The sequence below is a fragment of the Onychostoma macrolepis genome, chromosome 03 (assembly GCF_012432095.1).
Source record: "Onychostoma macrolepis isolate SWU-2019 chromosome 03, ASM1243209v1, whole genome shotgun sequence".
NCBI classification, from domain to species: domain Eukaryota; kingdom Metazoa; phylum Chordata; class Actinopteri; order Cypriniformes; family Cyprinidae; genus Onychostoma; species Onychostoma macrolepis.
The window spans coordinates 46,435,229-46,507,317 of NC_081157.1; the positions used below are offsets into that span (position 1 = coordinate 46,435,229).

A 72,089-nucleotide genomic window follows, 5' to 3' on the forward strand; every position below is an offset into this window, starting at 1 on the left:
TTCCACTCCGCACTGGAATCTCAGATATAAAACATTAGCTTTAGACTGAACTCATGAACAATATCTTACTAATATTACTAATGACGCTTTTCCACTGCATCGTATGGCACAGTACGGTTCGTTTAACTTTTGGGGGGTTTTCCACTGGGTACAGTACCTGGTACCTGGTACTTTTTTAGTACCACCTCGGCCGAGGTTCCAAGCGAACCGTACCGTTACCAAAACGTGACGTGTAAACTCTGCTGATCACTGATTGGCCAGAGAAAATAGTCACTGCCTGCATCACTGAACTTCCAATACGAGACACAACAGACCCGCTAGCTTTAAATCAGCACAGCCAGCAAAGGATCGAACACAACTCTTTTGAACGAGCGCACCTTTTTTAACAACCAAAAAATGGCTGTTTCGTTGTCTGTTGAGGAAGTACAGAAGTTCCTCTCGTTGATAGCCGAGGAGCGGATCCAGCGAGAGCGTGATGGAGCGACGCGGAATGAAAACGTTTTTCAGGAGTCATGGCAGTAGAGGCGGCGCAACTATAATGACATGTGAATAATCCCGCCCACTCTAAAGTGGTACTAAACTGCAGTGGAAACGCAAACTGAGCCGAGCCATGCCGAGCCGAGTCGTACCACACAGTGGAAAAGTGCCATAAAATGAGTCTGGAAAAGCCAGTATTTTGCCAAGAAGACTTTAAATGTGACTCATAAGGATACACTGATATGACGACTGAAAAAATTTTGAAACATGTTTATATGCTTAACCGGGTAACTGTCTCTAGCCCAATTAACCCATTGTAAACCTTTCTAATCATCATTTTGAAAAGCAGGACTCTAACTTTCATATTTGGTGACTGATTTTTTCCATTGAAACCTTGGCTACTTTTTATGCCTAAAGTTCAAAAACATAACATCCATTATAATTTTGTTTCTAAAAATGTGTAAATTCTCTCTCTCTCTATAATACTGTCAGAATCTCCATTCATGACGGAATGCAAACTATGCATGTATGGTTGCTTTCTACATGTCCTTTACAGTCCTAATATGGATCACCATATTTTGTTTTGTAGCATGTTTTGTAAAATATATTTTATTAAAAAAAAAGTTAAATGTATTGCAATGCATTATTTTACATTTCCATTAACTTATATATCTTTATCTATTTCATTTCAATATTTTATTTTCCACTTTCACAATAACGTGCCAAAATTAAGTCTGTGCTCCAAAACATTCAATATTTACAATTAAGTTGGAAATATCAATATTAGGTCTTTGCTTAAAAAGTGGGACTGACAGTTAACGGTTTAACCATAAATTTGAAAAGAGGGTTAGTTTCCTACACTCATTGTGTAAGAAACTTTAGGTGTATCCTTACACTATCATATAAGCAAATAGTTTAAATTATTTGCATATGCATGAATTTCTTAAGAAAATATCAAACTTTATTTATTCTGTTGATGTTTTATTTATTTATTTATTTACTTATTTAACCAGGAAGGTCCCAGAGATACAATATTTCTTCTGCCAAGCAGTCCTGGTGAAGATAGGCAGCAAAGGACAGAGAAAGAAATACATATCAGCACACAATGAACAAACACAAAATGCAATTTTCTAAAAACAAATTCTAGTCATTAAAACATGTACACTGTTCCATATAAAAAGACTTTAAACTATTTTTAAACATAGCGAGAGATGGTAAAGATTCCATAAAGTATCTTAAAGCTCGTTAAATACATATGGAGCATAATTAGAAAAAGCAGATTGACCTATGAAAAATCGGCATCTTAAGTAAGAGTTTATCTGTTGATCTGGTATTATAAATATTTGTGCAATATGTCAACAAACTAGATATATACTGTGGTAATTTACCCACTAAAGCTTTTAACCCCTTAACTGTCACTCACGGTTTTGAACACAGACATGATAGTGCACTATCCAAACTTATTTTTTTATAATTCATGAATGAAAACATTTTCCAACGTGATGTTGATGTACCATTTCCATGGTAATGCAATGTCTGATTTTAAAATGGGTTTCAAAGGATGAATTTTGAGATTTTAAGTTTTCAACTGATACATAATTTCTTATGATTTCTAAAGCGTGATAGAGAAAAAGGCAACTAAGAAGACTTTCTGTGACAAAGGTCAGAACTCCTGTTATGATGTAGATTTTTCAGGTGCACTCTTGTCATAAATTAATCTATTACTTTTCCTACATAATTTTTTTTACAAAAAAAGTGGTAAAATACCTATTTAGGAGTCTTAGACCTTTCCAACGATATATAGTTTGTCATGATTAGATTAGGATTTAATTGTAAAATAGTGAAGTAAACGTAGGCGTCCCACAGGGTGGACGGTGACAGTTAAGAGGTTAAAATAAAAAAATAACATGTTTTTTTTTTCTCTCTCCTTAAGCACAATGAAGTCCATTTTGTCATTTCGTATAAATTAGTGTTTACTTAATCACACTCAGTACTTTTTCTTAATGTAATAACTAAGCAGAAAGTGGAAATAAAACTTTACAATGTTTGTTTAACAGAACAATAATATCGGGAAGCATGAATATACACTAATCAGATACCAATAACATATACTCTAATTCTATGCGGACATTAAACATCTCTCCAGTCACATACAGGATTATTTTGTTCGCATACTAAAATAGCCTACTTAAACACATTAGAAAACTGATAAAGGTAGTCACCATCAAAAAGAGTTCGGTGTAAATATGTTTTGAATCAAAACATATTTACACAGAACTCTTTTAAGTATGTAATTACAATGGTAGATCTATTATGGCACTACTGAAGTCATTGTGTTTTATTTATGATATTTTACCGCCATAGTATTTGATTTGAATAGGTTCCTTAATATGAAGCAACATATCAATCATAATATTACACTGTGTTAAATGTTTTAAATCAGTTATATTCGATCCTAAATTATAATAAAATATAATTAAACGTTTCTGTCAGTATCACTTACAAAAGTCCCGCCAAGCTCAATTGCGCCCAACGCGAGCGCGACTTCAACGCCCCCAAGTGCCAGTAACAACATCCAATCACGATACGGCTACATTTAAATTGACACGTTCGCAAGCCAATAGGAGCGTGCGTTAAGCCAACGACCGCGTACGTTCTGCCAATGAGAGCGCGCGTTATTCAGTAGGCTGGATTTCCGGGCGGTAGTATAAACTGCGGCCCAGTCACTATTGGGCGCGTGCGATTTGAGTCAACAGCTGCGTTCGTGTGTTCATTTTCCTTACGCACCGTCACCTAAAGGTAACTAAAATTTAGTTATCGTTTACAAATGGATATATTTCTTCGTAACGTATTTTTTTTTAAATGTATATAACGTTGTGGGTTTATTCAACAGGGAGGTTTCATGTGTGATCGAAGCGTTGTGTCATTGAGCGCGTTAGCGGTGCGTGCTAACTGAAGCGCGTGTGAGCGCGTTTATTTTCTGAAGTTATATGTATATTTTTAAAACGATATCTCGTTGTCGGGGGCGGTAAACCGCGTGAAACATAAGCCCGCGTGGGGTTTTAGTTAAAAAAATGTTTTGGCTTTTTTCCGTCATGTGTAGCAGTCGCTAAACGCCGGCCCATTGTCCGCTACGCATTTGTTACATGGCTTCTACAATTAAACCAATTTCTGTGTTGCTGATCGACACAGTGTCGTGTGTCGTGATCCCGTTTCTCTGCAGCATAGAAATTCGCTTGATTGCTTAGGAAAAATTATTAGATGTTGATTTGAGAGCCTCTTTTGGATGTTGGTGGTTGAGGCCCATAGAAACCTGTTTCACTGAACGCGCTGCCTAGTAACAAAAGGTACCGTGGTATTACCATGTTTCTTTTGGACTGCTTTGGCTTTTTGCATTTTTACTTGGGTCAAAGAAACTTTTTAAATGTCTACATCAAAATACATTTTACGAAAGTGGTTTTATATGTATAGAAATCATATTAAATTAGGGCTGGGCGATATGGCCCAAAAAATGATCACGATGATTTTTTCCATATCAGTCGATATCGAAAATTATCACGATGCGTGTCAAATCTTTATTTCTTTCAAGTTTAAAGCCAGATTTTTGCTCAATAGTGAAAGTTGTAGAAACCAGACCTTTAATTTCTTAATATCTAAATAAAATTTTTTATTTCTTAATAGTTTCTGCATGTTCTGATGAGTGATAGTTTCAAATCAAGAAACCGGGTTGGGTTGCCTGTTTTTTGGTTTTTATTTTTATCTTAGAAATGCACATTTTATAGTAGATTGAGTTAGGATGCAGAGGTAAATCTGTAAAAATTGTAGCAATCAGTGTCTTTTTTTTTTTTAATATATGCTTGTGTATATATTTAAGACTTTGAGAACTACTTAATTATCAATTTGCATGTATGTTCATTCAGTATAAAGTATGATAGCATTGTTCATTGGTAGCACCAAAGTACTTCTCGTAAAATGGCAGATTATTGTACATTTGTGACTTTCAAAAGTGTGTCTGTGCGCAGACTGGTTTCTGGGTTTGTTTACATGGTTTCACTCTTGTATATTTAATTTCATGCCGTAGATGTAGACTTAAACTAACCTTCTCCAGGCTTGGTCCACTTTCTTAATGGTGGTCCTGCCATTGAGCCATGTATGTGCGAGTCGTCTGAAGGTGTGATTTTTATTTATTTTTTTTAATTGCTCACTCCTTTTCTCTCCAGAATGGCTGAGAATGATGTTGACAACGAGCTGCTGGATTATGAAGAGGACGATGAGCCTCAAGGAGCCCCGGAGAGTGCTGTTCCAGTGGGCAAGAAGGAGGTGAAGGGCTCGTACGTGTCCATCCACAGCTCTGGCTTCAGAGACTTTCTGCTCAAGCCGGAGCTGCTGAGGGCCATCGTGGACTGTGGTTTTGAGCATCCGTCTGAAGGTAAGAGACTCTGAGAGGCTGGTTCTCCTAATGTGTATGTATGTGTGACCCTGGACCAGTCTTAAGTTGCTAGGGTATATTTTTAGCAAAAGCCAAAAATACATTGTATGGGTCAAAATTATGCATTTTTCTTTTATGCCAAAAATATTAGGATATTAAGTTAAGATCATGTTCCATGAATGTATTTAGTGAATTTCGTACCGTAAATATCAAGACTTAATTTGATCAGTAATATACATGGCTAAGAACATTTAGACAACTTTAAAGGTGATTTTTCTCAGTGTTTAGAATCTTTTTTTTTTTTTTTTTTTTTTTGCACCCTCAGATTCCAGATTGTTGCATCTCGGCCAAATATTATCCTAACAAACCATACATCAATGGAAAGCTCATTTATTCAGCTTTTTCTTCAGATGTAGAAATCACGAAATTTGAAAAATTGACACTTATGACTGGTTTTGTGGTCCAGGGTCACGTGTATTTATGTTCATTAGCATCTTAAGTAAACTTCCTGTGTGTTTTATAGTGCAGCACGAGTGCATCCCGCAGGCTATTCTTGGCATGGATATCCTGTGTCAGGCCAAGTCTGGTATGGGAAAGACAGCCGTGTTTGTGCTCGCTACCCTACAGCAGATCGAGCCGGTGGACGGACAGGTTAGTGTATCCGTTTTGGTTTGTGATGAAACCATTAGAACTGTTGTGTGGTATTAGTTTGGAATTACTAAACTCAGTTTCCCAAACTGGAGTTTGTGGGGTGATGAGAGAAGCTAGTAATTCATTCACTTAATTTATGTGTATATGTTTGTTTATATGTTCTACTGAACTTGTGACCATTAATTGCTGTCAGATAGCTGTGAACCGGTGACTATTTCATTGTAGAAATGTTAAATTAAAATGAATTATTTTAAAATGTTCGCCATGAAAATAGCCTTGATGCTGGCATGGCGTTTAAAAAGTGAATGAATGGTGTTAAATTACTCTAATATTAAAACTTTTATTTTTTAACCAGGATCAAAAAACTTCTTGAAGATTAAGTTTTATTTGTGCATGTTTTGTTGTTGTATAGCCTAAATGAACCAACTTAACAATTTAGTGATTTTAAATGTAGCATTATGGTATTTCAAATTAACAACACAATCAGTAAAACCAACATTAAGTTTTATTTATCTGCATGTTGTGACCTGAAACAGAACCATCAATGTGGGTTTAATGTTATTGACAGTCATAACACAATTAAAAATTAATAAATTGGTTTAGAAGTCTTTTAAAATAAAACTTGCAGAAGATCATTTTATTACACCTACTAAAACTTAATTTTTTTTCTTCATGGTTCTCTGTTGGTTAATGTCAGGTTACATGAAAATTATTCAAATATTAACCTTAAATCTTAGGAGGAAGAAGATATTTTAACACAAAGGATGTGAAATCTGGTAACTCTAGCATAATTTAGGTACTTGTGGTTTAACGATCTGTGGCCCTAATAACCGTTTTATCTGTAACATGAGAACCTTAAGCTTGTAGAAGATGAAGTTGCCTGTGTTTTCCTGTGATTCAGGTGTCTGTGCTGGTCATGTGTCACACGCGTGAGCTGGCCTTTCAGATCAGTAAGGAGTACGAGCGTTTCTCCAAGTACATGCCCACCGTGAAGGTGGCAGTGTTCTTCGGCGGCATGTCCATCAAGAAGGACGAGGATGTCCTGAAGAAGAGCTGCCCTCACATCGTGGTCGGCACGCCGGGACGAATCCTCGCTCTGGTCCGAAACAAAACCCTGAACCTGAAGAACGTCAAGCACTTTGTTCTGGACGAGTGTGACAAGATGCTGGAGCAGCTGGGTGAGTGTTTGACAAAAGTCTGCTCAGAGCTGTGGTGAGCTGGGTCTATGATTAAAATGATGTTTTGCTGTTAGATATGAGACGTGACGTTCAGGACATCTTCAGACTGACCCCTCATGAGAAGCAGTGCATGATGTTCAGCGCCACCCTCAGCAAAGAGATTCGGCCCGTCTGCCGCAAGTTCATGCAGGATGTGAGTAACGCTTGTTTCTTTAAATCAGGTCTCAAACTCCGTTCCTGGAGGGCTCCACCCAGCTCCAAATCACACCTGCTTGGAAGTTTCTAGTGATCCTGCAGAGCTTGATTAGCTGGATCAGGTGTGTTTGATTAGGGAACCTAGGGAAGCTAGATGAATTTTATGAAGTAAGTTATTTAATATAAAAAATATTATGATTTAAAGTTTAAAATTCAAATGCATTATTTCTCATCTTCATTGACTTGGTCAGTATAAAAAAGCCCTGTTAGTTGTTAATGCATAACCTATTAATGAGCAGCACATTTGTTCAATGTTAAAGTAAGCAAAACACTTTTCTTCTTGGTTTAAGTAATTAACTAAAACTGAATAACAAACATGCAACAATTCCACTAAAGTGAAAAGCAAATATAACTGAAAACCATTCCAAATATTAGCAAATTAATAGTATATCAGTTATATTATTAATTTCCTATTTCTTATTGTTAGATTTTAGCAGAAACACTCTGTGCCCTTTTGCCCAGAAGATGCGCTGATGTGTGCTGAGCTTGCATTTGTCCTAAACTTTGTCCTGATTGCTAAACGGACACAGTTCCATATTTAGATGATTTAGATGTCTGTGTCTGATATGATCTTGTGATCATCCAATGGTGTAACTTCTCGTTTCGTATATATACTCCCTGATGGCTTAATAAATGCGGAGCTTTGGATAAATGGGACACTTGAGTCTTGTCTTTAATCACTGCCTCCCGGGTACCCGAAAGGTTTCTCCTCTTTGTGCATCCGAACAAACCTGACTGCCGATCTTGGTATTTGTTAAGAGTTAGATTCTAACACTTATTTTAGTATGCTCAAAACAGTGTGGTGAAAACATGGCAGTTTAAAAAAATAATTATATGTTTTATTTAAAGTCTTTGGGTACAGTGTGTTTTATGGAAGTTATCAGACCCGTATTAAGCCAATTGGGCCTTTAGAAGTAAAATTGTCAGGCTGAAATTGTAACTTTATTACCCAACTATATTAGTACTGATGATTTCTTGAGACTTAAGGTCCTTGCACACGGAGTCCCAGACTTTCTTATGCATCTTCATATTTGTCATTTCTAAAACTTCATCACGCACTGAAACCTTGCACAGTGAGTCTGAGTATTAATCCACTGAGGAAAATTCTTCAAGCAATGAGGATGATTGTTTTCCTCGCTGCTTAAAAAGATAAGAGGAAATATTGGGTCCATCCAATCCTGAGATGGAGAGGAAAGAGTTCCCCCTCCTTATTAAGGAGCAGCGGGATTATCACGAGCGATTCAAAGTTTACTTCAGGATGTCAGTGGCTTAGTTTCATGCTTTGCTAGTGAAACTGTAGCCACCTATTAAAGACCACCAATTTCTGTGAACTCTGTGTGCAAGGATCTTTACAGTGCTTTGTGCTGCGAGACGAAGTGGATCAACTTGTCAAACGGCATTCTGGATTTAGGCGTTCGCTTGTACAGTGGCTCTCAATTGTTGAAACGCCTCTCAAAATGCTTGCTACAGATGTGAAAAATGCAGAAAATGGAACGTGATCTGAATTTTTATGACGGACAAAAGTTTTGGAGGCGGTGTGTAAACGCGATTGACACAACGTGAAGTCGTAGTTTTATTTTTTTGTTTTAGACTGAAGTGTGCAATGACCTTTGCTTTAATGCATATAGAGCATCCTGTCTGATGTTTGCTGTCTGTCTTCAGCCGATGGAGGTGTTTGTGGACGATGAGACGAAGCTGACTCTTCACGGTCTGCAGCAGTACTACTGCAAACTGAAGGACAGCGAGAAGAACCGCAAGCTCTTTGACCTGCTCGACGTGCTGGAGTTCAACCAGGTGAGTTTAGCACTTAACGCTCATTTGAGTTTCCAAAGCCACTTGCAAATGAGGAACATAAGCAAATATTTTGTAGATCAAACCTGACCCTGTTGACTCCAATTTCATTGTGGTTTGTCAGTGCATGATTTTCCAAATCTGTGCTTTTTTTTTTTTTTTCTTTCTCTACACTTATGTTCCCTGTAGAATATAGTTGGTCAGAAATACTTAAGCTCAAATGCATGATTCATGTTCCTGTGGGTAATTCTGCTGTTGTCCTGCAGGTGGTGATATTTGTGAAGTCTGTTCAGCGTTGTGTGGCGCTTTCACAGTTACTGGTGGAGCAGAACTTCCCCGCCATCGCCATCCACAGAGGAATGGCACAGGAAGAGAGGTGTGTGTACTTGTTTAGGCTGAATGTCCTGTTATGTAATGAAATATCATCACTGTTGACTGAGGACATTGCTTGTTAAAGAAATAAATCCCAAAAAATACAAATCATAAATGTAGAAGTCTAGTGTTTTGCACAGGTTTATTTAGGGGTAGGAGAATATAATTAGCCTGATTTAAAAACAATGGAAGTCTACAAAACTAACTAATAGTCAAACGACATTAGCACTAGTCTTAGCATATGCCCTTGATTCCCTGGTGTTATTAAAAGAAAGCAAGGATTGCCAAGTGTTTATTTTTGTTAGATGACCCCCTTTGAGCTTTTTTTTTTTAAATACTATTTTGGTTACGTTAATGGGCTCATGACATGCAAGTGCACTCTTTTGAAAAATTATTTTAAAACCTCTGACATTGACAAGTTACATCAACATGGTGTATATTGAAGTCTTAGATTTCACATTTAAACATGATTTTAAAAAATACTGTACATGTTAAGTAACATCTATAAAACATTACTGTAGTAAATACCTGTTCGCTTATATAAATGTTTTAACCCCAGATGATCACGTGTCCATGGCTGGAGTTCAAATTTAGAGTTTCAGCCAACAAATAAATACAGCCTCTTTATAGCTCAATGGACTTTTTTTTTTTTTTTCCTCTTTCTTAGTCAGTTCAGGGAAACCCAGATTTAAAGTTACAATCCTTAAAGGCACAAAATGCATTAAATTGGATGCCCGTTTAATTCTTTTTGACTGTAGTTATTGCTAACTCGTTAAGAATATAGAATTGTTTTCCCATGAGTCTCTTTCCTTTCCAGCAACAATTTCTGTACTTCCTCATGCATTTGTGATTAGCTCTTCACTGTAGTTAACAACTTGTTGCGATGTTCATCTCCTTAATCTCACTTTGGAGCTCTTGAATGTTGTTCTTAAGATGCGCCATTTAGTCATTGGATATTTAATGCACATAACTGAGTCTCATCTCTGCTCGCAGGTTGTCTCGGTATCAGCAGTTTAAAGACTTTCAGAGGAGGATCCTAGTGGCCACAAACCTTTTTGGGCGAGGAATGGATATTGAGAGGGTCAACATCGTCTTCAACTACGACATGCCAGAGGACTCTGACACGTATCTCCACAGGGTACGTATCCATGTAGTTGCCACAAGAGTTTCATATCTCTGAAGTGGCACGTCTCACGGTCTCGTCCCCGTTCTCAGGTGGCTCGTGCGGGTCGCTTCGGCACCAAGGGTTTGGCTGTCACATTTGTGTCAGATGAGACCGACGCAAAGATCCTGAACGATGTGCAGGACCGATTCGAGGTCAACGTGGCTGAGTTACCGGAGGAGATTGACATTTCCACTTACAGTGAGTCTTGGGTCTCGTCTTATTATACCCGTTAAGGGTTTTGAGCATGAAGAAATAAACTCTGATAATCTGCTTCCAAATTTAATGTAACCTGATGAGTGTGGTGAATTAATAACAGTAATGGTGGTGGATGCTGATGTGGTTGTTGAAGTGAGGCTAGATATTTTGAGGTTATTAGCGTTTGCTCTCTCAGTGGGTTGGACGTATAAGTTGCAAAGTTAAACTAGACCCCCAAACTTAACTACTATCCCCAATAGCTATATTCACTGTGCTGGTGTATCGTCCTTCCCAGTTTAAAAAGTTTGGTTTGTTTTCCATTGGCTTCTTGCCAAATGTTTTAAACCCTCAGTGACTGGGTGAAAGAATAGCGTTTGTGGTGTTTGGAATGACGTTTGTCTCTTTCTCTGTGCAGTTGAACAGTCCAGATGAAGGTCTTGGTGTTTCCAGAATCGCAGCTGTTGGATCACGGCAGGGCACAGAACCTCCGTTTTTAAAGCCTCCTTTTTACCTCAAACCCACAATTGTTTTTACTGCTTCTCTCGGAGGACCGGGCGAGTTGTCTGTTTTACGATTTTGTCCTAAAATCATGTTGTGTTTTGGGTTTTAATGAAATTAAAACTTTTTATATACTACACCTTGACTGGCTGTGTTTGTCCTCTGAGAATTGTCACTGTATGAAAGTGGTTTGTAGTTTCCAAATGCTTTTAATGTAATGGTTTACTCTGAAATCTTTCCAGATATAGTTCTGTTAAACTTGCAGGCCAGTGTCGTAACCTCCATTGTTTGAGGTTGAGACTTGTGTGGTTGCAAATTACTGAAATGTCAACTCAAAATAAAAACCAGCCTTTTTATGAAAAGAAAAAAAGAAATGGGCTTTTCTTATTTCCAAACAAAGTCCTCTTTGTAGTTCATCAAATGAATGTCCAGCCGGTAACTGACGGGACCATTCCAGAATTCATCTGTGAATGTAGTTTTCCATTAATTACATGTGTGTGTGTGTGCTATATTATGGTGACCAATTTTTTTTAGAAACTAATTTTCACATGAAATGGTAGCTTTGTAATTGTGCAAAAGTTCTGTTCAAAATGTTACTTGGTTGATAATATCTAAGCATTAGGTTTTATTGCACTCAAACACCGAGTTTGACTAAGCTGTTAAAATGGTTACAGCTGTAAACCACTACACCTTAGTATAATATATTTAAAAAATAAAAATCACACACCTGCAGTGAGTCATTTTTACAAGCCAGTTTATTTGATGAATGGTGAGTGGTTGTCCTCTGTGCTAAGATTTAAAACAAATGAGGAACTTATAATACAATACCATTTCAGACCAGAATCCAAGTAAATATTTTCAATGGTGTATTTATGAAGCATTTAACCATGTTGGCTGCTCAATGTAACTTCCTGATATATTCCACTCGAGACTTTGTTTACAAGGCTGTACAAATTTTAATAAAAAGCATACAAACCTCAGCTATGATTAAAACAGACTGATTGCAATAATTCTTGATTGGTAATCCGAGAAACAGGTGAAAATCCCACAGACGCACATTAAGGACCAGAAGATCGCCGCTCTTTTCGCGCCAGACGGGAAGAAAACCCCTCGGGGGTACGCAATTTCCTGTGCTTAATTACCAAGGTACCATGCATAACGAAATTAAATTTAAAATTTAAAACTAACTAGGTATTTGCGACAGTTTCCCGAACCGTAAATTCGCGCCTCCGTCGTTTGAATCGCGTTGGTTCAACCGTCACGCGCAGACAGAGGTAACTTCTAATAACAAATGATTTTGATTAGTGTCAGATTATGATAGTTAATTAGCACGAAACAACAGAAAGCTGTTGATTTTCCATCAAGTTTGCATGCAGCATGTAATTGGCAGTTTATTCAGTCAACACCTTTCCAGAATGTACAAAAAAAAAAAAAAGCTTTTATAAAGAACATGTATCTAAAATGTAGAAATGCCATTTTACTCATTTGAGATTGGGAATTCAAACGAAATGCAACTAAAAATAACAATTACAGTGACAACATGGTTTCTCCCTTTCAAAATTGTATTTATTTTTTTTGTCTCAAAGCCTGTTCAAGCTCATTCTTCGGGGCAGATGGTGCGACATCACCTCCGTCAGTTCATGCACCGATGCCAGGCAGAAATAGAGACTGCTGCATTATAAAACACATAGACACCAGTGCCGTTTGCACGAGGCTCTGCCATCACATGGTAGATTACAGACCAGCATTTGAAGGAACAGTCCCACCCATTACTTTCAAATTACATGTTTACATCAGATGCTGGTGTTTTAAACATATTTTTATTGCAAACCAAAGGGTTACTGGGTTTCTTTCTGCCCCCAAAGAAGAGGATTGTAATTAGCCGGGAGCAGAGGAGCCGACATTTTGACGCCAGGGAGCTGCGGCACTTGGCAAATATCCCTCGGTGAGTTGACGGAGTCATGGGCTCACAAAACCATCAATCTCAGCGTCGAGTCCACAAGCAGCTGAGTCAAACCTTGGGTAGCTTAAACCGGCTTCCTGATGAGTTTCCCTCATATTTGCCAGCTGTTCTTTGAACGTCAAGGCAAAGCAATCACTACAGAAGAAGTAAAGACCAGCCCTTGTGAAGCTGAGAGTCGGTCCCACCACATTTAAGCATCTAATCAGCATCCCGCTGAGGCAATTTTTTCCTTTAAACCTGTTTAAAGTCTTATTTAGATTGTGCAGGTGCCTCAGAATGCATCACTGTTCGTGGTAAGGACCAGTCAATCAGAAAATCCATGGTATATATTCACAACTGGGATTCATCCCATCCTGGATCCTCGCGGTAAGCACATCTACTCTAAGGCTCTCGGCACAAGGGATTGGAAACCCAAAATTGCCTTTTTCCACATGGATTTGCATTATAATAAGGTCTCGGCCTAGCGTCTACTCAGAGTTACACTTTGAAACGCTACTCTATTGGATGGGGAAAGACACGGGGGCGGGTCTTTGGACAAACAAGATGTTAATCAACAAACTTGTGCATGTCGCCATACAGCCAACGTTGGGGCGGGAGCGCCGCATCGTTCAGGTGGCCACATTCGTCGTTGCATTTACAGGACTGCACAAACATGACGGCCCTCTCGAAGTGCTCTCCGTCAGGGCAGGCGAACAGCACGGGGGCCGTCCGTGTGCGGCGGGGCGAGCAGCATCGCCCATCCAGACATGTCCCGCAGTAGTTGGGCCGATATAGGCGTGTGCTGCGGCAGCCAGCGTAGCGCAGACGCAGAGGCTCTGGAGACTTCTGGGTACGAGAGCACTTCCTCCCCTTCTGTTAAACAAAAACAAAAGGCAGGTTACGTTCTGCAACAGAAAACAAGTGTGCTGTGATAACTTAAGTGGGCTGAGGGGCCGTTTATTCGACACCGTTTTCAACTAAGAATGGGAAACTTTTTGCCATTCATTTTAATGACAGCAGTGTTTTGGTGGCCAGAGAATGCGAAATTTTGAAAACGGGTTTCAAAGTGCAAGTATTTGAAAATGATATCCTTATCGTAAACATCAAAACCACAAATTTGCGAAATTTGTCATACACATTATGTGTTCCATCAGTCGTGTTTCTTTACAAAGTCGTATCGCCAACTACTGGCCTGGCATGCATAATACAGCGTTTTTAGTCGTTTTCAGAAACACATAAATGGGGATCATTTTGATAACATTGTCTTCTGTTTTTAGTACATTGTTGTCGTGTAAACCGACCCTAAGACAATGCAGAGTCACAATGAAACATCACTTGAAGCACCACAGAAATTGATGTCTTGATTTTCCTTTTTCTTTTTTTTTTAGATAAATAAAACAAATGTAAAATTTCTAAAAATCAAAAACAGGATAAATTAACTAGAGATGCAACACTGCATTTGTTTCTTTAATATGAATGTATTTAGTCTTACTGCATTGACAGATATTTCATGCTGGCAATTATGTGTTCTTGTTTTAATCATAAACTCACTTAATTTTGATAATTTTCTGAGACAACAAAAATTCTTACATCATTTTGCACTTCCAGTAAACATATGTTTAATTAAGAATGTTAGACATTTGTACTAGGAGTACAAGATAAGAATACTGAGGACGAACAGCACTATCTGCAGTGAAAATGTCACAATTTAAATACAATTTTACGTTACATCATGCATGTTAACATGTTTACCGCTAAAGTATACTGCTGCTGCTGTTCAAGCTACTTCCACATTCAGAAACATACCTGATACCTAATAATATTCAAAAATAAGCAATGCTTTAAATAATGTCAAAAATCGACATGTTGCTTGCACATTGGAAAACACTGCAAGATCAACATTTCCATAGTGAAACGTGACTAAAAGAGCCAAAGGCCAAAATGATGATTGTATGGTTTAGATTTCTGGATTTAATTTAATGAATGTTTTCGTATTGGTTAGTACCAGTTTGGTGCTGGTGCACCAACATAAACATGTAGTTTAGAAGCTGGTCTTTTTGGTGAAGCAAGGAAGATTTCTCAAGGTATTTAAGCAAACATAAACCGGTCTTTTCAGCAGACCTTGTGGTAATTCTGCAGATAATCTCTGGTATGATTACCTTTATTGGCACAGCCACAGAACTACAGGGACGAATGTTGCAGAGTCTGGTTTCCTTCAGCAGCTTGCACTGCGCGTTCTCATTGGTGACCCGAGATGAAACACCCATCCCGCAGCTGCGTGAACAAGGCGTCCAGCTTGTCGTCTGCACAACACATTGCCGTCCGGCTTGCTTCCATGCTAGGAAGAGTGAGAGAGATGGGGTAAGTTAGTACACAGGCACCATTCAGCCAACAGGGAACACTGACGCACAGAGAAAGTGATTACGGCGTGCAGGGAAACAGCTGCCTGACAGAGGCACCGTGTGTGGGGCTGGTTCACAAGGATCTCGTGGAAAAGAAGCAGCGGGCACCTAAACACAGGCACCCACACAGAAGCGCATGCAGGAGGAACTGCCACAGCTCACATTGGGACTGATTGTTAATTGAACCGAAACCCAAAAGCAGCCAAAGGGGGCGTTCACACAGGACACATTCTTGCACTCTGCTGCACTATTTTTAATTGTTGATTTATGTAAACATGCTAAACAGACGTCATTGATGGTAGCGATCACAGCCTGAGCCAAGGTTATTATACTTAACTTAAACTAAAACTATGAAAAACACACTTTTTTTCTTTTACTTGAAATAAAATCTAAAGCATATTAAGCCTATTTAATGTTTAGGCTTCTTAAATCTCATTTTCATTTAGTTTAACTTGAAGTATTGCAATGAACTCCACGTTTGACGCCATGTCAAGTTCTAAGAAGTTAAGGCAAGACTCCACAGGTAAATATGGGAAAGATGTCACTAATAGATATAATCACACTTCCCTAGTTGATTAATGACAGTTCTTTAAAACAATTTGAATGTTTTCTGAAAATGTGTGTATAAATGAGCCAGTGAGGCAGTACTACTACTTAAATATGCACAGATAAATCTGAACACTGGATAACGCCAGGTTCAAAATTCTTGTTTCATTTTATTGACAAATTAGAGGGGGTTTTTGATTACCAGAAAATTGATAATCAGAAAATACTTTCACTGTTTATGGAATAAAATGTTGTGTAAATCAGTATTAATGATGTATGAACAAACCCCTCAAAAACAAAGCAAAAACCTTCAGAATATAGAGGTTTTCTTTCCACTAGTCTGAAAGAAGACATTTTATGGAAGCAAAATAGCCCAAAATCTAAAAATTGACAAGTTAAAGAAAAACAAACACTGATTTTGCATGTGGTGTCTTTCCTTAAAAGAATGGCCTCTTAAATAAGCATGCATTTACAAGTTAGTCTACACTGTTTTATGCTGCTTTGGAGCGGCTTTTGGCATGCAAGTCTAGTCTTAGTTAAGAAACTTTGTGGGGACACACAGAACAGTGCCCTCACCTGGCAAATGCTTTCGACTGCGTGGTTTGTCCCACTTTTTCTCCACCTCTATAAGTTCGTTGCTCAGGGAGTTTTTGGACTTGTAGGGGTACGGCTTTGGTCTGTGTTTCTTGTAGGTGTGCAGGTGAGGGAACAGATATGGAGGCGGCTGCGGCCGTCTGAACACTGGCGGGAGGACGGAGGACTCGCCGTGACAGTCTACGCTGAGGCAGCACTGGCCGGGGATTTTGACCAGTCGAGGTGCGGGACAGGATGGTGACGCCAGAGGAATATCGGTGGGGCAAAGGGGCACGCAGCCCACTGCCCCGTCGATACAGGTGCACTGGTGTTTGCAGCCCGCGCGGAAGTTTTCTCCATTCTGATACATGCGGCCGTTGTATTCACAAGAGCGGCCTTCCAGTTTGGCTGAAAAGACAAAGGAGAGACAGGAGCAGGACTTAATCGAAGGGAACTGATGTTAAAATTAGATCAAAAATTTAATTTTAGTTAAAGTTTTAGTAATTATAGAGTATTTTTTTCTGTGTAAAAAAAAAAAAAAATGTTGTCCAAGTTAGCAGCGAATGTTCTTAGAACGTTCTTCAAGGTTCTTCCAGTAATGTTAATAGAACATTCGTTCAAAACTTTAGCCGAAAAAGTCAATCGATTTATAAAAAAAAAAAAATAAAAACTAATATCAATAATTTCAAACTCAGTCTTCAAATTAATGTACAAACATCATAAAGACAGTATATTTTTAATATTTATTTAATGCCATCTTTTTATACTACTGATGTCTCTAGGAAATTGTTTCCCCTAATATTTAACCACTGACTAGCCATTCAACATTACGTTATAATTGAGAGCTATCAATTTTAACATTTATTAGACGTCACATCAAAACAATCTTCACATAAAGCCATTATAATAAATGTCATATTTACCTGTGCCCTCAGCAAGCAGGAAATATGCAGAAATTGAATAAAGTTATCAAACACTAAATTCTAAATTAAATATAGATGAATCCAAAAGTTATTGATTTCCTGTTTTTTTTCTTTTGATCTTTGATGAACAGACATTACAGCAGCTGGTTATTAGGTTATGTGGCTGCTATTACTTTAAGAGCTGCCGCTGCTGAACGTGACGTGGGATCTGACACGCATGCTCGTAGATTAATTTGTGCTTTAATATGAAATGATTCTACAGCACTTGCCGCCGTATTTGTGTGTGCAATTGAAAAGCACGCACTACGAGCACAGTATAACGGCTGACAGGACAGGGAGATTAATTTTTACCGACATATGGCCTGACAGCATCTCATCTGACTGCAGTTCCTCATCAACTGTACCGTTTCTGCACTCGTTTGACTCGACCCTGTGGAGTGCGCATTATAAAAGTCTTCTATGTGATGTGGTTATAAAGACGTTCTGCATCTAAATAAATGCAATTCTTGACAATAAAAGAGATGGAAGCAGCAGTTGTGAGTGTGGCTAACCCTAGCCCTGCCCCATATTAACCGCGCTAACTATTTTGAATGCTGTTAAACTGAAAAAAATTCATCGCCTGCGTTAACACACTAATTTTGACAGTTGTATTTAAAAGATGAAAAAAAAAAAAACAACTATATTTTGAATGTTCAGAGAACGTTCAGAAATAACATTTTCATAACCTATCAGTAACATTAGCAAATCGCTCTTGAAACATATATTTGTTAGCTAAGGTCTCATATTTTGTGTTGTTTTCCAGTAAAAATATCTAAACATTCTTTAGATAAACTCCCATTAATTTTGACGTCTTTTGAATAATTTGCATTGAATTATTATCCAGAAGATGACCTGCACAGCGTGACAGTAAGGGGTTAAACAGAGATTGACACTCTATCCTTTGCTTTTATGAGAGAGGCTCTATGTTTAGGGCAGAGTGGAATTTTGACTTGTTTACAATGTCGTTGAGTGTCAGATAGTCTTTGGGTGTGTGAGACGCCCCCTAAAACCCCCCTTTAGTCCAACTCAAATAACTGACTTAATATAGAAACTAGCCCAGTGCACAAAACATCCTCTGTATGAATGTGCATGTCTTAATAAAGATAAACCCTGAAGCCTACATCAGTCCTCTGTGTAACCTAAGTTAGAATTACATTATTCACCAGCTTGTCATTCAATTTATTATTTATGATCATTGTTGGAAGGTTTGGAAATTACTTTAATCCAAACCTTTCAATAAGTATATTATTATAATAAGTATATTTCAATAAATATAATCATTTTTGAAAATAAAATTAGAATAGAGTGTTTTCATTAGTTTTTTGACAATATATCCTATTGAAACAGGAAGTTTGGGTGGGACATCAAAGGTTTTGTTCATTTTTTGTACATTTCCAGTAGCCTTTAGTTTGTCGTAGCCAAACAAAACTTACACATTTAAAATAATTTGCATTAGAATATATTGTTATATTTATGGTAGTGCTATCAAATGATTAATCGTGATTAATCGCATCAAAAATAAAAGTTTTTGTTTACATAATATATGTATGTGTACTGCGTATATTTATTATGTATATATAAATACACACACATACAGTATATATTTTAAAAACATTCACGTGTATATATTTTAAAAACATTCACATGTATATATATATATATATATATATTTATATTCTTATATTATATATAAATATATTTAATGTTTAAAAATAACATTTTTCTTAATTATATACATGCATGTTTGAATTTATATATATATATATATATATATATATATATATATATATATATATATATATATATATATATGCACATAATAAATACACACAGTATACACACATTATGTAAACAAACTTTTATTTTGGATGCGATTAATTGTGATTAATCATTTGACAGCACTATGGTAATGAAAATGAATTCAAATTTAAGATGGGAATATTTAAATTCAAATTACACATTTTCATCATACATATTTTTATAATTAAATCATACTAATTCACCTTCCATATATATATATTATAATATTCAACAGGCAATTTTCGGTCAGTTTTATTTCGCTTTACAAATTCGCCCCCACAAATTTAGCAGAAGAATATTCAGCACATGGCACGATATTATATTTTTTATTTAGTGTTTTTTTTTTTTTTTTTTACAGTTTAACTTAATTGACTGTAACTGACTGTGGTAAAACTGTGAACGCAGGCCCCCGACATCACTGCCATCCCTGATACCGCATGTACATCACTATTTGATGTCTGCATTTACATCTGCAAGACGGATTTTTTTAGAGTGATTGCTCATCTGCAATACGTCTACAGGACGTTTCCCTTAGGATGTCAAATAGACGTCTAGGCTATTAGATGTCTTTAAGATGTTTATGATTTAGAATGCATGTAAAACTGTACACAGCAGAGGCTTTCCAGATCAAGTGATCTTTAACAGACATTTTGTAGATGTAGCCTATGTGTGCAATATCTGGGATAATGCTGAGATGCCTCGTTAGCCGTTCCGCTTATTCCTGTGGCAACTACAGACCCACGCATCTCTCAATAATAAGATAATCTCTGTTTGACACTTGCAGCTTCTATGAAGCTTCTTCTTCCAAAAAGCACAATGTGCTCTGATTGGTTTTTAGCAGTGCTAACATTCGTGCAATTATACAGAAGTCGTTTTTCGGTTCCACTTCTTTTACATTGTTTTTCTAAATCCACAGTAGTCAGATGTTTGACCGTTGCACTCTTTTGCATTGTCACATGCATGACACACACACACAAAAAAGGGAATGAAAAGTGAATGAAGTTGTTCCTCAAATTCTCTCTGAATGTCTTCTCTGGCGTTCTCTTTTATTACATGTAAATGATCTTTATTTAATCCAAGGTGAACATGATGGCGTTTGAGGCATTGCTGACCCTATGGCGACATCTTTGTGCCCTGAATATGTCACTAGTTTGCATCGTGATTTTTCACGTCATTTCTGTCAGGCAAAGCATCCAGATCTCTCAGAAATGACATTACAATCATTTCTAGATTTAAAATCAGCGGTACCTTGAGGATTTCAGTCCTTCTCACTGACTTGGTTTAGTCTGCTTCATATGGTCCCTCATCATGATCAAATCCATTTATGTTATGCTGTTTCTCTGTATGTGTGAGACTCGTGCATTTCTCCAAACATTACATTTGTCCGTATGGCCTTTTTTTGTATTCACATGTGTATTCTGCTAGTGACTAGCCTACCTTTTTTGGCTGAAAACAAACCTCCTCTTCACATGCTTCACTGATTCACCATCATTATTATCTTGTTCTGCTGCTAAATTAGTCTTTTCATTTAATTTTTCCCCCCCCCCACTCTTAGACTAGTTATTGACATTATACTTCTGCTTAAGTAATAAATGAGTTCTGGTATTTTTACTTCAGTACATTTACATGGACATCAATACTCCGATTTTAACACGATTAAGACAATACTCTGATTAAGAATTTACCACGTAAACAGATTTTTGATTACCTTAATCCGGCTAAATAAAAGTTACTAAAAAGAGGTGCTCTACCAACAAAAGAGGAGGTGCAACCAAAAATCAAAAAGCCATATCAATTGAAAAAGGTGCAACACTCACTCTTGAAGAGATGAAAACTTTATTAATTAAAATGACATGTCGGCCATTATCAAGGCCTTCATCAGATATCAAGAACAGCAGTACCAAACAATGCTTTGAACATTCTTGTGATCAGTAACAGGTGTGTCACTCTGCCAATTAGGGGAGTGGCTTCCAAACAAGTTTAAAGAAGAAGAAAAAACACGGGAAAGAAAAACATACCATAATCAATTTCCTGATTGAGACCTCTGGGAAATAATGTGTCTAAAGTAAAAATCCAGAAAGTCTCCCTAGATTTACGTTTCACAACAATATCACCTCCCTGACCTGCTGAATGAACTTGTTCAATACCAAAGTAGAAAAACTCATAAATAGAATGTGAATATTCTTTAAAATGTTGTGCTACCATCACCTTTTTCAATTGATATGGCTTAATCTGGCTAAATTCATAATCGAAGTAAACAGAAATCGAATTAAGACATGTGGAGTATTCCTATTTTCGTCGCATTATTGAAGTGCAGTACAGACACGACACACCTTAATCAAACTATTACCGGCGTGTAGGACTTTTCGCTGCATTTTGCGACAGGATACACACACGGCAGCGGTCAACCGTTTGACAGCAAATAAAAGAGCTTCAACACCGCCGTCGTCTGTATGCACGTACAAATAATTAACTGCACTTGAAGCTTTCATAAAATTAAAAATTAAACACCCAAAACTGTATATGGCATCATCACAAAGACGAACTACAGGTGCATCTCAATAAATTAGAATGTCGTGGAAAAGTTCATTTATTTCAGTAATTCAACTCAAATTGTGAAACTCGTGTATTAAATAAATTCAATGCACACAGACTGAATTAGTTTATGTCTTTGGTTCTTTTAATTGTGATGATTTTGGCTCACATTTAACAAAAAAACACTAATTCACTATCTCAACAAATTAGAATACTTCATAAGACCAATAAAAAAAATGTTTTAGTGAATTGATCTCGGTAAATGTTTCATGTTCAAAAATAAAATTTGTGAAAGTGACGTGGCCAAGTATCATTTATGCTGTGGCGCCCGGGGAGCAGTTGGGGGTTTGGTGCCTTACTCAAGGGCACCTCAGTTGTGGTATTAAGGGTGGAGAGAGCGCTGTACATTCACTCCCCCCACCTAATTCCTGCCGGACCTGAGACTCAAACTCACAACCTCACAACCTTTAGGTTACAAGTCCGACTCTCTAACCATTAGGCCACAACTTCCCCAATGACTTGTCTTTTCCACTTAATTTGACACTTTAGAAAGTTAATAAAGTAGGAAGTTGTAGTTTACGGTCAGCGATATCTTAATCTTATTTTATTCGCAAAAGATGTGAAATAATTTTGGTTTATTTTTAGTTATTTTTTGTTTTTAATAGAAATATCTGGCAACACTGCATCACTGCACTCAAACTAACAGTAATCAAAAAAGCCCATGGACAGGTTATTGCTGACAGGATACCACATTCGGTAAGGGAAACGCAAAAATGTCATGATATTATCTGTCAGAAACGTTATCAACGCTGTCAAAAACAGTATTTAACACCAGTACACAGATCTGTAGAACAAGTAGGTTACATAATGTAATGAAATGAAATGAAATACGCAAACACTAGCCATGAAGAAGTCTATGCTATGTCATTCAGTATAATGGTTAAAATTGTCAGAAATCATGTTATAAACATTCATAAGAGCACTAGACAAAGTTATCAGCTATATAGAAATGTTTTTTAATAAAAACTATAACAGTAATATATTGTTGCCGCATTAATAATAAACAACTGATAAAATTATCCACCCCTAACTATAGTACAGTATTAACAAATTCTGATGCAATAAATAGGGTATGATTTAAAAATGATCATCCCTCCAAACCAGAGAAAACATATTTCACAAATATCTACATGTCTGTGTTTATAGTGTATATAATGAGTTGTATTTGTATTTATTTGTTATTATAGTATATAGTACAGTGGTATACAATTATATTGTATACCAGTTGTCGTATCCCCCCCAGACCTCACAAATTTTCAAAGCCTGGCTACGGCCATGATTGGTCCTTATGGAAATGACCATGGAAATTGTCAGTAGCCTAAATCAACCGCAGAACTTTCCACTCCCATCAGTGGATTTGGGAGTATCTCATGCAAATTTGCCCTGTTTAGTAGATCTGACCATAAAATGCAATAATCGGTACTGGTTGAGTCTATTCCATTATTAACGTAGTTTCAACAGATTTGGGGAATCAGTAACTATGGGGACAAATACGTTTTCATGCAGGCTCAGTTGGAACTTTTTTGCTTCCAATCATTTAAGAACTATATTTTGTCTTCCCCAAGGTTGCCTTTGTTTTATGTTTGGTTTTAATTTCAAATCAATTTAGTTTGAGACTGGGATGTGGCAAAAAAAGAAAAGAAAAGAAAGAAATAAGAAATAAGAAAATAAATGACTAAATAAAAATAAAGTTTTTCACAGCACCATCATATCAGTAAACAGCTGTTTTTTTTATGTGTTTTTATTTTCTATAATTCCAGGATGAGCTCGAAGCAACACTCTATTACTTACATATGAATCTACAAGAAAATTAATGTACTAAAGAAGAGTTTGAGGAAACAGTTCAACACATTGAGGTGAGGAAACAGAATCAAGAGTCATTTTCATTACAGTTGTACAATTATACATTATAATTTGATAATGGATTCAACTGATTTTATTTAGTAAATGACAAAAATTAAACTTCTTTTGGATCTATGTTGAGTAAATCCATTCATGAATCCCATGGAAAAACAAAGAATCCATATTTTGAGGATTTTGTAGTTTTGGTTTATTTGCAATTTTATTTGCAAGTTGGTTTATTTGCAACTTGAGTGACATTTTAAATTACACCTCCATGTGGTACTTCAAAACGTTTTTTGAAAAAAAAAAAATAATAATTTGTGTGACTTTTTTTCTTTTCTTTTCTTTTTCTATCTGAAAACAGATCTTGGTGGGGTTACTTGTTGGCCAAAAACAACAAGTCAAGTCAAGTCAAGTCAAGTTGAGCTTTATTGTCATTCCGCTACATGCGGGGGCATACAGTGGAACAAAATGTCGTGCCTCACAGGACCACGGTGCTACATAAATACAGGCATACAGCAATGAAGTAAAACAATATAAACCTATACACAACTATCCTACTGATAGATACCTGTGTGTAGCACACTTCAATTGAACAAAAAAAGTTCCATAAGTTTCAGATGGTCCATGTTTCAGGAGGTAGGGGTTTGTATGGGGTTTCAGAGAGGGCGGGTGATTTGAGTTCAGGGCTCTCACAGCCTGGGGAAAAAGCTGTTGAGCAGTCTGGCAGAGCGGGCTCTGATGCTCGGTACCATCTTCCTGATGGTAGGAGCTGGAAGAGACTGTGGGAGGTGTGTGGAGTCCTTCACGATACTTTTGCTTTGCTGGAGCATCGTGTGAGGAAAATATCCAGGATGGAGGGAGAGGGGCACCGATGATCCTTGCAGCTGTGTTCACTGTCCGTTGGAGGGTCTTGCGGTCTGCTGCGGTACAGTTCCCGTACCAGACAGTGATGCAGCTGGTCAGCACACTCTCAATGGTGCCCCTGTAGAAAGTGGTGAGGATGGGTGGAGGGAGACTTGCTCTTTTCAGCCGGCGGAGAAAGTGTAGGCACTGTTGTGCCTTCTTGGAGAGTGACATGGTGTTGGTGGTCCAGGTGAGATCCTCTGTGATGTGCACCCCCAGGAATTTAGTGCTGCTGACTCTCTCCACAGTCGAGCTGTCGATGGTCAGTGGGGGGTGATCACCGGAGTTTCTTCTGAAGTCCATCACAACCTCCTTTGTCTTACTCACATTGAGGGACAGGTTTTTAGTGCCACACCATTCAGCCAGCTGTGCCACTTCCTCTCTGTAGTGCGTTTCATCGTTGTTGCTGATGAGACCTACCACTGTTGTGTCGTCAGCAAACTTGATGATGTGGTTGGAGCTGGACTTGGCAGTGCAGTCGTGGGTCAGCAGCGTGAAGAGCAGCGGGCTGAGCACACAGCCTTGTGGGGCACCTGTGTTCAGTGTGGTAGTGCTCGAGGTGTTGTGGCCGACACGGACTGACTGAGGTCTTCCGGTTAGAAAGTCCAGAATCCAATTACAGAGGGAATTGTTAAGGCCCAGCAGGTTTAGTTTGTTGAGGAGTACAATAATGAGGTTTGGAAATACTTTTTATCTCAGGTATTAATGATGTGAAGTGTTGATACTTGTCGATTGAGTTGATTGAAGTGAATGCGGTTTGATTTCAGTCTCAAACTGAGCACACAGAGCGTCAGATTAAACAGCAGTTTGAGAAGCTTCATCAGTTTCTCAGAGATGAAGAAGCTACAATCACTGCACTGAGGGAGGAAGAGGAGCAGAAGAAGCAGATGATGAAGGAGAAGCTGGAGGAGATCAACAGACACATCTCAGCTCTTTCACACACAATCAAAGACACGGAGGAGATGATGAAAGACAATGACGTCTGCTTTATAAAGGTCTGATTTCAGATTATTGATTGATTGATTGAGTTGTTGATGATAAATTGTGTGTTTGTTCTGCAGAAGTTTCCAGTCTCAGTGGAAAGGTGAGTGAGCTGGTGTCTCTAGTCTCTCTGCTTCTTAAATCAAAGCCACTGCAGTTCTGATCCGGAATGTTCTTCCAGAGTCCAGAACCCACAGCCGGATCCACAGATGGCTTCTGGAGCTTTGATTCTTGTGCCACATTACTTGGGGAACCTGCCGTTCAGAGTCTGGAAGAAGATGCAGGACGTTGTCCAAAACAGTGAGTCTGGAGACGATCTGTGCTCTTACACATACACTGGAAATCACACATAGGTGGACAGGTTTTACATGACACAGATTTTAGACATTTCAAATGATTAAGAAAAGATATCAAATAATCACAGAGGCATACATATTAACAAAAGCACATTGAGTAGTACTAAAAAAGAAGGCTGATAAACAGACTCTTTTGTTTAAGTATAAGTGCTTGAGAAAAAACAGATTTTTCTGATTCCTCCTATCTGCTATAAGATGCGACAATATTGTCAGGCTGCTGTGTCATTATTCTGATGTTATTTTAGTTATCAGTGTTGGGTGTAACGAGTTTTTAAATTACTTATCCACTGAAAAAGTAAAGAAATAGATTACTGTTCATTTTTAGGTAATTTAATTACAGTTACTTATAAAGTACTTACATACTGTTACATACAGTAAATAATTTCAACAGTTCTAAATTCAATATTGAATGTGAAATCTAAATTTACCGTCTAAAGATAAAATTGAAAGCAGCGGCTTTAACCCTCCATGCGCCAGCTCGTTCACTTTCAGATTTTCCCGATTCACAGAGAAACCTTAAATACTCAGATACAGATAAGACTAAAATCAATAGAATCTAAAAATCTTGAAGTGTCTACTTTTAAATTAACGAATTCAAATCGAAAACGAATATTCCTGATTATGTAATCCGTATGAAACTAAAGCGAGGTACAGTCTTTCCTTTATCTGAAAGCCTGAAGTGTCTACTTTTAAATTAACTAATTAAAATCGAAAACTAATGTTATCTGATTATGTAATCCGAATGAAACTGAGGTACAGTCTTTCCCGTATCTGAGCTCATCATTATATGCAGTCACCTGTGCGCAAACGCCCTCACCTAAATACAAAATAATAATAAAAAAGATTAAAAAAAAGAAATCAAGATTCATCTAATTTTCATCATTTTTGAAAGAAGACCTACTATGAGGAATTTACCTCATAAGAACAGCGTGATCTGACATGGCTTTATTCAGCAGAGAAGATCATTTCTGTCATTTACTCTTACCAATAGTTAATGTGTTATTTTTACATTAACCTGTACGGATTTTACTAGTTGGGCTTTTCCTGAACATCCAAACTGAAATGTATTGTTTTACTTTTAAGCTTTTTTGTTATTCAGATATTTTGCAGAGTATTTCTATTTGTTAACCAAAGAATGTTAAATTTTTTATTAAAAAAAGTTTAAGTATTACAGTTGTTTTAAAGCTAAAAGTCTAAACTATTCTACACTGTAAAACTGGTACAGTATTATTACTGTAATTGCTTTTACAGTATAATAATGGCTTTACTGTATTTTTATTTACAGTATTATTACCATATTTTCATTTGCAGTATTAGTGCTGTATTCCATGATTTTTACCACCCCATAAAAATCACAATAACTCATGAGAATTAGGTCTGATAATATTCTTTTTAACTGTTGAACATTTTCTTTTTAAAAGTACAAATTACAAGTCTTGATCTCTAGGATGAACTAGCTGAAAAAAGGGCATCACCACAGTCCCCTAGGCACTTTGTATCATGGCAAAACATACACATACTGAAAAGCAAAAACAAGAAAGTACACTAACAGTCAAAAGTTTTTGAATGGTAAGATTTTTGATGTTTTTAAAGAATTCTCTTCTGCTCACCAAGCCTGCATTTATTTGATCCAAAATACAGCAAAAGCAGTAATACTGTGATATACTTTTACTATTTAAAATAACAACTTTCTATTTGAATATATTTTAAAATGTAATTTATTCCTGTGATCAAAGCTAAATTTTCAGCATCATTACTCCAGTCTTAAGTGTCACATGATCCTTCAGAAATCATTCTAATATGCTGATAAACATTTATTATTAGGGGTTTAAGCACGTAGTGCATTGAAACCCTATTGTAATTGTAAGGATTTTTAATTTTTCTCTGATAAAACTGATTGTGCAGCCCAAACCGTAAGGTGTAGAGAGCTGAAACTTGGTCAGATTGTAGTAGTACTGCTCGCTACTCAGATACAAAGCCTCGCCCCAGTCGGCCTAATGTTGGTGCTACAGTGCAAAAAACTAAAATTCGACACATTTTTGGTCGTAGCTCGTACACCGTTTGTCGTAGACTCAAAATTTTAACATCGTTGCGATCCTTGGGTCAGCCCGAACAATACTGAGCCAGATTTTCTCTAAAGCGCACGTTTTTTTTATTTCAGTTATATCTGAGACCTACTTTTGCAAACTAGTCCTAGGTTTTTCACCTGATCGGAACCAAACCACTGCAGAAATATTGTCTGGACACTGAATATCAATAATTATCAAAAAGAAGTTTAAATTTAGATTTTCGCGCAAAACAGTACATCAATTAGCGTCTATGCTAGCGTTAGCCAAATGTTAAAAGCATACCTTTGGAACGGAATGAGATGTCTTCACCAAACTCGGTACAAATGTGTATGAGCTCAATATTTGGTGAAATAAAAAAAATTGCACAGCTCTGCCACTTGGTGGTGCTGTAAGAGGGAAAAACATAAAAACAGCTATAACTACACGACTGTTAGTCCGATCAACTTGAAAATTTGTATGCAGGGTCTTTATCCAATGTGCCATAAGTATCTATGAGGACACTGGCGTATCTAAAAAAAAACATGGCTGCCATTGGCCAAAGAAGTTTGAGCACCTATTAGACAAGGTTAACGGAGGTCGATCGAAACGAAACTCATTGGGCATGTTCGACTAATGGCCCTAAAGGTCTGTAAGAATTTTGAAAAAAATCGCCCACTAGTTTTTTGGCTCTGTAATCACGTGGTGTTTTACATATTCACACAATATGCATATAATTTGATAGATATCCTTATAATGAGCAACTTTGCCTCAAGAACCATTGCTGTCAATCAAATCATTCATTTATTATTCACAAATATGTTAAAAAACTACTTTTGCGAACTAGTCTCTGGTTTTTCACTCAATCTCAATCAAACCACTGCAGTAATAATCTCTTCACTCTCTAGATCAATAATTATCAAAAAATATTGAATTTTGTCCTTTGGTTAGCATCACACGTGTGATGTGTGGTGTGAAAGTCATTTAAAAAAGGGGGCGTGGCCACATATACCCAAAAGCCTATAAAACCTAAACAAAAATGTGAAACTTTACGAAAGTTGGTGAAAACGTGTCAGATGACTCTTAGCAAGCATGAAACGTTTCATGGAGTTCGAACGATAGGTGGCGCTATAACAGTAAAAAAAGCCTTCAAAAACACAATATTTCAATTGTACATGAACGTAAATTGTAAAAAAACGTTCATATATTCACACATCCACTAGTTCTTCATATCATATGATATATCTCCTCATTTTAAACAACTTTGTCTCTAGGATCACTGCTATCAATCAAAGTGTTATTTAAATATTCTCAATTATGTTCAAAACCTACTTTTGTGAACTAGTTCTAGGTTTTTTGCCCAATTGGAACCAAACCACTGCAGAAATGTTCTCTGGACACTGAAAATCAATAATTATCAAAAAAAATTTTTAATTTCAACTCACTTTCGCATTGGGGCCCCAAAACGTTTAAAAGTCGTCGGCCAATTTTACGAAACAGGCTATAACTCGTGAACGAAATTACATATCTTCACCAAACTCGGTACACATATGTATGAGCACAAACTTTGGTCAAATTTAAAAAAAAATGCGCTGATCTTCCACTTGGTGGCCCTATAGGATCGAAAAAACTATAACTGGGTAACCGTTAGTCTGATCGACTTGAAATTTGGTATGCAGTGTCTTTGTCCGAAGTGGCTCAAATATCTATGAGGACATTTGTGTATCTAAAAAAACATGGCCACCATCTGCCAATGAAATTTAAGCACCTATTTGACAAAGTTAACGGAGATCGATCAGAAACAAAACTCGATGGACATGTTCAACTCATGGCCCTAAAGGTCTGTAAGAATTTTGAAAGAAATCGGCCACTAGTTGGCGCTAATGAGATTTTTTGGCTCTGTAATCACGTGGTGTTTCACATATCCACACAATATACATATTATTCAATAGATCTCCTCATAATGAGCAACTTTACCCCAGGTACTAAGGTACTATTGCTGTTAATCAAATTCAATCCTTTCAAAAGTAATATTGTTACTTTACTTATTACTTTCTGGCAACAGTAATTAGTTACACTACTAGTTACATTACGTTTTCTTCATGCCCCACAGAAGTTGTAACTGTGTATCTTCCAGAAGAAATTCTTCTAGAATGTTACTAACAACATATTTCTGCATTATCATTTGACCAAAATCCACATTGGATCGCAGTCAGAAGTTATTACAAACGCTCAGTAGTGATTGATAGTGGCATTCAAGTAGAAGTGTTGTATTCATCTCATTAATTGTCATGTGCAGCTTGAAGTAATTTTTCAGTTACCAATATGCGATTAAATTTCGTTATGTATTTTATCAAATCACATGAGTTTGTAAGAAACTGTTTAATTTTCCATATTAAATATTTAAAATATTTGTAATTATATTAATATAACGTACCACATGCTGATCAGAGAGATGTAATGCCAAAGTAAAGTAAAGCCACGACTTACACAACAGTTCTTTTTTCCCGACAAAATCAATATAATGCAATATTTCTATCTGCTGAATGTAAGTGTTACGGGGCTGACGAGACATGAGACGTGCGGATCCATATGCAGACTTTTATTAGGCAGAGACGTGGTCAAAACAGGCAGGGTCAATCAGTGGCAAACAGGTATAACATGGGCGAGACAGAGTAAACAAAGACAAGCGTGGGTCGACGATCGGCGAACAGTATCCAAAGGGGCGAGACAGGAGAGGTAGTCCAACAACGTGAGCGATAGTCCAGGCAGGAGAAAACACAATCCGACAAAGGCAAGGCAAGGCAAGACTAGAAAACTAACAGGGCTCTGTAGGGCAGCGATAATGCATACAATACTCGGCAGTGACGGAAGGAAAGTCCAGGGTTTAAATAGAGTGTGTGATTGGTTACAGCTGTGTGCGTGTGATCAGGTGAGCGTGTGATTGGTGAGATGGCTGATGGGAGACGCAGTCCATTGTGATGTGTGGTGTGAAAGTCAATATGATGAGCAAGTGACCTCTGGTGGTGAATGAACGGAAGTGCATGGACAGGATTCGTGACAGAGCCCCCAAAGAGCGGCTTCCAGACGCTCCAAACAGTCTATAATCTAGGAGGGAGGTGGAGCGGAGGCGGAACAGGGGGAGGGATGGAGGGCCAGGTCCATGTGGAAGCGGAGTGGTCTGGAACCAAGGTAGAGCCGGCAGAGCAGGAAACCTGGGCGGAGCTGGCCAGACTGGAGTCCACCAGGGAGGAGTCGACGGACCTGGTGCCCACCAGGGCGGAGCAGACGGGACTGGAGCCCACCAGGGCGGAGCCTGGGACCTAGGGAGAACGGAGACAAAAAAAGGAGAAAGAACATGCACGGACCCAAGGACCGAGGCAGGGAACACAAAGTTCATAATTAGTCCCCATAGCTGTGACAGGACAGAACGAGAGTTCATTGACGGCCTCCATAGCCGTGACAGGACAGAACAAGAGTTCATTGACGGCCTCCATAGCCGTGACAGGACAGAACAAGAGTTCATTGATGGCCTCCATAGCCGTGACAGGACAGAACGAGAGTTCATTGACGGCCTCCATAGCCGTGACAGGACAGAACGAGAGTTCACAGACGGATACCGCTGACACCTCTGGAGGTTCTGCAGCAGTTGCCGCCACCTCTGGAGGTTCTACAGCAGTAAACTCAGGACACAAGGAGAGTTTAGTAATGGTCTTTTCGACCGCAACACAACAGGTTGAGAGTACATTACTGAGCGCCACCACCATACAATGGGCTGAGGTGAGCCCTGCTGCTTCTGGAAGTTCTGCAGCATGTGCCACCACCTCTGGAGAAGCTGTGGCAGCAGTCGCCACCTCAGACAGTGCTGCAGTGGTGTACGCCGCCCAAACACAACATAAAGCTATCCCCATCATGGGAAGCACTTCAGACAGGGGAATCAGTTCAGGAACAGGAGGGCTAGAGTGAGTGGGTTTGGGGATACCAGCTGTGCGTGCAGACACCAGCGGTGAATCCCTCACACTGGATATCAGACTGGGATAATGAAAGACTGACCTTGATGATCTGGGTGTGTCAGCCCGGACGTGACCCGACTCTGGAAGGTCAGCAGAGACGTGCTGCTGTGCCTCTGGACGAGCAGACGTGACGTGCTGCTGTGACTCTGGACGAGCAGCTGATACGTGAGGTGACTCTGGATGATCAGCTGAGACGTGACTCGGTTGATGACGACCAACTGTGACTTGGCTTGACTCTCTGACATCAACCGTGACTTGACTTGGTTCTTGAAGATCAGCTTTGACTTGGCTTGATTCGTGAAGATCAACGGTGACTTGGCTTGACTCGTGACGATCAACGGTGACTTGGCTTAGCTTGTGAAGATCAGCTTTGACTTGGCTTGATTCATAAAGATCGACTGTGACTTGACTCATGAATGGCAGCAATGACATGACGGGGTGTTGTGGTGGCCGCCATTTTGTGAGCGTGCTCTAGCACGGCTGTGATCATACAATTGAATGCAGTGCCACGTTCCTCCGCGACACCCACAGTAAACGCTGAACCAACAGTCATTAAAGCATAATCCATAAAGTCACTTAGAGACAAACGGGGAGCTTCAAGGGTTAGTCGTGACCTGAGTGGCTGGTTAATACCCTCACAGAAAAAATCTATTAACATCTGGTCCGGTAATTCGGAGCCATTTGCCAAAGCCAAAGCCAAATATTCCGTAATGTAACCCTCGAGTGATCGCGTACCCTGCTTGAGGGCTAGCAACAAGATCGCCGCGTCCATACCTGGCCAACATCCATTTGAAAAGCCGCTGGATCCTTGTGTGGCCGAGTATTCTGTTACGGGGCTGACGAGACATGAGACGTGCGGATCCATATACAGACTTTTATTAGGCAGAGACGTGGTCATAACAGGCAGGGTCAATCAGTGGCAAACAGGTATAACATGGGCGAGACAAAGAGTAAACAAAGACAAGCGTGGGTCGACGATCGTGAACAGTATCCAAAGGCGAGACAGGAGAGGTAGTCCAACAACGTGAGCGATAGTCCAGGCAGGAGAAAACACAATCCGACAAAGGCAAGGCAAGACAAGACTAGAAAACTAACGGGGCTCTGTAGGGCAGCGATAATGCATACAATACTTGGCAGTGACGGAAGGAAAGTCCAGGGTTTAAATAGAGTGTGTGATTGGTTACAGCTGTGTGCGTGTGATCAGGTGAGCGTGTGATTAGTGAGATGGCTGATGGGAAACGCAGTCCATTGTGATGTGTGGTGTGAAAGTCAATATGATGAGCGAGTGACCTCTGGTGGTGAATGAACGGAAGTGCATGGACAGGATTCGTGACAGTAAGCTTTTCCATATTCCAAGTTTGCCTGCTGCACTGGGGACATCACATGCATGTGCGAGTCTGAAAATTATGAAAATAAATCTAGGAATTATTTGATTGTTAGATTTTAAATCAGCGGGGTTGAGGCATCAAAAGTAACTAAGCTGTTTTATGGAAAGTAACTGTAATATTATTACTGAAATCTTATTAGTAATTAGTTACACCACTAGTTACTGCAAAAAGTAATATTATTACAGTAACTAAATTACTAGTAACTAGTTACTGCCCAACACTGTGAATAACAAAAAAGCTTAAAAGTTAAACAATACATTTCAGTTTGGCAAGATGTTCAGGACAAGCTAGTAAAATCCGTACAGGTTTATGTAAAAATAACCAACCCATTCTCACACCCAACTCGTCACATATTGAAGCTTGGTCAGGACCACTTGGCGTCGCTTTTTGACGCTCAAGGTACCCCTTAGCGTCATTTTTCGACTTGCAGGGTCCTCCGTTGCTTTAAATAGGAAACCCTTAGCGTCAATATGCCGACGCCATACTGGGAATTGTATCGTCATAATTAAATTATATATTGGGTAATAACATTGCCATTATTGCATATATGTTGGGGTGTGATTTTTCAATGTAAACAGCCACAACAGTTTTATTTATATTACATTATGAGCACATAACCCAACCCCTGCCCCTAAACCTACCATTTGTCAATAAAACACAAGATATAACAGGCAGATACAACTACCGTCATAATTTATTCAAAAAATATTAATATTCCAAGTCTTCCGAGGCAAAACATTTGATTTGTGAGAGGAGTAGACGCGATCGCCGTCTCCGTCCGCCGTTAAGCTCACCCCGTATGCTGCAGTCTGTGAGCGAATTCAAAAAATGCCGCCAGAAGAAGCCTTGGTTGTGAAATGCTATTGGCTCTTGTGTGTCTCGTGACCGATTGCGTTATGCTGTTCTGACAGGCTATTGGCTCTTCTGTGTCTCGTGACCAATTGCGTCATGCTACGGACGGGAGTATCTTTTGAATGAGATGTGAGCGCGTTAACAGAGCGGGATCATTTTCAGCGATTAAAACCTTATGTTTTGCTCTCTTCTTCTCATAAAGACTTCGTATGGCTTCAGAAAACCTAGAATGCAGCACGACTTGTTTGTAATGCTTTTATACTGCTTGTTTATGGGCAGTTTTTGCAATAAATACCGGTGACTGCACTTACATTTGCCTGTTACGTGTTTTATATTGTTCAGAAGTGGGTAGGTTTAGGGTAGGGGTGGGGTTAGGTGCTCCAATAAAAGTATAAATGTATATAAAATTATTTATATTTTTTACAAATGCATGCAAACCATTAAACTAAGACAAACAACTGAAAACAACGGAGGAGAACGTGTTGTCATTTTCCATAAGCGTCTTGACCTGACGCATAAAGCAAGCAATTGAAAGCAATGGAGTTCCTATTTTGTCATATACTGACGCCTTGGGGCACTTTTGGCGTCTTCATAGTGACGCGAAAGGCGTTTGACCATGCTTCAGTTTTTGACGCCTTGGGAGTGAGAATGGGTTGTCTGTTTAGCTGTGCATTTGTTGAATGAGCACTGTGCTACGTCCGAACTGATTGCTCTATGTATAATGATTTTCAATTCTGTTTTAAAATCTTTTTAAATCAATTTTGATATCACTTTGTTTTTGTTGTTGTGATTATTATTATTTTAATTCCTTGCTTTTATTATTGTGATTATTATTATGTTTAATGACTACTTCACGTCCTTTTATGTAAAGCACTTTGAATTACCACTGTGTATGAAATGTGCTATATAAATAAACTTGCCTTGCCTTGAAGAAGATTGTCATGATTCCTGTCATTTTGAAAGGGTTTCTAGAGGAAGTGCTGCTTCATGTATCTTGATTTTTACAGTGAAGAAACACAATGATGAGGTCTGTTTAGCTAATGATGTGTTTACCAGAAGAACCTGTTTCAGTTACTCACACCACAGAGATTTTATCTTAAAATATGTGACCTTGGAGCACAAAACCAGTCATAAGTAGCACGGGTATATTTGGAGCAATAGCCAAAAATACATTGTATGGGTCAAAATGATCGATTTTTCTTTTATGCCAAAAATCATTAGGTTACTAAGTAAAGATCATGTTCCATGAAGATATTTTGTAAATTTACTAATAAATATATAAAAACTTAATTTTTGATCAGTAATGATTTTTTGCACCCTCAGATTCCAAATTTTCAAATAGTTGTATCTCAGCCAAATATCTATCCTAACAAATCATACATCAATGGAAAGCTTATTTATTCAGCTTTCAGATTAGCCATGTATAAATATCAATTTAAAAAAAATATCTTTATTACTGGTTTTGTGGTCCAGTGTCTATTTTTATGATTTCTCATTATTATAATGTCTCATCAGCTCCTGTGATTCTGGATCCAAACACAGCAAATCCACATCTAATCCTGTCTGATGATCTGACCAGTGTGACAGACAGCTGGAACAAACAAACTGTCGATACTGGAATCTTGGAGTAACTACAGCATCAAACCAGAGGAAAGGATGGGATTTCTTTGACAATGATGTCTGTGTCAGGTGTGGACGGAGAGGCAGACACAAGGTTAGTGGAAGTACTTTTCTTAATTTATTTCCTTTCCACAAACTTAACTCAAACTCAAAGGATTTCAAACAAAACATAAACGACGATCTAAGAGATCGGTAAACATAGACTGTGAGTCCAACACCCAGGCTTTTCCTCTTCCTAGAGACAGGTCGGTCATGAAGGCGTACGGCACAGGAGGTCCTGGAATACCATGAGGTGAGTAGAAGGTAAGTAGCTTGCGACCTCGAGACCAGCCAACGAGGGAATGTGGTGAGTGACTGATATAGTGGCTGGTAATTGATGACAGGTGGTAATTAGTATTCTGGTGATTGTGAGCGGGTGCAGGTGGTTGGTGTGGAAGAAGTTGTGGGTGGATCCGTGACAGTCTGGAGTGTGCATTACCATGAGTACAGATTGTTTCTGTCATCTGGTTTTCCTGTTAAACAGAAGCTTGAGCGTGTGAGAGTGTATCTGGACTATGACGGAGGAACGGTGTCATTCTTTAATAATATTTAATATATAATATAATATATAAAATTAATATTTAGCCAAATATTAATAGCCCGAGTTACCAACTTCCGCCATTTTGGAGAGTACCCCAGTACGTAATCAACGTAATCAGAATTGTTTACGTTCAATAGACAGTTTGCACTTTATCCTGAACGTAAACAAAACACTGAATGTTGATTACTCGGGGAGAAGAATTGTTGAATAAATTATGGTATTATTGTTTTCTTTGTGCTCAAAAAGTATTCTCGTAGCTTCGTAAAATTACGGTTGAACCACTGATGTGTCACATGGACTATTTTACAGACGTCTTTGCTACGTTTCTGGACCTGGAAACATTGCAGATGCATTGCTGTCTACGGAGGGTCAGAGAGCTCTCAGATTTTATCAAAAAATATCTTAATTTGTGTTCTGAAGATGAACGAAGGTCTTACGGGTTTGGAACGACATGAGGGTGAGTAATTAATGACATAATTTTCATTTTTGGGTGAACTAACCCTTTAAAAAGCTTTGTTCAACGTTTGGTCCGTTGAGACCATTCATTTCATGACCAGTAGGTGGCGCTGTGTGAACACTTCTTATACTGTAGGTACCATTAAGGCATCCAGGTCATGGCATACTGAATGCCTTTTAATAATATAATACTTAATAAACTGTCTCTTTGTTGTTGGTTCAAATTTTACATAAATGCCAAAACAAAAATCAACATTTAAACCTGTATCATATATGTGAGAGATAAAATCAAAAGATCCAACTTTCTTCACGTTTGTGTATGTGGTCAATTTATTTTCATTAAATTTAGCTCAGTTTAGATCAGTTTTGGTTGAGATGTATTTTTTTTTTTTTTTTTTGTATATTAATTTAAATGTGAATAGTTTTGTGTGATATTGTGAATGTGTGTGTTAGTCCCTGAGATATGGAGTGGTTCTGAAAGATCATGACTTTAGTTTTTGGAGGTTTACTGTCAGGGCCCAGGACTGGCAGTAACTCTCCAGCAGATCGAGGCTGTCCTGCAACCCTTCTTTAGTGGGCGACAGGAGAGCCAGGTCGTGTGCATAGAAGAGGCACTTAATTTCTGTGTCATGTAGAGTGAGACTTTGAGTAGTATAGTGTTCTATTGTATTAGCCAATTGGTTGATGTAAATGTTGAAGAGGGTTGGGCTTAAGCTGCAGCCCTGTCTCACTTCACACAAGTTTCCAATTTTGTCAGCACATTGGCTGTATACACTGATTTGATCAAATCATAGAATTTCTTCCCTATACTACTGTCGATTAGTTTCAGATATAGTCCTTCATGCCAGACTGAATCGAATGCTTTCTTTAAATCTATGAAACAAGCAAAAAATGTTATTTTGTTTTGATGTACGTTTATCGATTAGTGTCTGTCATGTGAGGATGTGGTCAGATGTGCGACATTATTGGAGGAAACCAATTTGACTTTTACTCAAGACATCGTGTTTCATAAGGAAGTCTAAAAGATGCTGCAGAAAACTTTCCCCAGGTTACTGTTCACACAGATGCCTCGGTAGTTGTTGGGGTCAAGTTTGTCTCCATTTTTGTAAATGGGTGTTACAGCCCTGCCCTTTTCTTTCATTTGTTTTTTTTGTTGTGAGCTTGCAGGAACAGAGGCTCCTCCCTGATGGGCGGGACTCTAGAGCTGATCATGGGCCACACCTGTGACTCACTATTTAAGAGGCTCATGGATTCTGTCTTTCTCTTTCTCATTTTTATTTTGTGTTCTTTTTTTTGAAGAGTGGGTTCTTGAGATTGTGTGTTCCCATATTTTTCCACAAACCCCATTTCCAACAGTTATTTGATTTGTTGTTCTTTTTAGATTATTCTTTATTATCTTGGCCCTAGACATCATTTGTTAAATTTAAATAAACTTATATTCTTTTTGTTGAAACTAATTCTGTGAAGTGTCCTCTTTATGTTGTGACTTTGAGCCGGGTCGTAACATAAATTGGAGCCTCGTCCGTGATCAAATTCTGGTTTGGAGTTGGGGTTTTATTACTTGTTTTTCAAGTTATTTTGTGAGTGGAGTGTGGAAAAGGTTCACAGTTGTTGGATTATTGGAGGACTCCGGTTAGGTAGAGTGGTCCAGCTGGGTTGCTAGTCAGTCCTTCCAACGGAGCACTGTTTGTTTTGTTAGTTTGTTATTTTTGAAGGTATCCCGGGTGGAGATTTAATCTCTGTTGGGGGTACGCTATTCAGGGCCTGGTTTTACCAGGTGGCATGAAGTTTAGCGTTTAAAGTTGCCCAGAGCCTGGTAAGCCTTTGAAGATTAGAGAGGTTTTTTTTTTTTTGTTGTTGTAGTATTTACCGGAGTTGTTCTCTAATATGTCCATGTTAATTGGTGTATTTAGAACCAATGTTTAGTGTGGGAACTTTTGAAATATTTATTTTATTGGTTTGTTTGAGAGAGCATTTTCTCATCTCCACTTTCTTCAAGTTGGTGAGTAATTTTACACCAGTAATTAAAGTAGGTGGCATGTTAAAATATTAAGTAACATGCAGTTTTGAGGTAGCATGTTATGTTGTTGAATATTGTCAGCAGTTCAGAAGTGACTGTGACTTATGAAGTGGTCTCTTTTTGTAAGAGTACTACTGTGTGTTGTTAGCATGTTGCCCGTAGAGAGGGTTTTGGTAAGCCTTTTGAATTGGTTCTCCATGGAGGAGACTGGGTGAATGTTTGACTTGTTAACTGGTGTAGATTTAACTACCATGAAGTAGCTTTGTGGAAATGGAGTTGGATATGTTAAATCCTTTTTTGTGGAGTATATTTGAAAGGATATTGTGGTGATTTGTGTGAACTCCTAAAGTAGCTACTGCGTTTAAAGGTTAGTTTAGCCATGGCTTCCAATGTGGAAGAATTTGTGAACGAACCTTCTGAGGAAGTGCTTGAAAAGTGCACTAAGGAGCAGCTGTTGCTGGTTGCTGCTCATTATAATATAGAGCTCACTAGTTATGACAAAAAACTTAAAGAGTCTGTATTAAAGAGTTTAAAGGGTGCTCTGGAGGAGAAAGGAGTTCTTTGTGCTAAGTCGGGAGAGTTAAGTGTTGATGTTGACAGTGAAGTAAAGCTAAAGGAGATGGTGTTACGAGAGAAACAGTTAGATTTGGAAGCAGTGAAGTGTAACCTAGAACGTGAAAGAATAGTTTTAAAGGAAAAAGAGTTGCAAAAAGAACTTGAAATGAAGAGAATGGAAGGACAGGAAAAGGAAAGTGAGCGTGCTTTTGTTCTTCGGAAGATGGAATTAGAGCGTCAGCAACCTATATCACCTGTAGTGGTTTCTGCTGAGCTCTCTCAAAGGGAAGAACAAGTGTTTGACATTGGTAAACACATTAAAATGGTTCCCCCTTTTTCTGAAAAAGAGGTAGAGAAGTATTTCTCCCATTTTGAGAGAGTTGCTACCTCACTCAAGTGGCCCAGGGAGGTCTGGACACTACTTTTACAATGTGTGCTAACAGGTAAGGCTCAAGAGGTTTATTCAGCACTTAGTTTAGAACATAGTGCGGTGTATGATACAGTTAAAACTTCTATTCTTCATGCTTATGAGCTAGTGCCTGAAGCATATCGTCAACGTTTTCGAAATTACAGCAAAAGTGATAAGCAGACCTTTGTAGAGTTTGCTCGAGAAAAGGAGAACATGTTTGATAGGTGGTGTACTTCTAAGCAAGTCGAAACTAAAGAACAGCTCAGGGATGTGATTCTCTTGGAGGTGTTCAAAAATTGTGTCCCAGAGGTTCTGGCTACTTACTTGAATGAACAGAAGGTTACTAGGTTGTTTGATGCAGCTGTTATGGCTGATGAGTTTGCTTTAACTCATAAAGGGTTATATGGAAACCGTGACCCAAGAAGAAATTATCAGGGTCGTAGTAAATCTGTTGTGACAGGATCTAACTCCGTTCAAACTTCACCTAGTAAGCTTAATGCTGTTTCTGCTAAAGCGAATATCATCTGTTTTTATTGTAAGAAGCCAGGGCATAAGATATCAGAGTGTTTTGTTCTTAGTAAAAAAGCGAAATTTACCAAGCCAGTTGGATTGACGGCTGCAAATCATTTTCCTGTAGAGAAACGTGTTGAGAGCTTGGAGTTTCCATCTTTGAAGTTTGGAAACATGGGAGGTAGTGATTGTTTAGCAGATTATGCTCCTTTTCTTACAACTGGAGTTGTCTATACCAGGGCAAGACAGCGGTGTTCCTGTTAGTATTCTTAGAGACACGGGAGCCTCGCAGTCGCTACTACTTGAGGGAACTTTACCTTTCTCTGACGAAACTGCTACAGGAGCTCAAGTGCTGGTGAGAGGAGTTGAAATGGGTTGTGCCGTTGTTCCTCTACATAGCGTTGAGATAAAATCACCTTTAGTGTCTGGTCAGGTAGTGGTAGGGGTGCGACCCTGTTTGCCAATTGAAGGGGTTTCCTTCATTTTGGGCAATGATTTGGCCGGTGTCAAAGTCACACCTAATCCTCAAGTTATTGAGGTGCCTGGGATAAGTGGGAGCTATGATCTGGCTCAGTCTTTTCCTGATGTTTTCCCAGTATGTGCTGTGACTCGTGCTATGTCTAAACAGTCTTTTAATGTCACAGATGAAAAAGGTACGGATTTTAATTTTAATCTTGCTGATACCTTTCTGAGAGAGTCTGATGGGAAGGATGGAGATAAAGATGTGCCTGTTAAGTCTCAAATAGAGACCGGCAAGGAAGAGCTAGAAACATCTTATGAGAATCCTCCTAAAGAATCCTTAATTACCAGAGATCAACTTATTTTAGAGCAAGGTAAAGACTCTTCTCTATCTTCTCTGTTTGAGGAAGTCAGCACTGAACAAGAGGTAAATGAACTGTCATCTGGTTATTTTCAGAAGGATGGTGTCCTAATGCGCAAATGGCGCCCGCAATCTTTATCTAAACAAGATGAGTGGAGTAATGTTTTTCAAATTGTAGTACCTCAGGCTTTCCGTAAAGAAATTCTCAAGTTGGCACATGATTGTAGCATGGCAGGGCATCTCGGTGTGAATAAGACCTATAATCGTATATTGCAGAATTTCTATTGGCCTGGTTTAAAAAAAGATGTAGTAGCTTATTGTAGGACCTGTCATGTTTGCCAGTTAGCTGGTAAACCAAACCAGACTATACCAGTTGCTCCTTTACATCCGATTCCAGCTTTTGAGGAGCCCTTTGCTAGAGTTTTAGTAGATTGTGTTGGTCCCTTACCTAAAACCAAACGTGGTAACCAATATTTATTGACTGTTATGTGCTCTTCTACTCGCTTTCCAGAGGCCATTCCTTTAAGGAAGATAACAGCTCCTGTGGTAGTGCAGGCCTTGCTGAAGTTTTTTTCAATGTTCGGGCTTCCCAAAACGGTTCAGTCCGATCAAGGAACCAATTTTATGTCTAGGACCTTTAAGCAGGTGCTGGATCAGTTAGGAATTTCGCATTGCCATTCTAGTGCTTACCATCCGGAGTCCCAAGGGGCTCTTGAGAGGTTTCATCAAACCTTGAAAGCAATGTTAAAAACCTACTGTCTTGAGTTTCAGAGGGACTGGGACGAAGGAGTACATCTCATGCTTTTTGCAGCCAGGGAAGCTGTGCAGGATTTGTTGGGGTTTAGTCCTGCTCAATTGGTCTTTGGACATAACGTTCGTGGTCCTTTGAAACTGTTGAAGGAAAGGTGGCTGGCTGCAGCAACAGACTCTTCCAATTTATTGGATTGTTAGCCATTTTCGGTATCGGCTTAGTAAAGTCTGTGAAATTGCTCGTTTTAATCTTGCTGGCTCACAGAAAAAGATGAAGGCCTGGTATGATCAGCGGGCTAAAAGGCGATCTTTTGCAGTGGGAGATCAAGTTTTAGCTTTGCTTCCTGTCCATGGTGCTTCGTTGCAGGCACGTTTTTCAGGCCCTTACACGGTAGAACGTAAGGTGGGCGATCTTGATTATGTTATTTCTACACCAGGTAGACGTAAACCAAGTCGTTTGTGTCATATCAACATGTTAAAGAAATACTTTGTGAGAGAGGAAAGATCTGAAGGTTTGGACAATGTAACGGTGTTAACTAGTGTTCCAGCTCTTTTGGAGGATGTTAGTGAAGTGGTGGTTCCTGCACCTCGACTGAACAACTCCGTAATTCTTCTCGATCTTGAGGCTCACCTTTCTTATTTACCTCAAGTTGAAAGGTCTGCCCTTGTAGAGCTAATTAGCTCTTATGTACCCCTGTTTCCAGATGTGCCTAGCCAAACTAAACTTGTTGTCCATGATATTGATGTTTCAGGTGCTGCTCCAGTGAAACAACATCCGTATCGGGTTAGTCCTGAGAAGCGTGCACTTTTGAGGAAAGAAGTGGACTACATGATTGAACATGGTATTGCAGTACCAAGCCAAAGTGCCTGGAGTTGTCCATGCATTTTGGTGCCCAAGTCTGATGGGTCTATGAGGTTCTGTACAGATTTTCGTAAGGTTAATGCTTTAACTAAAGTAGATTCTTGTCCTTTGCCCAGATTGGATGACTGCATTGACTGTGTAGGACCTGCCAGGTACGTAACCAAGTTAGATCTTTTGAAAGGTTACTGGCAGGTTCCTCTTTCTGACAGAGCCAAAGAGATCTCAGCCTTCGTGACCCCAGAGGGGTTATGGGAATATCAGGTTATGGCTTTTGGGATGCAAAATGCTGCGTCTACCTTTCAGAGGTTAGTTAATAAAGTGATATCTGGATTAGATAATTGCGAAGCATATCTGGATGATATTGTGGTGTACAGTCCAGACTGGAGTAGTCATGTAGTTCAGCTTACAGCCCTTTTGGATCGTTTGCTGGCTGCTAACCTAACCGTTAACCTAGCCAAGTGTGAGTTTGCCAAGGCTACTATTACCTATTTGGGCAAAGTTGTGGGGCAGGGGCAGGTTCGAACTGTTAGGAGTAAAGTTGAAGCCATAGATCGTTTTCCTGTTCCTCAGACTCGTAAGCATTTAAGGAGATTTTTGGGAATGACTGGCTATTATCGTGCCTTTTGTCCCAATTTTGCAAGTGTAGTCAGTTCTCTTACAGACTTGCTAAGTCCAAAGTCTGATTTTGTGTGGACAAATATTTGCCAGCAGGCATTTGATAATGCCAAGGCCCTGTTAGTTAATGCCCCTATCTTGTCAGCGCCAAATTTTAAAAATGCTTTTAAACTGGCGGTAGATGCTAGCGAAAAAGGGCAGGAGCCGTTCTTTGCAGGATGATGCAAGGTGTTGAACATCCAGTCTGCTTCTTTTCTAAAAGTTTAATTCTCATCAAAGAAACTATTCCGTAATTGAAAAGGAGGCTTTGGCATTGATTTTGGCAATTCAGCACTTTGAGGTATATTTGAGTAGTGGTAACCCGATAATAGTGATGACTGATCATAATCCTTTAGTCTTTTTGCAGCGGAGTTGCAACACTAACCAGCGCTTGATGAGATGGAGTTTATTTCTGCAGTCTTATCCTCTTCAAATTCATCACATTAAAGGAAAGGAGAACGTTTTGGCAGATGCACTGTCTCGTGTGTAATATCATGTGATGCTCCGGTACAATTTTTAACCATTTGAACTAATTTAAATAGTTCTTAATTGGGTGTTCTTTCATAAACATCGTACTTTGGGAGGTATCAATCTTCATGTACAAGAAGTTATGTATGTTTATGTATATATTGACTTGTTTATTTGTTTTGAAGGTGAGGTGGTTTAATTTTTATTATGTTAAATAATTGAGATTATTTAATGTTTTGTGGGTGGAGGTGTTACAGCCCTGCCCTTTTCTTTCATTTGTTTTTTTTGTTGTGAGCTTGCAGGAACAGAGGCTCCTCCCTGATGGGCGGGACTCTAGAGCTGATCATGGGCCACACCTGTGACACACTATTTAAGAGGCTCATGGATTCTGTCTCTCTCTCTCTCATTTTTATTTTGTTCTTTTTTTGAAGAGTGGGTTCTTGAGATTGTGTGTTCCCATATTTTTGTATAATTATTATTTTTTATTACTGCAGTATGCATCTGTAACATGCTGTGTACTGTTGCGCTCATTTGTTTTGATTTCTGCATGAGTTTTCTCTCACTCAGGCTGTGCAAGCCTCATCTGGCACGACATAAATACATTATCAGTCGCCGTAAGTGTGACGTCAAAACAGGTTGGCTCGGATAATGTACTCACCCCCTTGTCATCTAAGATGTTCATGTCTTTTTTTTTTCAGTCGTAAAGAAATTGTTTTTTGAGCAAAACATTTCAGGATTTCTCTCCATAAAATGGACTTCTATGGTGGCCCGAGTTTGAACTTCCAAGTTTAAATGCACCATCAAAGAGCTCTAAACCAGCCGAGGAAGAAGGGTTTTATCTAGCGAAACAGCCGGTTATTTTCTGAAAAAAAAACATTTTAACCTCAAACGCTCATCTTGTCTAGCTCTGCATGAACTCAATTCAAGACAGTTAGGGTAGGTCTAAAAACTCCCATCTCCTCCAACTTCAAAATCGTCCTACATCGCTGTTTTACCGTTTTTTTAGAAAGGGTGTTTGATCTTCTTTGCATGTTCACTTTGTAAACACTGGGTCGGTACTTCTGCAGCGATGTAGGTTGGAGGAGAAAATGAGATGGGAGTTTTTAGACATACCTTAACTGTCATGAACTCTGTTCACGCAGAGCTAGACAAGATGAGGTTAAAAAGTATATAAATTGTACATTTTATTCGAAAATAACAGATCGTTTCACTAGATTAGACCCTTCTTCCTCAGCTGGGATCGTTTAGAGTTCCTTGAAGCTGCATTTAAACTGCATTTTGGAAGTTGGGGGCACCATAAAAGTCCATTTTATGGAGAGAAATCCTGAAATGTTTTGCTCAAAAAACATAATTTCTTTACAACTGAAGAAAAAAAGACATAAACGTCTTGGATGACAATTTTTGTTCTGGAAGTGAATAACTCCACTCAACTGAACAGCACCCTCATCTTAATTTCCCTGCTGTGCAGAAAACTTCAAGCTAGCATGCAGTGAAGAAAGGGGAAGACTCAAATGACCCTCGAGCAGAAACTCTCGAGGACCAAACCCCCCTTCCACAACACATATCCTAAACCCCAGCGGTTGGCATAAACTTGACTCAAATGGTAAAATCAATTACAAGAGTCCAAAAAAACAATTTCTATGCTAAGGTCAATTCATAAATACAAACCATACAAATGGGCCTAGATATCACAGATCCATATGCATAGAACTCCATAAGAAAAGATCTCTGCCGTAATCCCAGAGTGGAATAAAGACTCCACGTCCATGGAGTAAACTGAAGACTGTATGATACAGCTTGTTGCGATGTCCACAACTCTGAAAAAAACACACATTATCAGTCCATGCACTCACACTCTTGAATCGAGGAATTATGCCCCTCGTTATGATGCTTCAGGGTCACAACACCGGAAGGAGACGGAAAAGGTCAGAAAGCAGCAGGAAGTTTCACAGTCTAACAAACCTTAAACTATTTATAGGGTAAAATAAATTTGTACGCCCCACCCTATACTCCATCCTTATATTATTTTTATTTTATTCATTGCTTGACTGAAAGTTGTGGTACAGTGCATTTGTCTTTTTTCCCCTGAGTAAGTCAAAGACAACATTGTTTTGCATCCAAATATAACAACCTCTTAATAAAGGTTTCTTTCACTTCAGAATAAAAAAGTGTTTGCTTGTTAAGTCCTATTATTGCTGAAAATGTTCATTTTCTGAGAACATTTTCAGGAGTTTTTCAACATCAACAGCACCCACCTGACTGATTGGACATTTTTTTCTTCTGTATGTCTATGAGAACAACAGCTACATTAAAGTGAACACAATATATTTTTACATAGGCAAAATTAGCTAATCAAAAAATTAACTAATTAAAATAAGGCAGCATGCAAGCAATTATAAAATATATAATTTAGAATAATAGAAAAATGATTTTACCACATAAAGAGCAAGCGTACATGATAATGAATATAATAATAACATGGGCATTATACTTGATTTCACTTTCAAAACAGGCTTTCAGTTACAAAATTTGCTTCTGTGAATATGTGCTTGTGTTCAGTTTCAGAGTTGTTCTCGAATATCTTTATATGCACAATGAAAGCATCCAAATTAAGGACTCTTATTCCAAGTTCTCATGATATCAAATGAAAATATCCGCACCGGAAAGGCGCTGCTCAGTTACTATTGAATGACTCTGTGCAGAACAGGAAAACACTGCACAGGAAAAGTGACGGCGATGGAATTTCCTGCAAAATCCAACCCAACAGTTCAATTCAGTTAATCAATTATTATTTCATTGAACCAGAATAAGGCAAGAAGATGAATTAGAATTTTTAAATTACATTACATGTTATCTTCTGTAGTGCAGCTTAATGTAGTGTATTTCCAGAGAATCAAGAGTAGTCATTAATTATTTGTGTATTTATAGATTTACAACTATACTTGCAGTATTTCTCACAGGGAGAGATCTTCTGGAATTTGCAGCTGGCTCTGATGTGTTTATAGTGGTTAAACATAAGATATAATTCATTTTGGGTAAATTTGACGTGCAGTCTTTGGTCTCATTAATCTATTATTTGTTCCAGAGCAAATAGTTTTGGCTGAGGGCAAAATTCCATCACATTAATGATGTATATCAGAGTGCTGCCTTTGTACTTTTGACTGAATTGCCTAGCAACTCTTATGATGGCTGTTATTGTTGTTACTTTAATATTATTCTTCAAGAAATAATATTTATATTAAATACTACTATTATTACACTGCGTCATAATCTGTCCCTATATTGAAGCTATCCTAATAGTGCGCTAAACTACTAAAGGGTTGTTTGTCTGTTTGTTTATTTATTCATATATTCAAAGAACATACAATGCATACAGCATTGGGGAATAGTACAGATCTTGCTACATAATACATGATAAAGTAATAAATTCTACAAGTGAAACGTCCCAGGAAGAACTATTACCTTTAATGTATTATCAATTATATTGGAGCCAGTATTACATTCCAAAAAAAAAAAAGATTTGTCACCTGCTTACAAAAATCCTTTAGAGTAATTACAATTACAGAATAAATATGATAGAGTTTCAGATTCAGAATTACAAAAAGAACAATGTGGTGAGATGTCTTCTTTAAACTTCATCATTTTCAATGATTTTTCAAGAAAATCACGACAGGGATTATATCTATGCAATATTTAAAAATGAATTTATTTTACCTTATTTGGCAATAACGACTTGTTACTTGGTTATCATTGGAAAGTATAGAAAACAATTGTTTCCATTTCACAAGTGCTGTTGGATAACAACTGATATAATGGTAACACACTTCTGATGTAAGAATCATTACACTTATTATCTAAAAGATTAATACCTCCAATAGCGGATTTTGATATTATATTTTGGAGTTATAGCTAACTCACAATGTGAAGCAATTTAGTGGAGATGCTTTTCACAACCAGATTGCAATCTCTAAACAAAGACTCAGTTTCTGACAAAGAAAGAAATTGCTAATGAGAATAAATCTCACCATTGCTATTTAATAAGTCTGAAATAAAAATAATTCCCCTGTCAAACCAATCTTTTCTAAATATTTTAAACAACACGTGTTGGTTATTCCATATTATGCATGAATGTATTACTTAAGGTGTCTGAGCATGAGGGATCCTGATGTGGTTGTCAGGTGAAAGGTCATCATGTGGGCCATTTTATTTACCGATAAATTATTATTAAAATAGTTAGATTGGACAGACCTTCACAAAAGGGAGTTTAATTACAAAAAAAAAAAAGTCAACAGTGTTCAAAGGGGCAGGTGCTCAAGGTGCTTTCCCTTTCACTCTTGCAAATATCCTTCTATCACAAATCACTCCTGATGCTCATCTCCACTCTGCCTGAACTCCATTATTCACTTCTCTAACACACTCTCCATTACTTTGGACGACTGATCCCCAGTTATTTAAACTCCGCCTTCACCACCTCTGCTCCTTGACCTCATCACACTCACACCATCCTCATACATATTCTGGCACTACTGACGTCCTCATACAGAACCACAACTATTCTCTCAGCACTCTGTCATAAGCTTTCTCTAAATCCACATGCATGCAAAAAATCCTTCTCTTTACTTCTCCAACAATACTCTCAAAGCAAACATGGCATCAGTAGTGCTCTTTCCTGACATGAAACCATGTTGCTGCTCACAGATCATCTTCTCTCCACTCAGTCCTGCTTTACTCTTACCCATAACTTCATGGTGAAGTTATGTCCCTGTAGTCACTACAGATCACTTCAGAACCAGTGCATTTCTTCTCCACTCGTCAGGCGTACTTTCACTCATCTCTGTCTCATTTTTGAGAAAATGACTGTAATGCAATATAATATAATAAATATATAAATAAATAATAAATAATGTGACTTGTGACTAGCCAGTAACAAATGATTATTTAGTGGTCTGCACAGGGATGTTTTCACTCTTACGATGCTGTTCTAATCTCTGCTGCATTTTTCCAGGAGAATCCTGGTGTTCAGATGAAGGTCTAGCACTGCTGGATAAGTTATCATTAATTGAGCCTGAAGTGCTTCACATGCAAACTCTATTCAGACCTTCTGTAGATAACTTCTGCCTTAATTTTTGATTTAATAGCTTTGAAACTCTCCCTTTGACTTGCACTGAATGTTAACAGACATCATGACTTGTGATTAGTATCCATTTAACCCTTTAAACCCTAGTTGGTTTTGAAAGCGCACACAGTTAGCCCTGCACTGCGTGTGCTGCATTGTGGGGTGTAGGATGTGTGCTAAAGCACAGCATGGACTCTGTTCACTTCTCTCTGTCCTCATGAGAGCCGAGACGCTTCGGACCCTGCTACAGTTTCATTAGAGCTGCTTCTAGATTTCAGATGAGCAATGTAGGCATATACTCACTGCAGACTCTTTCATACATTTATTTCTGTTTTCTTGCAAGGCGATGCAGAACAGATGGAAATGCAGAAACTGGTTTAATGTCTTTGTCAGTGCTGCTCGTCTCTCCAAACACTGACAATCAGCACCATAAGCAGACGTGTGTTTATCACTGTGAATTCAGCCTGTGAAGAAATCATTTTGACAAAGATTTGATCATGACACCCACCTGAAAAAAACATTATTAGTCACCACTCAAGATATATTTTGAGTGCTAGGATCTGTATGGGATTCTGGTGTGCTGGTGGACCAGCATATGTTATCTTTTGGGCGGTATTATGATCCCATCAGCTCATTAGTAGGGACTGTAGTAGATACAAAATAAATAAATCCCTTGCAAAAAATTGTCTTGAGTCTTGTTAATTGCATTTTGTTTAACGGTGCCATAGAATGAACAACTGCATTTACCTTGGTATAGTTAAATAATAACAGTTCTGTACATGGAAATAACATACAGTGAGCTTCAAACACCATTGTTTCCTCCTTCTTATGTAAATCTCATGAATAAAAAAGACCATTGAAAAACAGGCGAATCAGAGCATAACACCGACTGTGACGAAACAGTCGGAATCACTAATAGTTACGCCCCCAACATTTGCATAAACCCGCCCATGTTCTAGGCCAGCTGCCAGCTGAACAATCAGAAGTTCTGCAGGTATTGTGAAGAAACAAGCGAGGACAACAGCGAAAATGGCAGATCATGGAAATAAATGTTATGTTCCAGGCTGTGCAGGGGATGTGAAGTGCAGGGATGGGTTAGTGTCTGTATTCAGAAAGGCACGGAAAGTAAATAACGTGAGCCACTAAAGGGACATGGTTAGCTCCTTGCTAGCGGTAGCCTGTTACACTGCAGTACATACGATTTCACTTACCACATAAACAGAGTAAGGAGAGATGACTGAGGATGATGGCGAATGATTTACAGATCCTGAGCACCACTGACAAGCATCTGATCTTGTAAAATGTGTGGTAAGTACTTCCGCTCCAAAGTATAAACAGAGTTTGTGCTATCGACCGATCGTTCAATGGCGTATTAATAGCGGCTTCCTGATGCCTGCATTTTATATACAGTATAATTACCCGACGATATAACTGCGATAGAAAGTATTGAAATATATATTTTCCTCCCTGAGTATCCTTCTTGCTGTGAGATACTGAAGTGAGATACTGAAATGAGCAGCACTGTGAAACAGCCAATCAGAGCAGAGCTCATTATTATTCATGACCCTTCCAAATAAGCCAATAACAGACCGTTTCATAGGGAGAAATCCTAGGGTTGTAAATGCACATGTAAAACCGTTTCTGGAGATTTTTTGCCCTTACCTAAGCCACACACCTTCTATGTAGATATCAGAGAACAATTTAAAATATTGTATCAATGCATTCTATGGCACCTTTAAATGTAACCCTGGATGTGAAAATCCAGCTAAAGGCTTTGTGTGTGTGTGTGTGTGTGTGTGTGTGTGATTTACTGTTTTCTACATAAAATAATCCTTCATAAAACACCAAAACAGCCAGACACAAGAACAGTTTCCCCCCCCCCAGGAATATCCCACCTGTCCTGAACAACACATAACACACCCCAGTACTGTACATCTGTAAATAACTCATCAAACCTTCATCTGTACATAGGACACATGCACATTCACAGTTCTGTCTATGGACATTTTTCTTTTCTGTATATTTTTATTTTATTTTTTATTACTGTTGTTAATTATAATTTATTGTCTATTCTCTTCATTATTAGTGTTTTTATTACCTTAATTATATGTTGTCTGCACTATGTTTGCACATCTGTTCTGGAAGCTCCTAACACCAAGACAAAGTCCTTGTGTGTGTAAACTTGTGTGCTCTTTCTGATTCTGATTCTGATAAGGTAAAGAACATTCTGTGAAAATATAGCCATGATATCTTTAATACTGATGGAGTAAGGTCATGTCAAAGATTGAAATCATAGTGAAATTAATAGGTGAAATCAAACTTTGATACTTGGAATCTCAAAATTAGAATTTGAGATTTTAGTCTGGATTTCACAGACAGGGTCACAAATGTAACCTGTAACCGGGCTTCTTTGAACACACACAAAAGTGATTACAAACTCCACCCTCTTACAACACTGCCTGGAAAAAGACTGACTTATCTCTCCTCCCTGCCAAACTGATTTCCAGTGTCCCAACAAAGCAAAATCAAATTACTGATCAGTGGAGAAGGAAGAAAAACACTTTCAAGAAGGCTTTTTAAGGCGTTTGTTTCTGAACAGACAGATTCTAATTTTTGAAAACATTGGTCAGAAAGTGAAAGTAAAGTTTTCTGTGAAAAACAGTGAAATAGTGAAAATGGCTTCACTAAATGTATCTTCAGAAGAACTTTCTTGTCCCGTGTGCTGTGAAATCTTCAAGGATCCTGTTGTTTTATCATGTAGTCACAGTTTCTGTAAAGAGTGTCTTCAACAGTTCTGGAGAACCAAGGAAACTCAGGAGTGTCCTGTCTGCAGGAAATTGTCCAGTCATGATCCTCCATCTAATCTTCTGTTAAAGAACTTGTGTGAGTTGTTCCTGAAGGAGATAAATGAGAGCCGTTCATCAGGATCTGAGGAGATCTGCAGTTTACACAGTGAGAAACTCAAACTCTTCTGTCTGGAGGACAAACAGCCGGTGTGTTTAGTGTGCAGAGATTCACAGAAACATGACAATCACACATTCAGACCCATCAGTGAAGTTGTTCATCCTTATAAGGTAAGACAAATGTATTTTGTTTCATTTGCAATGAATAGTAAGTAGTCATAAACACAGATAACATACAGTATTCATGCATTCAATATTTCTCTGTGTTATTTTACTAAGCTTCATATGACAATTACTGTGCTGTGAAAAAGTATTTGCTGCAAACTGATTTCTTCACGATGCCATAGATCTAAATTTTTGTCTAAATGGTTCCATAAAGAACCTTTAAAGGGTTACTCCACCCCAAAATGAAAATTTTGTCATTAATCACTTACCCCTGTTGTTCCAAATCCGTAAAAGCTTTGTTCGTCCTTGGAACACAATTTAAGATATTTTGGATGAAAACCAGGAGGCTTGTGACTGTCCCACTGGCTGTCAAGTAAAGCAAAGTCAAGGCCCAGAAAAGTATGAAAGGCTTCGTCAAAATAATCCATCTGCTATCAGTGGTTCAATCTGACTGTTATGAAGCCATGGGAATAATTTTTGTATGCAAAGAAAACAAAAATAACAACTTTATTCAACAATTTGTCTCCTCTGGTTCAGCGTAGCACCATTTTGGAGAATATCCACTGGACGCAAATAGTGTATGCTTTTCTTTGTCAGCCACACCTCATGGATACACTGTTTTCATTCAAATCAAATTGTAAATAAACATAGAAAATGTATCCGTGTGCTGCGGCTGACACAGAAGAGTGTACACAGTTTGCGTCCAGTAGATATTCTCCAAAATGGCGCTACGCTGACGCAGAGGAGACGAATTGTTGAATAAAGTCGTTATTTTATTTTATTTGCGTACAAAAAGTATTCTCGTCGCTTCATAAAGATCAGATTGAACCACTGATGGCAGATGGACTATTTTGACGATGCTTTTCTTACTTTTCTGGGTCTTGACAGTGTTAATTGTTTGGCAGGCAATGGGACAGTCACAAGCCTCGCGGGTTTTCATCCAAAATATCTTAATCTGTGTTCCGAAGACGAACAAAGCTTTTACGGGTTTGAAACGACACGGGGGTAAGCGATTAATGACAAAATTTTCATTTTGGGGTGGAGTAACCCTTTAACATCTGAAGAACCTTTCTGTTTCACAAAAGGTTCTTTGTGACGAAAGAAGGTTCTTCAGATTATACAAAGGTAAGAAAGAGATGGTTCTATATAGAACATTTGACTGAATGGATCTTCTATGGCATTGCACCTTTTAAGTACCTTTATTTTTAAGAGTGCATGCTAACTAGTTTTAGATATTCAAACGAAATGCAAGATAAAACAGCCAAACTGAGTAAACAACAGTCCTTCGCTGTTGTCCTTGGCACTTTTGTGACGTCTTGAATGAGCTACTTCTATGAAGGTTCACTGCTGTGATGACTTTTTCCCATTTGGAGATAATGGCTCTCGCTGTGGGTCTTTGAGCTGAGGAGCCTTTGAAACAGCTTTGTAACCCTTCACAGACTGATGTATTTCAATAATTTTCTTCCTCATTTCTGAAGTTTCTTTCACCTTTGGCATTGCGTGTTACTGTTTAAGACCTTTTAAATCCAACGTCATGCTGTTGAAAAAGTTCAGTTTAAGTGTTGAATAGATTGAATGGGTCTGGCAGTAATCAGGTCTGGTTTTGTCTAGTCCAGCTGAACGCCATTATGAATTGGCAAACTTTTTTTGCTACAATAAATAACACTAGCTATGTTCCCATTACCCTGTTTTAATGCACAATTTGAAGTATTGCATCAGAAACAAGTGATGGAAATGACACATTTAGAAAAAAGCTCGCTTGAGGTGGTTTTTGTCTTGTGTGAAAAAGGGTTAATGTGAATAATGGGAGGTGAAAATGCATTTGCCGAATTAATTCTTCCATGCGCATCAACAAAGGCATGTGACTTTGCGCTGTGGGACGGCAAAACCTGACTAACCAGCAGACCGATCTTGTTGGACAGCATCTGAAATGTTGTTGCGGTTATTCTGAAATGATCTGTCATCAAAGTATTCATGTATTATTACCTCCCAGAACTCTCTTACACAACTGCATTCATAAATAGTAGGCACCCACCTCCGGAAACAATGACTGCATTTATTTGTTTTGTCTGCTTGCTCTGAGGCACAAGTCATTTATTATATATGAATTATTATATTCAGTGGCTTCTCCCACTTTTCTTTTTTTTTATAATGCTTTATTGTCAACAAGTAGCATGTACAGTGTAATATCCCACTATATAACAAAAACATTTCACATGCCTCAATAAAAAGAAAAGAAAAGAAAAGCACCAGTTTACAGACAAATATATATTATGCATATATTTACATCTCCATAGGATATTACAATGCAATTTAAATACAGAAAAAATACTTTGCAGGTCAGCACCATTAATTATTATTATTTTTTTTAATGTGAAAATGACTCTCGAAGTTTGTCGAGGATTACTGAAGATTCTGATGAGTGAGTTGCTGACACTGCGTGTGTTTCACCGTGGACTTGAACGAGCCTGATGCGCAAAGTTTCTTTATAACAAACAAAACGTAGGATACCGGAGATATGCTTTATTGTTTTATTAAAAAGAGTTTTTATTTAAGATATTGTTCCAGTAGAAAATAACATAAGGCGAATAAATAATCTCTTTTAAAAACAAGGATCTAACTTTATAGTTGTTGGGGTTTAACCCAGAGAAACAGATAGAGCCGACTGAGGTATGTTCAGGTCTAGGAGGACAGACAGAAAGTGCGGCTGTATATACACCGCTTTTGAACAGCATATGTACACCTGCAGGTATGGCCCTAGTAAGCACTTTGAATTATTTTAATGTAATAGGTATTTTGTATCTTGAGAAAAAGTCTGCAAACGTAAATAAAGTCCCTTCGTTATTAAATAACTGACTCACTAATAACAACCCATTACTAAACCAATTGTGAAAAAATAAAGACTAATTTCTATACAAAATATTGGCATTATTCCAAATAAGAAAACTTTGAGAGGGGAAGTAACTTATAAATAAGAGTCCAGGTAGTAAGTAGACTTACTTGTTGGTAAAATTTAGAAAGTTTGATTGGAAGTTTTTCAATTTTATAATTACACATCAAAAGAAATTCTAAGCCACCCAAATGAGAGAAAATAAACCGAGTCATATTATGTAAGGACTCCAAAAACTCAGGTGTGGACTGTTGACAGAAATTAGAAGCATACAAATTACTATAAAACTCAGAACAAAAATTTGCAATGATTATAGGGTCCTCCACAATATTACCTTTAATCCTCAATTTTTCAATGTGATTATTTTTAGCTTGTTGCCTCTCAAGTCTAAAAAAATAAGCAGAGCTCTTTTCGCCCTCTTCAAGCCATTTCCTTTGAGACCTTATAAAAGCTCCTTCAGCCTTTTGTTTGTTAATTTCCTCTAGTTTAAGTTTCTGTTCAGTGGGTTCTGCTTTATCGAATTCTGATAATTCCTCTACTCTTTTAGATAATAAAGTAGATATTTTAAATAAAATGTTATCCTACATCAAATTTGAGAAGTTCCCAAATTGCTACAATATTTCTTTTTCAATTTTTGCTTCATTCCAATAAGTCAAAATTATTTTTTTCTATGTCAGTGATTACTTCATTGTGTTGAAGTACTGAATTATTTAATTTCCAGACGTTTGAGTTAAATTTACAGAAGATCTAAAGGGAATACTTATTGAAATAGCCTTTTGATCCTAGAATGGGGATGGTAATATATCAGTAACAATATTATCTAAATAATCAATCCTGGAATGACTAGATAAAGAATTATTACTCCAAGTAAAGCATTGTTGTGTTGGGTGAGATTTTCTTCATGTATCAATTATATCTCAACGAATTAGAATACTTCATAAGACCAATAAAAAAACATTTTTGGCCTTCTGGAAAGTATGTTAATTTACTGTATATGCACTCAATACTTGGTAGGGGCTCCTTTTGCTTTAATTACTGCCTCAATTCGGCGTGGCATGGAGGTGATCAGTTTGTGGCACTGCTGAGGTGGTATGGAAGCCCAGGTTTCTTTGACAGTGGCCTTCAGCTCATCTGCATTTTTTGGCATCTGCAGATTCTCTCTGGGGTACAGGTCTGGTGAGTTTGCTGGCCAGTCAAGCACACCAACACCATGGTCATTTAACCAACTTTTGGTGCTTTTGGCAGTGTGGGCAGGTGCCAAATCCTGCTGGAAAATGAAATCAGCATCTTTAAAAAAAGCTGGTCAGCAGAAGGAAGCATGAAGTGCTCCAAAATTTCGTGGTAAACGGGTGCAGTGACTTTGGTTTTCAAAAAAGCCAGCAGATGACATTGCACCCCAAATCATCACAGACTGTGGAAACGTAACACTGGACTTCAAGCAACTCGGGCTATGAGCTTCTCCACCCTTCCTCCAGACTCTAGGACCTTGGTTTCCAAATGAAATACAAAACTTGCTCTCATCTGAAAAGAGGACTTTGGACTACTGGGCAACAGTCCAGTTCTTCTCCTTAGCCCAGGTAAGATGCCTCTGACGTTGTCTGTGGTTCGGGAGAGGACAACTGTAGCCAAATTCCTTGACACGTCTGTGTGTGGTGGCTCTTGATGCCTTGACCCCAGCCTCAGTCCATTCCTTGTGAAGTTCACCCAAATTCTTGAATCGATTTTGTTTGGCAATCCTCATAAGGCTGTGGTTCTCTCTGTTGGTTGTGCATCTTTTTCTTCCACACTTTTTCCTTCCACTCAACGTTCTGTTAACATGCTTGGATACAGCACTCTGTGAACAGCCAGCTTCTTTGGCAATGAATGTTTGTGGCTTACCCTCCTTGTGAAGGGTGTCAATGATTGTCTTCTGGACAACTGTCAGATCAGCAGTCTTCCCCATGATTGTGTAGCCCAGTGAACCAAACTGAGAGACCATTTTGAAGGCTCAGGAAACCTTTGCAGGTGTTTTGAGTTGATTAGCTGATTGACATATCACCATATTCTAATTTGTTGAGATAGTGAATTGGTGGGTTTTTGTTAAATGTGAGCCAAAATCAACACAATTAAAAGAACCAAAGACTTAAACTACTTCAGTCTGTGTGCATTGAATTTATTTAATACACGAGTTTCACAATTTGAGTTGAATTACTGAAATAAATTAACTTTTCCACGACATTCTAATTTATTGAGATGCACCTGTATATTTAATGTTTTGTTTAGAAAAAAAAATAAATAAATATGAGAAGTGCCCTTTTTTCCACTTGAGTCCCTGCCCCTCAAAATGTCTGTGCACGTCCCTGCCCACAGACATACATTATATACAGCTTTCATACAGCTACAGGATCATAAGATGAGTTGCTTCATTCATCTCTTATCGACACTATTGTTGGGCTGAGTGAGCATGGACATGTCATTGGGGTTATTAAGTGGCGTCCTCTTTCAAAGGTTCTGTCCAGTTAGTTTATATGGGTATGTATGTGTGAAAATCACTTTTAACAAGTTTCAAACATGTTGTAGATGGAATTAAGAACCTAGCCAGTGTACTTTCTTAAAGATGAATGTATATATTTCATCCTTCCCCAAATGCATTTGTAAAAAGTACAGTACACTAAGTACACACTGTATTTTCAGTTAGTATAGACATGTCAATCTATTTTTAGTATACTTATCATGAAATAAATATATTTTAAATACAATTAAGTATATTTATTTTTCACTGTGGTTGTCTCTGATAACAAAGTCTATCTTTTGGCATCAAAACCCCAAGACTTCGAGAAGGATTTCTCAAATAAGCAGCAGAAGCCAAAAAGAAGATTGCGTCTTTTGCAGCATCTTGCATGTGAGTGGTGCATTAAAAGAAGCTGAACGAGCTGCAAAGAATGCACGTTTGTTTTCTTAAAAAAAAAAAAATAAAGCTAACACTAGCTTCTCTATTCTTTTTGTATTCTATCTATTTGTTTTCTTTTTATTTATTATACAATCATCAAAAAGCAAAAGAAAATGCCTCTAACACTAGCTTGCTCTATTATTTTTCTATTCTATCTGTTTTATTTTTATTTATTTATTTATAAAATCAAACAAAAACCATGCTATGTGTACTGCATTAGGCTAACTGAGACTTGTTATAGCACTTGCATATCATTGGTCTTTTGTTGATTTTAATTTCTTCTATTGTCCTCATTTGTAATTCGCTTTGGATAAAAGCATCTGCTAGATGACTAAATGTAAATGTAGAAGAAAGAATAGATAATGAGTGAGTCCATTTAAGGGGAGACACTGCAGGCAAAAACACAGTTTTTTCATGCACCTGTCAATTTTGAGATTTTGGGCTTTTTGGTTTTTCATAAAGTGTTTTTTCAGACTAGTAGAACGAAAACATCCAAAAGACACTGTTAAGTGTTTCTTTTATAGCACTTTATTTGTGTCAATAGATTTCAATTACAATACATATTTTTAAAGGCCGTTTTCTCAAAATGAGTTTTTTCTCCTACACTGAGCCATAAATCTCCACTTCAGTAGCACTTACACACACCAAACTTTACATTTTTATTCCTGTCTATATCCTGAAGGTTTTTACAGAGGGATTTGTTCATATATAATTTGCTTGATTATACACAACATTTTAATCCCCCCAAAATTGTCAAAATATAGTGTTTTCTGTCTGTTCTAAGTATTTTCTGAATTATGGAGTGACAAAATGAGATACCCAAAATTCCCTCTGTAAAAACTTTTGACTGTAATATGTCAAACAAATTAAACAAGAATTTTGAAACTGACTTCATCCAGTGTTTAGATTTTTGTACTAGAAATGTATGCAAATTAGTGCATATTTCATTAAATAATGCCTAATATTTAAACCTAACATTTTAGAAAACTTGTAATACAAAAAATGTTTGCAATTATCAATGCAATCAATCAACTAGGTAAGTAAGGCGATAACTATTAGTGAAAAATTTTACCCTATTCACCTGCAGTGTCTCGCCTTAAAGACGTTGAGGGTGTGTCCAGTTTGGATGATCATTTGGGCAGGTCACAGTTTAAACAACCGTGAGGATGACAATGACATTAGATGCTGCTTCGTGACCTGGAGTTTCTCTGGCACCAGAACCATTGCCTTGAGCAAATACCTTTTTGATATATACTTTATTTAATGGCACTAAGTGTAAATTCACTGTAAAAGATGATGCACTGTTAATTTAGTAAAATTACGTTCATCTTACTTATTTGTTTCTGCTTTGTTGACATTACTCAGTTTGATCGAGTTTTTATTACTTTCTGTTACTTAAAGCATTGCAATTAAGTTCAATAAACTTAATTTCTTTGGGTTCAATGAAAAGCTCGAACATGTGGCTCCTTTGTGCATGTGTTATAGACAGAGGTGCACATTAGTTTTTCAGGCTGGTTCTCATAAGCGAGCATGGGATTTGGTTTGGTCCTCACACTGCACATAGTGTGACCCATTAAATAAATAAATAAATAAATAAACAAACAAATAAATAAATTAGTGCTGTCAAACAATTAATCGTGATTAATCGCATTCAAAATAAAAGTTTTTGTTTACATAATATATGTGCGTATACTGTGTGTATTTATTTTGTATATATAAATACAAACACATGCACGTGTATATATATAAGAAAAGTATGTTTATATATGAAATATATTTATATAAAATATAAATAAGAATATAAATATATAAATGTACTAAAATAAATAAATAATAGAGATAATATTATTGCAATTTATTTACTTAGTTTTTTAAAATAAAATAATAAAACAAAATTATAAAGTGTAATAATAATATTATAAATAATTTTTAAATATTTTTAGAGGGAGAAGATCCTGGTGTGCGGTACTTACTGAGCTTGGTTAGAAGCCCATGCATACCATTAATTTCTTCTGCCAGATTTCTTAGAGTGGTGACAACTGGGCGGAGGGGTGATTGTGACAGTGGGGTCAGCTGCCTGCTGGTGGTGCCAATCATCCTGTAGCTGATGTTATTTAAGGCTGTCGAAGGTGGGTGAGAAATGCTGTACAGAATATTGGAAATGAGCATTTGAGTCCCAGAGATGTTTGGATGAAACCCGTCGGCTTTGAAAAAAGTCCTTCTCTCCCAAAACAAGTTGAAGTTGTCCATGAAGTGCACGCCTTGAGCAGCACATGTGGAAGCCAGCCAAGTGTTAAGTGCCAGCAGCCTACTGAAGCGGCCACGTCCCCATCCGATTGTGGGAATGGGGCCTGATATATGCACTTTGACTGATGTAGAATTGAAAGAGTCCAGAAGGCAAAGAAAATCCTGTTTTAGAACTTCAGATTGCTGTTTAGGGATGTCATTTGAGCCTGCATGGATAATTATTTCATCAGCTTTGGGGCTTTCCTTTAGGACCTGGGGGATATTTTCCATGATGTCACATACGGTACCCCTGGGAAAGCAAATAGTTTTAATTCTTTTGTTTCTGACATCCCTGATAATTGAGTCTCCAACAAGTAAGGTGCTGATGTTAGAGGATTTGAATGCAAGATTCCTGCAGGGAATCACCCCTAACTTGGTGATTTGTTTTGTGTTGACACTGACTTCTGTTTTCATTTCATTTATTACCTGTGAATTTCTTTCCACCAACTTCTCTAGTGTGTCCAATCTCACGTTGTATCTTTATCCACAATTCTGCGTTGTTTGGGGGCTGGCGATTTACAGGGAGTTTCAGGGAGACACGGAAATTCCTCCTCAACCAGCATATATTCTTCTGGATCATTACCCTGCATAAGATGTTGTCTGCAATCAAGTCGCTGGAAGAGACTTTAACAGACGTTTCGGACGCCTGCGAACTGCTGCTATTTTTACTAGCCAGGTTAGCATGTACAGTCGGTTCGGACCTTCCAGCCTTCTTTCCAGCACTTTTCCTTTTTTTTTGAGCCACCCATTGTGGTCTTTGGCGAATCAATGTAATATCCAATTTCAAAATTTTCTTTGCAACAACGTTACGAAGGTCCATTTAAGTGGTTAGGATTGCAGAGCTCATCGAAACGCGTGCCTTCAAGGAGCCATCTTGAAAATCCCCCCCTTCTCCCACTTTTCTCTGTGATATTTAGTGCAAGTTTACCAGAAAGTGACGATTTTGTTCTCTTTAACTTTAACTCAACTTTGGATGGAAACCCGGCTCAACTATATTTTGTGATTACTTAGGTTGCCTTTGTTTTATGTTGGATTTTAATATCTGAATCAATTTAGTATGAGAGACACAAAAACTGAAGAAATCTGAATGAAAGAAAACTTTTTCACAGCACTGTGTGATCATATCACTGTATTTCACTGTAATCTGGTGCTTTTATGAATTTTTATTGTGTTCAATTCTAGGAGGAGCTCAATACAGCACTGAAGTCCTTGCAGGAGAAACTTAAACTCAATGAAAACATTAAAGAAGAGTTTGAGAAAACAGTTCAACACATGAAGGTGAAGAAACAACCAGGACTTTACAGCTGTAGGATTTCTACACACAATTATAATTCTTTTATTTCATTTAATGGGTGTCAGTTTATTATTTTTGTAAATAATATGCTTGTGAATCTGTTATATATCATGTATCTGAGTTTATCTTATATACAATGATGTGAAATGTTGATGTGTGTTGCCTGAGTTGATTAAAGTGAATGTGATTTGATTTCAGTCTCAAGCTGAGCACACAGAGCGTCAGATTAAACAGCAGTTTGAGAAGCTTCATCAGTTTCTCAGAGATGAAGAAGAAGCTACGATGACTGCACTGAGGGAGGAAGAGGAGCAGAAGAAGCAGATGATGAAGGAGAAGCTGGAGGAGATCAACAGACACATCTCAGCTCTTTCACACACAATCAAAGACATGGAGGAGATGATGAAAGACAATGACGTCTGCTTTCTAAAGGTCTGATTGATTGATTGATTGATTGATTGATTGATTGATTGATTGATTGGGTTGTTGATGATAAATTGTGTGTTTGTTCTGCAGAAGTTTCCAGTCTCAATGGAAAGGTGAGTGATCTGCTGGTGTCTCTGGTCTCTCTGCTTCTGATCCAAATCCACTGCAGTTCTGATCCTGAATGTTCTTCCAGAGTCCAGATCTCATCACAGCCGGATCCACAGACGCCTTCTGGAGCTTTGATTGATGTGTCACGTTACTTGGGCAACCTGGCCTTCAGAGTCTGGAAGAAGATGCAGGACCTCGTCCAAAACAGTGAGTCAAAACAGTGAATCTTACATATACAGTTTATCAAATCACTAGATGATTTTAGTTGGTAGTAATTGAAGATCACTACAGTAGTTCTGGTATGTAATGATTTATTTCTTTATTTATTTTTCTCATTGCTTCATTTACTTAAGTCCAGAACAGACTCAACTGTGTAAAATGAAATGACACTTGCAGCTCCAATTGTGATTCTTCTGGCTGAACCCTAAATATAATATTGGGAGCTCAAAAAACTTCAATATGCATTTCCAGTTCCTCAAAGACCATTATGGTAGTAGAAATTTTTTATCCTATTTTGTAATTTAAGAAAAAATTACAAATATTTTGTATTCGCAAAGTTACTACTTTTGAAGTTTCTTATCCATTTTTAAAGCAAAACTTAAGAAAAAGTCAAAATTTTAAAAATAGCATTCTGTAGCAGTGATTGGTTGTACAAATTCAGGACACTGGTTGAATAGTTTAGAATAAATAAGTGAATAATTAAATACACTTTCAAAATAATAAAATTCAATATTATTAAACAATCCTAATGGAGTAAAAAAATGGTTAAAATTACAAAATAAAATTTATGAATATTTAAATACATACACTTCAGTCCCTTCACATTCCACAATAATCTGTGTTTGATTCACTCTTTATCATTATATGAACATCAGAATAAAAGCAGCTGTTGATTGTGTCTCATCAGCTCCTGTGATTCTGGATCCAAACACGGCTCATCCACATCTCCTCCTGTCTGATGATCTGACCTGTATGAGAGAGAGTGAGAACAAACAACCTCTTCCTGATAATCCAGAGAGATTTGACATCTATGCATGTGTTCTGGGTTCAGAGGGTTTTAACTCAGGAACACACTGCTGGGATGTGGAGGTTAAAGAGAGTCAATGTTGGAGTCTTGGAGTAACTACAGCATCAAACCAGAGGAAGGGACGTGATTTCTTTAACACTGATGTCTGGAGTGTGCAATATGACCCATATGGCCTAATTGATTGTTCTTTTAATGAATTTCCTGTTGAACGGGATCTTGAGCGTGTGAGAGTGTATTTGGACTATGACGGAGGAACGGTGTCATTCTCTGATCCTGTAACTAACACACATCTACACACATTCACAACCACCTTCACTGACACCGTCTTTCCATTCTTCTGCTGTGATTTGTTTTCCTCTCTGAGGATCAAAAGTTCGTTCAAAAGTCATAATCGTCAGTAAACCTCATGCTTGTCATGTGACACACAGCAGTAGGCTAGGTCTTGCTTGTTTTTCCTTTCTTATTCAAAATAATCCCAAAAGTGTTAACTATATCATGAAATATCTCTCGATTCTCAAATATTTGCAAGTAATTACATGCATTGTGCACCTTTATAGATCATGTTGATACTGCTTTTGATTTTTTTTTTTTGCAATAAAGGAATGATTGTGATTCAAAAGCTTGAGGTCAGTATTTTTTTATTTTTTTTTTAAGCAATTAGTTTTTATTCAGCAAGGATTTGTTAAATTGCTAGAAACAGTGATAATCAGATTGATAATCAGTCTGTATAGCACACATAGCCCCTAAATTTAGCGATCAACTATGCATATAAACTTAACATTTAACGTACAAAATTTTGTCTTTAGTGTTGTTACTATTAGTTATAAAGAATGGTAGCACAGCATTTTTGGATGACTGTCTTCATGAGTTTGTCATGAGAACTATACTCTCATTCCGGCGTAATAATCAAGGAACTTTGCTGCCGTACCATAGCCGCAGCAGGTGCAGTGATATTACGCAGCACCTGAAAGTAGTCCCCAGCTAGGTACCTAGTTATAATATAGCTGGGGACTACTTTCAGGCGCTACGTAATATCACTGCGCCATGGTACGGCAGCAAAGTTCCTTGATTATTACGCCGGAATGAGAGTATAGTTCCTAGTCAAATCGGCCTAGAAAATCGCAACTTTTCATTTTCTGCCGGTCTTAGTACACGATATAACTACAGAAGAGTCAAGTTTTAAATAGGACAAATATCGAAACTCTTTGGTCATTTTTGAACGCGATGCTACTGGTCTAATAGCATTCAATGATCTATGCTAAGCTATGCTAAAAGTGCTATCGCCAGACCCGGAGATCAGCTGAATGGATTCCAAAACGGTAAAACTCAACTTATTAACTCTGGGGGAGTTGGAGAATGAGCCTATTTCCAAAAAAAGTGGAGTGTTCCTTTAAACTCCTGAAGTGTGAGGCCAGGTTAAGACCTAATGGGAGTAGATTCAGAAGTGCAGTATAAAATCTATATCTCCTATCCACCTCAGCCTTTTTCATCATGTTTCAATGTCTGCATGGTTCTTCCGACCATGTCATTTGACTGTGATGAGGGCTTGATGTTGTGTGGTGGAACTCAGAGACCTATGAAATCCTCTTTTTGTCGTCTTTCCAAATTCCACATTTTTTTTTCGATCTTTTTTTTTTTTTTTCTTGATTCCCTTTTTTTTTCTCCATGTTTTCTTTTTCCGGGGGAAAAAAAAGAAGCTTTGTAACATGTTTTATTTTTTCTCAAATTTTGTTTAGTTTTGAGTGAATTTTGTGCCGATATTCTTCAAACAAATCCAGCGTTTTGCAAATAAACACAATCTGCTTTGCAAAGAAAAACTCAACTTTTAAACAAAGGCAAAGTGTTTGCGAATACAAAACTCTATTTTAGAGAAAATGCAGAGATATGGACAAATATATGTATTGTGTGTTACAACTGTGAGACACATTTGCCTTTTTATGACGGAACTTGACTTTATTTTCTCACAAATGCATGCAGACAGATTTTCTCACAAATGCAATTGAGCAACTTCCTTTTCCAAAAACAGCAGAATTTACGCTAGTCTCCCGAGACCCGAAACACCCTGTTTACCTTTTCAGGGAATACAGCAGTCCAACATGAGTGGGGAACAGGTGAGTGTCTGTCTTACTATATCTATAATTAACCATTTAGATGTTTTCACAAAGCGACCCCACTACAGTGTCAGTGAAATTCACAATAAGTGCTGTAAAGTTGTTAACTTGATTGATTAGTTCAAAAATCAATTTTTAACCTATTTTTAACGAGCAACGCTTATCTTATATTAACATTAGGTTAGCTAATGTGAAATTTAGTTCTGGTGTTAGTAGCTAGTTAATGTTGGCCAGTAGCCTATTGAGAAAATAAAATCGTATGTTAACAAGGTTAAACAAGTTTTATGGCTAGCTGCCTTTCTAGTTTTAGAATTAGTTTGTTATAGTTTTTAATTGCAATTTAAGATTTACTGCATTTTTTTGTATTTGTGTTTTAAAGGCAACTGCAATGAAGCATCAAGTAAGACATGAACAGGCCAGCCACCCTGAGACTGATAATTCACGGTAAGAGAACAGCTATGGTTTTGAGAGGTTTGTGTATTCTATATGAGGTTTGCCTTTTAAAAGTGTGTAATTTCTACTTCTTGTTTTTCAGAGAAGACATTTCTGTCACTAACAAAGTGGATGGTGAGCAAAGGTGGTGGCCACGTTTTGGAGCAGCTCCTGGTTTTTGCAGATGGCTATGTATTCTTTGGCTGCTTGTCTTTTTCCCCCATTATATTTCTGTTGCCTAAAGATTCTTTGTGAGGATAAATCCAGAAGATACAATATAATGCACTGCAAAAACCTCCCAAGACAGGAGAAATGGTGAAGATGCACTGTTCCAGCATTGGTAGACTGTATTTTTAAGTGTTACACATGCAATGTTTTAAATAAAGCATTTGATATTTTGTAATTATTGTCTGTTTTAATTGAATGCCTGTAGTACCTATGTAGAAATCTATATTCAAATGAATGAATTACAGTAGTATACTGATGAATTTGATTTTTTTTTTTTTTTTTAACAGTAATTTACTGTAGAACAGTACAGTTTGTATTTTGGATAGTGACAACTATATACCAAAAATGAATTTTATTTTTACGTTAGGTCAAGGTTTATTGTCATTCTGCTATATATGTTGAGACATAGCCTACAGTGGAGAGAAATGTTGTAGGCTACATCTGCAGTAAAAGTTTAAACAAGTATAAAACTACACATAGACAACGTACTGAAAGGAGTAGGCTAAACTAATTATACAAATAGGCTACTATAATCAAACTAGTTTAAGTTCAGGTGAGCTTTATTGTGATTCAGCTATATAAATGTACCGAAATATAATCTAAACATCGATATCCCTTACGAAAATTAACCATGGTTTTTTGCTAAATAAATATCATGGCATTTGTAGTAAAGCTGCCATTACAGAAATGGTAACCTGCAAAAAAACATAAAATAAATAAAATAAAACATGGTTACCACACTTTTACTTTAGTAAAACCAACTTTTTTTTCGTAAGGGATATCATAGTTTGTCATCATATTTATGTTTATATATATATAGCATAGTTTATATACATGCCTTGTACAACATTTAAAACTAAAAGTGGCATGTAAGGAGATATTTCATATTTCAACCAATATTTTACTCTGAATGCTGGAAGATTTTAGTCTGACGATAGCCTGTTTGGAAAAATCCAACTAAAAATATGTAGCTTTTTAAATAATAGCCGAGCAATATTTTAACTCATGCAGTTAAGAATAAAAGGCTACTGTCAGGAATTATATTAGTGACTCTTCAAAATGCAAACGTTGGTCATCTGTGTCACTCCGAGAAAAGTCCTCGCTGTCCAGAGTGTGTCTTCACTCGTGTAGCGCGCCATCATTCAACGCGCAGAAAAAGAAAGTAGGCTAAATTCTATGATGAAGCTTGACATTTTGATGCCATTTTTCAGGGGCATCTACATGTTTACCTGCCTGATTTCAGATCATTAACATGTGAACAGAGCGCTCAGTGTGAGGCGGGATCACATTACAGTAGAAATTGTACCTCTCCTTACTTTTATACAGATTATATAGGCCTAATCAGAGAATATTTGTTTTCAATTTGAATTGGTTTATTAAAAAGTGGACTTGTCAAGCTTTCTATAGGCTACATATATTTACCATGTATGTGAGGCACATATTCACTGAGATTCAGGTTGTTTTATTCATGTGCCTGTGAAGAAAGTTCCCAGAGACGGCAGAGATCACACCCTGTTTGTTTGTTTTCTTTATTTTACAAAGCACATTGTGTTGTTGCTATTAAGACTATACACAAATAAAAGTAGAACCTTTGCAGTTTAAAACTATGCCATACTCGTATCTGTATTTTCAGGTCTTTTTGTGGTCATCATGAAAACATGACAAAACCTGCGGTCTTCGACCTCAAAGATTATTTTCTAATTATTCAATTGTTAAAAATCATTCTGAAATACTGGTAAACCACTGTTTATTAAAATGCTGAATTTAGTATTATATCAGCGTGAACTTGATCCTTCTCCCCAATTCACATGACAAGAGTGACACCAGAACAGAAATATTCATTATTTTGCTTAGCTAAAAAAATACATAATTATTTTAGACACAAATAATTGCAAAGTGTTATAACATTTAAAAATAGTTTTAGATATTGTACTAAATAATGTCATTTGTTTTCAGATTTTTTTGTTAATAATTAATGACCTCTTGGGTGATATTACTATATCTGATACTAACTTAAATTGTCTAAGCTTCCATTTTTGATACACAAAATTTTCGCTATCCATAATACATTTGCATTTTAAAATTACTATATATTGTGACACAATATATTCTTATACCCCTGCATTGTTTTGAATGTTAAACAATTGTATCAACATATGTAGCCTATATATTCTATATCCTGCGATCCAACAGAGGATAAGAGGTACAGAGAATGGATCAGTTTTTATAGAGAAAGACTGCCTAGTTAAATGTTAGCCATGTCACTACTGATTTTTGAACTAATCAATCATGTTATCAACTTTACAGCACTTGTTGTGAATTTCACTAACATTGTAGTTGGGACGCTTTGTGAAAACACCTAGGCTAAATGGTTAATTATATAGTAAGACAGAAACTCACCTGTTCCCCACTCATGTTGGTCTGCTGTATACCCTGAAAAGGTAAACAGGTGTTTCGGGTCTCGGAAGACTAGCGTAAATTGACTAACAGTGCCATCTGCTGTTTTTGGAAATTGAAGTTCCTCAATTGCATTTGTGAGAAAATCAGCCTGCACGCATTTGTAAGAAAATCAAGTCAAGTCTGGTCATAAAAAGGCAAATGAGTCTCACAGTTGTAACACACAATACATATATTTGTCCATACCTCTGCATTTTCTCTCAAATAGTCAGTCAGTCATATTTATTTATAAAGCACATTTAAAAACAACAGCTGTTGGCCAAAGTGCTGTACAAAATTAAAACATATACCAAAATACAAAATTAAACACAACACAGCAACAGATAGTACACTACAGTTATGCCACTGTGCTTACTTGAGACCATATGCAACAGTAAATAAATACGTTTTAAGAAGAGACTTAAAATCAGCGTATGTTGGAGCAGATCTTATATAAGATGGCAAATTGTTCCAAAGCTGTGGGTCACCTCTCAATTTCAGGCGTGTCCTTGGAACAGTCAACTGAAGACTACTGGTTGATCGAAGTTCCCTGGAAGCATTACAGTGAAACAGGAGATCGGAGATATATGATGGAGCCAGTCCATGCAAACCCTTATATACAAACAGCAACGTTTTAAAATGGATACAATATTTAACTGGGAGCCAGTGAAGAGAGATCAGCACTGGTGAAATATGTTCCCTCTTCCTTGTTCCAGTTAACAATCTAGCTGCAGCATTTTGAACAAGTTGAAGACGTGCCAATAGGGACTGTGAAACACCCAAGTACAATCCATTACAATAATCTAATCTGGATGAGATAAAAGCATGTATTACAGACTCCATGTCTCTTAATGTTAAGAATGACTTCATCTTTGCGATATTCTTTAGCTGATAAAAACAACTTCTAACCACAGCATTGATCTGTTTATCAAAAGTCAGGACCTCAGTCTTAGACTCATTTAACTGGAGGAAGTTGGCAGACATCCACTGTTTAACATCTCTCAGACAATCAAATAAACACTGTAGACTGGAGACATCCTTTGGGTGCAAGGGAACATAACCCTGAGTATCATCTGCGTAACAATGGTATGAGACATTGTGCTTCCTAAATATAGCATACAAAGGAAGCATGTACAAAGAAAGTAGAACAGGACCCAACAATTGAGCCCTGTGGAACCCCATACAAAACTGGTGCACAAGATGAAGTATATTTGCCAGTATCGACCGAGAAGGTTCGATCCTTTAAATAGGATACAAACTAACTTAAAACACAACCTTGAATCCCGATTTGCTGTAAGCGATTTAAAAGAATGCCATGATCGAGAGTGTCGAATGCTGCGCTGAGATCCAGCAAAATTAAAACAGCACAATTGCCAGAATCGACGATCAACAACAAGTCATTTAATACTTTTAGCAATGCAGATTCTGTACTGTGTTGAGGTCTAAAACCAGACTGATATTAATCAAAATTACCATTTTCCTGTAGGAAAGAGGAAAGCTGATTAAACACAACCTTCTCCAAAACTTTTGATAAAAATGGTAATTTAGAGATGGGACAGTAATTATTAAAAACTGTTGGATCAAGATTTGTTTTTTTGATTAGCGGCTGCACAATGGCATACTTAAAATAAGATGGGACTTTTCCACTGATTAAACTGTTATTAATTATTGACAGTAAACTAGGACTAATAGCGTCAAGTATCTCTAATAAGAGACAAGGAGGGACGACATCCAAAGAACAAAAGGTGGGCTTCATTTTATGAATAATTTGCACCAAGTAACTATGAGACACTGGAGTAAATTCAGATAAATATGTAGAAATTGATGTGGACTGAGGAAAGCCCAGAGAGGAGGGAACAATACATTTTACTCTTTTTTTAGTAAAAAATTAAGAAAGTTTTCACAGGCCATAGGAGACGGATTTGAATATAAATTAGACATCGGATTTAACACACTATTAATGGTATTAAATAATATTTTTGGACTATGAGCATTTTTAGCAATGAGATCAGAAAAATAATTTGCCTTTGCAATCTTAACAGTTTTTTGATAGTGAATCATACACTCTTTGACACAATCATATGATATTTGTAATTTATCCCTCTTCCACTTCCATTCCGCTTTTCTCCATTTCTGTCTAATCGCCCTAGTTTCATCATTAAACCAGGGATGTCAGTCTGGTTTTTATTTGCAAATCACTTTGCGTTTGTTTGAAAGTCGAGTTTTTCTTTGCAAAACAGATTGTGTTTATTTGCAAAACATTGGATTTCTCCACCACTGACCTACAGTCCAGTGAAACTCTTCTTTGACGGGTTTGTGTCCAGGTAAAAATTCTCAGAATGAGTGTGAGAGCGACGCACACTTTTCTTATCGGTACATACAGTGGCCTTACTAATGTGCTCTGCATCTCCGAAGTTTTAAAGAAAACTACCATTTAAAATGGTACCTTATGCTCAAATAAACATGGTAAAATATTTATATTAATATTTCATGTGAATATGGCAAAAAAATTAAAAACATACCCTAATTTTGCATGTTTTACGGAAAATGCACTTGTTTCCCCAACAAGACTAAATATTTTTCATGTATAGAAAAAAAGTATCTTAACTAAAGAATTTTTTGATATTTGTACTTGAAAATAAGACAAAAATACTCAGTAAGAAAAGCATTTTTTGCAGCGTGAATGAATGAATGGGGTATTTAAACATCGCTTATGCTTTAAAAGGGGGGAGGAGACCGAAAGAAACTCTGGGTTGAGCAAAGAAAACCTGCTCCCGACCAGGTTAGTTTCACAGAGTTAGTTACCACGGTAACTGACTCTGAGTATAAGTTACCTCTTGTAGATTGGTAACATGACACTCCTCATGTCAGGTAGATTGTCAAGCTCGAACCAACCAGAGAATGAGTCCACTAGAACCAGGTGCATGGGTTCTCCTGACTGATGGGACTTGAGGGCATTACAAGGAGCACAACGAGAGAGTGCTCTTTCTATATCAGCATACATTGTGGGCCAGTACATTGTTTCTTTTGCCCTGCGTTGTGTGGCTGCCAGACCTGGATGGCCTTGATGTAGCTGAGTCACATAGTAACTTTGTAACAATGACAGTATCAGAAGTCTCTGTCCTCGAAAAATCAGTCCGTTCTCAACAACAAATTCCTCTCTCATTGCAAAGAATGGGCGGAGATCATGTGAAAGCTCTTTGAAAGAGCTTGGCCAACCATGCATTATCATGTCAACAAGTCTTTGGCATGTATGATCAGATTTAATGACAGATCGGAGTTCTTCTGTCCGTTGCGACGAGAGGACTTGAGGCGTCATTACCTCTAGCAAGTCGTCAGTGAGAGGAGGCTCAGTGGACGAGAGATGAGCACATGATAGAGCATCAGCAACAAAGAGTTCCTTGCCCTGTTTGTAAATCACATTGAGACTGTAACGTTGGAGCTTGAGCATCATGCTTTGAAGACATGCCGAGGCAGTGTGCAATGGCTTTTTGAGGATTGTAATGAGAGGCTGGTGATCGGTTTCCACAGTGACAATACAGCATCTTTCAACTTTTGGAAGGTAGAATCCTGCCACTCGAGCCATGACCATTCCGCGTCTTGCTTTAACAGTTCACGTAGAGGGCCAGTGATGTCACTATAGTGTGGAATGAATTTTGATAAATAGTTCGTCATGCCAAGAAACCGTTGCAAGGCCTGTTTGTCCTCAGGTTTTGGCATTTGGCGGACAGCTGTAGTCTTGTCAGGTCAGATTTGATGCCATCAGCAGTCAGGAGGTGGCCTACATAAGAAACTGAGGTGACACAAAATTTGCACTTATCAG

General features: G+C 37.7%; 5 protein-coding genes across 5 annotated transcripts in view; 4 read left to right on the forward strand and 1 right to left on the reverse strand.

Moving 5' to 3' along the window:
* si:ch211-106h11.1 (volume-regulated anion channel subunit LRRC8D) overlaps positions 1-1,025 on the forward strand; it is a 6,821-nt gene extending 5,796 nt beyond the window's left edge. Inside the window, exon 5 of the mRNA XM_058768972.1 lies at positions 1-1,025. This exon is cut by the window's left edge and continues 1,087 nt beyond it. Within this exon, the coding sequence (XP_058624955.1) occupies positions 1-30 (30 nt within the window). The 3' untranslated portion in view covers positions 31-1,025.
* A 2,097-nt stretch (positions 1,026-3,122) lies between these two features.
* Positions 3,123-11,148, forward strand: ddx39ab (DEAD (Asp-Glu-Ala-Asp) box polypeptide 39Ab). Its single transcript, XM_058770603.1, has 10 exons — positions 3,123-3,276; positions 4,698-4,906; positions 5,430-5,557; positions 6,459-6,735; positions 6,810-6,928; positions 8,653-8,784; positions 9,048-9,157; positions 10,147-10,291; positions 10,369-10,516; positions 10,929-11,148. The coding sequence occupies exons 2-10, from the start codon at positions 4,699-4,701 to the stop codon at positions 10,943-10,945; spliced, it is 1,284 nt and encodes a 427-aa protein (XP_058626586.1). The 5' UTR covers positions 3,123-3,276; position 4,698; the 3' UTR covers positions 10,946-11,148.
* Positions 11,149-11,748: 600 nt separating this feature from the next.
* Positions 11,749-17,116, reverse strand: si:ch211-106h11.3 (CCN family member 1). The gene is made up of 3 exons (XM_058770604.1): positions 16,478-17,116; positions 15,113-15,291; positions 11,749-13,826 (listed from the first exon to the last, which is right to left on the reverse strand). Exons 1-3 carry the CDS (start codon positions 16,842-16,844, stop codon positions 13,521-13,523), a joined length of 852 nt encoding a protein of 283 aa, XP_058626587.1. The 5' UTR covers positions 16,845-17,116; the 3' UTR covers positions 11,749-13,520.
* Positions 17,117-51,559: 34,443 nt separating this feature from the next.
* Positions 51,560-63,656, forward strand: LOC131536863 (nuclear factor 7, brain-like). Its single transcript, XM_058770020.1, has 6 exons — positions 51,560-52,108; positions 61,390-61,485; positions 61,700-61,930; positions 62,015-62,037; positions 62,118-62,239; positions 62,940-63,656. The coding sequence occupies exons 1-6, from the start codon at positions 51,710-51,712 to the stop codon at positions 63,458-63,460; spliced, it is 1,392 nt and encodes a 463-aa protein (XP_058626003.1). The 5' UTR covers positions 51,560-51,709; the 3' UTR covers positions 63,461-63,656.
* Positions 63,657-68,479: 4,823 nt separating this feature from the next.
* Positions 68,480-72,089, forward strand: part of LOC131535791 (E3 ubiquitin-protein ligase TRIM35-like) — a 23,887-nt gene continuing 20,277 nt past the window's right edge. Inside the window, exon 1 of the mRNA XM_058768296.1 lies at positions 68,480-72,089. This exon is cut by the window's right edge and continues 1,979 nt beyond it. The gene's annotated coding sequence lies outside the window, so the exon portion shown is untranslated.

Bases quoted from the DNA above. Each gene is read 5' to 3' on its own strand.
- LOC131536863 (XM_058770020.1), top strand. From the start codon at position 51,710: ATGGCTTCACTAAATGTATCTTCAGAAGAACTTTCTTGTCCCGTGTGC. The intron at 52,109-61,389 runs GTAAGACAAATG...GTTCAATTCTAG, and splicing joins AAGTTGTTCATCCTTATAAG to GAGGAGCTCAATACAGCACT. The intron at 61,486-61,699 runs GTGAAGAAACAA...ATTTGATTTCAG, and splicing joins AAACAGTTCAACACATGAAG to TCTCAAGCTGAGCACACAGA.
- si:ch211-106h11.3 (XM_058770604.1), bottom strand. From the start codon at position 16,844: ATGTATCAGAATGGAGAAAACTTCCGCGCGGGCTGCAAACACCAGTGC. The intron at 15,292-16,477 runs GTGAGGGCACTG...CACTCTTCCTAG, and splicing joins CAGTCGAAAGCATTTGCCAG to CATGGAAGCAAGCCGGACGG. The intron at 13,827-15,112 runs GTAATCATACCA...TTTGTTTAACAG, and splicing joins CTGTGGCTGTGCCAATAAAG to AAGGGGAGGAAGTGCTCTCG.
- ddx39ab (XM_058770603.1), top strand. From the start codon at position 4,699: ATGGCTGAGAATGATGTTGACAACGAGCTGCTGGATTATGAAGAGGAC. The intron at 5,558-6,458 runs GTTAGTGTATCC...CCTGTGATTCAG, and splicing joins TCGAGCCGGTGGACGGACAG to GTGTCTGTGCTGGTCATGTG. The intron at 6,736-6,809 runs GTGAGTGTTTGA...TTTTGCTGTTAG, and splicing joins CAAGATGCTGGAGCAGCTGG to ATATGAGACGTGACGTTCAG.